A 69,004-nucleotide genomic window follows, 5' to 3' on the forward strand; every position below is an offset into this window, starting at 1 on the left:
TATGTCTGCCGCCTCACTTGTCAGTGACTCCAAAAAAACCTTAAATTCAAAAAAGACAACCTTCCTGAGTCGGGAAGATCCCCTGGAAAAGGAAATGGCAATCCACCCCAGTATTCTTGCGGGGGAGATCCCATGGACAGAGGAGCCTGGCAGGCTACAGTCCATGGGGTCGGAAGAGTCGGACACGACTTGCGACTAAAGCACCACCACCATCCCCCAAGACAAAAATGGTCAAGGCCGAAACAACAGCTCTGGGGGTATCCAGATAAAAGGCGGTCGGCAGCTTCCGGGCCCAGAGTCCCCGCCCTCCGCCCCAGGCCCAGCGGCCCGGCGGCCCGGCGGCCAACAACCCTCAGCCCCGCCCCCCGCCCCGGCCTCGCGCGTGCGCGCCGGCGGCCGCCGAGGCAGTGGGCGGGGCTGCCCGAGGCCCCGCCCCGCAGCGCGGTATATCTGCGGCGGGGCTGGCCCCTTTCGTTCACTTAGCCGGCTGCTCTGGGGCCAACAGGAGCTGATCGAGAGGCTGTCGTGCGGCAGGATGAGTGCAGACTCGGACCCGGTGGTCATCGTCTCGGCGGCGCGCACCATCATAGGTGAGTGGAAAGACGGACCCGGCGTGGGGTTTGAGCCGTGAGCTAGGCCTGGCCTGCTCGCGGGGCCCCCCCTTCCCCCGCCCCTCCAACCCACCCACCACAGGACCTCCGGGACACTCAGAACCCCGCGCCTCGCGCCTCCGCGGCCGGCCTGCCTTCCCCGCCCGTTCCTCGCTCGCTCTCATCTGAGAGTTCTGATTGGCGTCTTGGGTAGGGCCACCGCGCCTCCCCGCCCTCCTATTGGCTGGCGGTGAGAGACGCTTTGCCGCGAGCCCCCTGATTGGCCAGCCGCGGGAGACACCATCTCAGCCTTGTGGCTACAGGGGGCGGGGTTCCTGGGTGGTCTGAGCTGTGCGCGGAGGCGGGGGTGGACGCTGGGCGAGGGGGTCGCGTAGCTTAAAAGGAGGGTTAGAGACAATTGCCCGAATGTCCTTAGCGGTGTATAGATTTCAAAGGCACTGGGCACGCCGGAGTGGGTGCTCTCTTTTGTTAGGGAAGCTTTTGGCCTCGCCCATCAAGCTCGGATTTGGGGGAGTGAATGGATAGGTTTCCCGCGGGTCCGCAGTCTCCCCGCACACCCTGGGGACTGCCTGCCTGGAGTTGACTGCTGCGCGTCCCCCGCGCTCCTCTCTGTGCCCGTCGCGGGGCGTCTTTTGCAGAGGAAAAAGCACCGGTCCGCCGGCGCCCCCACCTCCCCGGGCTCCCTTTCCATCGACTTCGTCTTCCCTTCTGTTCTAGGCTCCTTCAATGGGGCCTTATCCACCGTTCCTGTCCATGACCTGGGCTCAACTGTCATCAGAGAGGTCCTGAAAAGGGCAGCTGTGTCTCCCGAAGAGGTCTCGGAGGTCATATTTGGACACGTTTTGGCAGCAGGTAACTCCACAGTGACCCCCAGCCTAGATTAGGGTTATTGGAAGCAATAATCTCTCCTTCCCCTGCTCCCCACTTCACACACACAAACATGTGTTCTTGCTTCCATGCATTCCCTCTATTAGAATATCTCCTGTCGCCCTCTGCCAGGCCCCATCAGTAGCTTCTCTCCAGCTTAACCCTGAGTGTCACGTTTCTTAATCGATCCTACATCTCCGTCCTCCGCTGCCTTTTCATTCTTTAGAAGCAGGACCAGCCTGAGGCATGTGAGAGGATGCTGGGCCTTCTGTATTTCCCTAAAGTTTCTCACATTCAATAAAAATGCATTGAGTTCTTCTGTGTCCCGTCTGTGCTAGGTGCCAGGACAGGGCTTCACTGACACAAGTCAGTCCTTGGCTTGCACCGGGCTCACTTCTGTGCTGGCATTGTCGGTGGCTCCCAGAGAAGGGCGCATCACCCCTGGAGGGGCTGCTGTAGATGAATCTCGGGAGTGTTCCAACTCACTTCTGATTCCCACTAGGTGTACAGGCCCACACTCACTGAAAATTCCGTTAGTTGTCCATAACTAGTTTCATGCTCATTTAGAAGCACAATAAATTCTAATTATTCCTAGTGATAATGGTGTCACGCTTACTTACTGCCAACTTTTGTCCTTACTGTATCTGAGACCCGACCCATTTTTCTGTGCATTTACTTTGCAGTTTTGTAGTTAGTTCCTCTTCCTAGTTCTCCTTTTTCAGTTTGTCCTTGTGGGCTTTCAGGTTGAAGCACATTACTTTTCTCCTGACTCTCCAAGGCTTTGAAGTGTTTGAGTCATACCCTCCGGTGTTAACTAATCTTTTGGAACACTCCCTCCTTTCTTCCCAGACCCAAGGCTCAGACTTGCTCCGTTGCCGTAGGGTCCTACACTCCGGGTTCCTGTTCCGCATCACTCTTCTCTTCTTGAGATGTTGAGTAACGAATATAGGATCACAGCCGTGAACCCACATCTGTCCTACTCTTTAAGCCCTGGTCCCCTCCATGATTGTGTTACTAAATTTACTGAGCAACTGATGCACCCCAGACATTTTTCTATCAGCTGATAAACAATGTTCATGTTAGATGGAAATCCTCAATTCTCATTGAGTTCACTTTCTGCTAAATGCAGACCATTAATTAATTCTGTTTGGCACTCATTTCTTAACTCTTAAGTCAGCAAGATCTCCTGGAGTAGGAAATAGCTAGCCATTCCAGTATTCTTGCCTGGAAAATCCCATGGACAGAGGAGCCTGGTGGGCTACAGTCCATGGGGTTGGAAAGAGTCAGACACCACTGAGCAACTGAGCATACAGGCACCTGAAGATGGGGATTATGAATAAATGCATACTTATTTATACATACTTATGTATGAATAAATACATACTTCCTTCCCTGAAGGAAGTGCCCACAATTGAATTATGGAAAAGTATTTGTCAGTTCCGATTTTGTACATGTCTTGTTATACAACCAGTTAATCATGGTGTGATCAGTACTAAGCAAGGAAAGAGGCGCGTCTTAGCAGAGGTTTCCTCTTTGAAGTAACCCTCTTAATCCTCCCGGGCTTCCCAGGAGGCTCGGTGGGTAAAGAATTCGCCTGCAATGCAGGAGACACAAGTTCAGTCCTTGGGTTGGGAAGATCCCCTGGAAGAGGGCATGGCAACCCACTACAGTATTCTTGCCTGGAGAATCCTATGGACAGAGGAGCCTGGTGGGCTACAGGCCATAGGCTTGGAAAGAGTTGGACACAACTGACGCGACTGAGCATGCATGCACGCTTATCCTCCCAGGTGTCTTAAGCCATGATCAAGAAAGCAAATAGCCCCAGTGAAAAACAGGAATAATGTCAAAGTTCTGCCCTGTTTTTTTTTCATGTGTGCTCATTCAAGTACACACTTGATCAGAAGACCAAGCAAAAGATCAAGAAGACAGTTCCTTCTTACAGTATTAATAACTTCTTTGTGGAGGAGAAAGCTTATATTCATGAAGTTTCTATGGAACAGCACAAGATGATATGTATTCAAGGGTCAGACTGGGACAGGTCCACACAATTCTCTGCCTCTCTCGGGAACTTGACTTGGCTGGGAAGTGGCCAGAGACCCAGTTGGTAGGCAGTCTCTTGAACTTTGCATGCACTTTCATCCCAACATGCTATCTTTCTCTTTGGCTGCTTAGAGGCCTCTGTGATCTTCTTGCAGGCTGTGGGCAGAACCCTGTTCGACAGGCCAGTGTCGGTGCAGGAATCCCCTACTCTGTTCCTGCGTGGAGCTGCCAAATGATCTGTGGGTCAGGCCTGAAAGCCGTGTGCCTCGCAGCCCAGTCGATAAGGATAGGAGACTCCAGCATTGTTGTTGCAGGAGGCATGGAAAATATGAGCAAGGTAAGGCCCCTGAAGAGATGGTGCTCCCTGATCGCTCACTGATGAACTCCTGTCCATTGCCGCAGCAGGGTCAACCGATCGTCTGAGAGCTGGAACCAAACAGGGAACAAGGAAAATTTGGATCGAACCTTGATCTCTGCCTGCATGTTAATTATTCACAGTGATTGGGAAATTCAAGTTGAAGAAAAAGCCGGTCAACCAGTGTAATGTCCTTAGTTTTACGTTTCTTCCTCATTGTAAGGAAAAGTCAAAAACCAGATGTTGCACTCACCTTCCTTCTCGGGACAAAGGGTATTCCTGGGGACCACAGCCTGTTGACCTTTTGTCGGTACACAGTCTGGAAGAGGGGACCCACTGAGCAGTGGCCATCTCCAGTGGGCTTGCCAGGTGGGATTGGCTTTGCCAAGTTCCATCCCTCCCACTGACCCAGTGGGAAAAAGAAAAAGGTGTATTCCCTGCTTCCTGCAGCAATTCAAGGTCTCCCCTGGGGAACCCCTGGGCAGAGGTCGATTCATCCCACCTTGCTCAGGCTTGAGAGGAGACAGGGTGAGAGTAGCAAACACAGAGTGGTTCCTGTGGGGCCATAGCAGCACCTGTGTAGTGCTTTATGGGGTGCTTTTACACATGCAGTCATAACAGCCCTTGGTTTTGGTTTTATTCCCGATTTACAGGTAGGGAAACCGAGGCCCAGAGCCAGGACTCGAAAGAGAGATCTTCAGACTCTTCAGTCTTTCCTTTCTAGCTGCTGTTGAGTGGGTAGGAGTTGAGAGGGAGCTTCCCTGATAGCTCAGTTGGCAAAGAATCCCCCTGCAGTGCAGGAGACCCCGGTTTGATTCCTGGGTTGGGAAGACTCCCTGGAGAAGGGATAGGCTACCCACTCCAGTATTCTGGCCTGGAGAATTCCATGGACTGTATAGTCCATGAGGTTGCAAAGAGTCGGAGACGACTGAGCGACTTTCACTTTCAAGAGGAAATCCCTTGAAATCCCCCCACTGCGAAATCTCTCCCCATCAGTGAATCAGGCAACCTGATTATTCTCACTCTAGGCATTGTACGTCCCATCAAAATAAGGAACACATTGTTAGCATCACTTAAGCCCATTGATCAGCTCTTTGTGTAACAGATTGCTGGTTGCTTTGGAAAGAATAAATGAACTTTTTAAAGAAATAGGACAAAATTCACAGGTTTGTTTGATGGAAAGCTGCAGATGCACAGGGAAGAGAGTTGCAGGTGGGTTTCCAAGGGCAGGTAGGGTGGAGTAGCCTATTAATTCCAGGGGTCTTCAGGCCCTGAGCCCTGGGTGACGAGGAAGATGGGCTGGAATGGAGGAGAAGGGTCACAAGGGGGACTCGGTGAAGACGGAGGAATCACTGGATGGTTTTGAGTGGGAGCCGAAGGAGAGGACTAGTTACAACCACACCTAATCCATCTGCATTTCTTGTTTCCAGGCTCCTCATTTGGTTCACTTGAGGACGGGAGTCAAGATTGGGGAGAAGCCACTGACTGACAGTATACTCTGTGACGGGCTCACTGACGCGTTCCACAACTACCACATGGGCATTACAGGTAAGGCGGGCATGGCTGAAAACAGACAGACTGTAAAAAGGGTAGAAAAGGTCTGTCACAATTGGTTTTGCAGGTGCTTTTCCTCTTTAAGGGTAGGAACCAAGTCCTCATCATTTTGTATCCGTGATGACGGGGATAGTTCCCATTTGATGAAGCCAAGTTGGGGAAATAGTCCCTCTCTCCTTGTGACTCCTTGATCATCAGGGAAGTTGGCGGTGGGAGGAACCTCAGAGTTTTCTGGGTCAATCTCTCATTTTATCATATGAAGAAACAGGGCTCACAAATAGTGGCTTTGTGGCAAAGGCAAGGTCAGAGATAAGCTAGTACCTTTGGTATCGAACTCTGTTCGTTACACTACACAGTCAGGTTTTCATCCACCCACAAGGCTTGCAATATTTCAACTGTCTTTTCATTATTGTATTCATTATGGTGATCTGAATAACCATTTGACCTAAAATAAGCCAAAACAATTTCGACAAAGCAGGAAACAGAGAACTTTGATCTTTGGTATTACCACTACAGCTTGCCCCAAGGCTCAGATAATGGTTACATCTTTAGAAATAAGGTATTTTTTAATTAAGGTATGTACATTGTTTTTTTTTTTAGATATAGTGCTATTTCACACTTAATACACTGCACGTATTTTACAGTGTAGAAATATGGTGGATATCACTTTAATCAAGTGAGCAAAGTTGATGCAACCTGAGAGAAACTCCAACATGTATCCTGATAAGATTCAATGAGAAATATCATCATCATCCCATAGCTTCCCACATTATATTCTAATGCGTTACAATATTCTAATGTTCTATTCCAACGTGTTATCTAATCTTGAGGAAACATCAGAAAAGTTAGGATTGGTGACATCTGACAAAAGAACTGGCCCCTACCCTTCAAAAATACCAAGGTTAAGAAACACGGAGATAGGCTAAGGATTAGTTGCAAATAAAAAGTGAAGAGACTGACAGTGAAATGCAGGGTGTGATCATGGGTTGGATGATACTGAACAAACACATTAGCTATAGAGGGCATCACTGGGACACCAGGTGAGCCTTGCCTGTAGACCGAGCCTGTAGATGACAGTATTTTTTCAGGGTTGCATTTCCTGATTTTGGCAGCTGTGGTTATGTAAGAAGCTGGCCTTTATTGCGGGGAAATATACACTGACATTAAAATTTAGAGATAAAGGGGCATGATATCTACAACTTTCCATCAAACAGTTCAGAAATCGAATGAGAAAGCAGATGGGGCCAAAAAATAGGAACAATTGGTGAAGCAGCGCAAAGGACATTTCTGAAAGGTATCTCATAGAAAGGAAAAGAGAAGGAAGGCAGCAAAGAAAGAAAACTTCTTAAGAATCCTTGCAACCTTTCCACCCCTGGTGGGAGGCAGGAGTGCCACAGAGGACGGTCTCAGCCCACCAGCGGGCCCGCCGGTGTTGGGCAATCAGGGCTTGAGCCACCACCAGAAGCCATCCTGAAAACGTTTGTTTTTTTTTCTTTCACAGCTGAAAATGTGGCCAAACAATGGCAAGTGAGCAGAGAAGATCAGGACAAGGTGGCAGTGCTGTCCCAAAACCGGACAGAGAACGCACAGAAGGCGGGCCACTTTGACAAAGAGATTGTGCCCGTGTTTGTGTCTTCTAAAAAAGGTGGGTGTGTCAGTCGTAAAGGTTTAAACATCAACAGGGCTGTTTGTAAGGCAATCATTACTAGTCTACGAGGAAATCATTGATAGTCAAAAGAATACCATACAGGAATGTTCGTGCATCGTTACCTTGGTTATGTCTCTCGGGATGCACAGAAAAGCTGTATCCAGGGTCGATCTGAACATGAGGTGGGGCGGAGGCACTCCTGGCCGGGGTCTCCCCGCGGCTGTGTAGGTACAGCATTTAATGAGACAGGCGTGCTGGCCCCCGATTGTTGGAAGGCGGCAGCCCACCTTTCTACCCCTACCGGTTCTTTCTTCAGAAGCGACTGTCCATTCATTTCTGTTGCTTCTGTGTGCGCTTCGTATTTCTTGAGGGTGTCATCTTTTGGGGTTCCTTAGCTCTTCTCCCGGAGAAGGCAATGGCAAGCCACTCCAGTACTCTTGCCTAGAAAATCCCATGGATGAAGGAGCCTGGTAGGCTGCAGTCTGTGGGGTTGCTAAGGGTCGGACACGACTGAGCGACTTCACTTTCACTTTTCACTTTCACACATTGGAGAAGGAAATGGCAACCCACTCCAGTGTTCTTGCCTGGAGAATCCCAGGGATGGGGGAGCCTGGTGGGCTTCCGTCTATGGGGTCACACAGAGTCGGACACAACTGAAGTGACTTAGCAGCAGCAGCAGCTCTTCTCCAACATGGACACAATGGTCAAGTTCTTTTACTGGCTGACATCAATTATGTCCAGCCTTTGTGAGAGATTGGCTTTGACGCCCTAGAGCCAGTCAGCTGTAACCAGCCAAGACCTCTACCCCAAACCTTAGCAACCTCTTCCAAGAACTCCCTGTGACTGCCTTCCTCAGAAAGGGCTGTATTGGTATGGAAAACACTGCTAATATAATATCTTAACATACAATAATTTTTATTACTGTGGACTTTTCTCCTATTAGAAGTATTTTATAATAAATTTTCCTTCCAAATGTGAATCTTTCTGTATCACGTTTGAGGAATCCATCGTTTCTAGTACACTGCCTGCCATCTCTGTACTAACCTTGGGGTCATTTATTTTCCTTTTTTTCAGGTCTTACTGAAGTTAAAACAGATGAGTTTCCTCGCCATGGGAGCAACATGGAGGCCGTGTCTAAGCTAAAGCCTTGCTTCCTTATGGATGGAACGGGAACCGTCACCCCAGCTAATGCTTCAGGTTAGATTATCTGAAGGGCGGTTTGGGGAATACCATCTTCTGCAAGGACTACCATGTACTCAGGTTATTCTTTTTTTCTTTTGTGGGTGGGGGTGGAGGGGCTGTGCCTGTGGCCTGTGGGATCTTAGTTCCCTAAGCAGGGATCAAACCCATGCCCCCTGCATTGGGAGCAGAGTCCTGACTACTGGACCACCAAGGAGGTTCCTATACAGGTTATTCTAAAACCTTGTTTCAGTTGCTTTAGGGAAAGATGTAATTTTGACCATTTGTTTCTTTGGACTCATATACCGAAAAATGGATTTGGCTTCCCTGCAGTATCCTAACAGAACATACAAGTGAAAAAAGTCAATTAGATTTTACCTACTACCTTTGTGCTTTTCCAAAGCCAGAAACTCTGATTACCTTCTGTGATGTCTGGGCTACTTTTTCCACTTCATTATCTCCTGTCCTCCACTGCTTTCATCTTCCTGTTTTTTCTCCCATGGAAATGTTCTGTAGTCGGTTATATCAGATTGGCAAACCTACTGTTTCTATTTACAGCTTAAAGCCTAACAGTAAATGACTTTGCCAAGATGTATTGTTTACTTATGTCTCCTGGTGTTAGAGAAAGTAGACACAGGTACGTAACAAGGACGGTTTCCGAAAGCAAGACTTTCCTGTTTTACAGGAATAAATGATGGAGCTGCAGCAGTGGTTCTTATGAAGAAGTCCGAAGCTGACAACCGTGGGCTCACACCCTTAGCACAGATAGTTTCCTGGGCACAAGCAGGTGTGGAGCCTTCCATTATGGGAATAGGACCAATTCCAGCAATAAAGCAAGCTGTGAGTTTCATTTTGAATGCTGGCACGTCCTTTGTCGCTAAAACCTCTTTGGGAGCACACCTGTAACTTGTATTTCTGCCTTCTTCAAACCTTTGCTCAGATCCTTCCCACTCCAAAATGCTGAGATAAGGCTTTTGTTTTCATCTTTATTCCTATCAGGTTTCATCTGCGTGTCTCTGAGCCTTCCCATTAGCCTTAAATGAGCTTATTCACCTAGTTTTTGCTGTTAACTACCAGAAAGAACAGCCAACATTTGAATCACATGCTCTATAACCTCATGTGGACGTAACAAGTGTAACTGGTTCAGATTAAGTGGGTGGTTTTTAAGATCCTTCAACGTCATACAGTATATATCCTGCTTTTACATCTACAACAAAGAATGGTTCTGAGTTCTTAAACCCCTGCTTTCCTTTTAACCTTTCCTTTAGGTTGCAAAAGCAGGGTGGTCACTGGAGGATGTTGATGTATTTGAAATCAATGAAGCCTTTGCAGCCCTCTCTGTTGCAATAGCTAAAGAACTTGGATTAAACCCAGAGAAGGTAAGCATAAGCAAGCAATCCTGAGAACTTGCCAGTGAATGTTCACAGTGCAAGAAGTTGCATGTGACTGTGCATGCATGCATGCCCAGTTCAGTTGCGTCCCACTCTCTGTGTCCAATTTTTTGTGACTCCATGGACCGTAGCCCGTCAGGCTCCTTTGTCCATGGGATTCTCCAGGCAAGAATACTGGAGTGGGTTGCCATGCCCTCCTCCAGGGGATCTTCCCCAGGTCTCTGGCATATACTGCAGTGCAGGTGGATTACCACTAGCACCACCTGGGAAGCCCGTTTTAAGGCTGTCAATACAAAAATACAGGCTTTGCCCCAAGTCTTGGCCATACAGTGGTGGACACTGGGTGGGTTCCTACTGGGACTCAGGGGAAGGGGACTCACTTTGTTTCGCTTCCTAAGGCAAAAAATTTGTCTGCATTAGTTCACTTCCCACAGAAAAGAGTGCATCTCTGTTGTGGGATCTTATGTCCCTGATCAGGGATTGAAACTAGCAACCCCCTGCAGTGGAAAGGGAGGAGTCTTAACCGCTGGATTGCCAAAGAATTCCCATATTTTAAACCTTTTAAGCTAAGGTAGTCAGAGAGGATGTTCAGTTCAGTCGCTCAGTCGTGTCCGACTCTTCGCGACCCCATGAATCACAGCACGCCAGGCCTCCCTGTCCATCACCAACTCCCGGAGTTCACTCAAACTCATGTCCATCGAGTCGGTGATGCCATCCAGCCATCTCATTCTCTGTCGTCCCCTTCTCCTCCCACCACCAATCTTTCCCAGCATCAGTCTTTTCCAGTGAGTCGACTCGTCGCATGAGGTGGCCAAAGTATTGCAGTTTCAGCTGTACAAATCACTTCCTAAGCAACTGAAGTAAAAATAGAATTTGAGAAAGTAGTTTACTGGTACATTAATGTACCACATAATGTACTCTATGTCCACAGAAAACTGTAAATGATACAAATCTTTCTGCCCCTCAGGTCAACACTGAAGGAGGAGCCATAGCCCTGGGCCATCCTCTGGGAGCATCTGGCTGTCGGATTCTCGTCACCCTGTTACACACACTGGAGCGCAAGCGTGGACATCGTGGTGTCGCTGCCCTATGCGTTGGGGGTGGGATGGGAATAGCCATGTGTGTTCAGAGAGGGTGAAACTGCTGCCCAACAGCTAATTAGGCGGAGTTTAACTAAACCACAACTGCATTTTAAACTAGTAATACTAAGTCATGTGAAACCAGAGGACCAAAGTGAGGGTGGAAACTATCTCCCACTTCACAAGGAACACAAGACTCGACAGCCTGTTGCACTTTAATATGTAATATTTGAGGTACAAGCAAGCTGCATCTAACAACATTGTTATAAATAAAGCTGATCAGTCATCAAGGGCTCCAGAGTGAACAGCATCTTCATAGCCTCCATGCTTATCATCTTTGCTTTCTGGGTGTAATTTAATAAGATCGTCAATTCGAAGAATGGTAATTGCCGCTTCAGTTGCAAATTTCAAGCTCTTAATTTTAACTACAGTTGGCTCAAACACCCCTGCTTGTTTGTTGTCACGGGGTTTACCATTGACCAAGTCAAGACCAATCCTGCAATTTAGGAAAAAAACAATTAAATGGCCTCTTTTGTAATTCACATCCATCCCATTCTACCCCTTTAAAAGCTGGCTTATTAATGCCAGCTATTCCATTAAAATGTTAACCTTGGGAAACCTGAGGGCAGATCCCTTTAAGTAACTAATTATGGATACACAAATTCAGCACTGAAAGAGGTGTAGAAAGCCTAGGTGGTAGTAAAATATTTCTAAATGCCACTTAGTATCTTGAAAGGAGGCTGCTTAAAAATAGGCATGGACCACCCAAAAGTAATTACCTCTCTCTGGGGAACCTTCCTGCTGTATGTAAATGACTCCCTAGAGAGAGGTGAGGAATCATTTGATAACTAAAACACACCGATGCTAGTAATCACTAGTCATCCCCTTAATGAGTATAAGAAGAAAAACCGAACTACCATATGATACACAAATAACAATGAGAACAGGAACATACGCTTACCATTTTAGATTTTTTCGTTCTGGGTTAACCTGAGCTTCATTATGAAAAGCTCTTAATTTTGCAACCAGATCTGTGGAGTCTTGGGCAGCATTAACTGCCAGAGTGTTAGGAATAACAAGAAGAGATCTTGCAAACTCCGCAATAGCAAGCTGTTCCCGGGAGCCCTAAGAAGAAAGACAATGAGGTGTCTTCACAAAAGAAAGAAAACCCACAGCAGCAGCTTATGAACCAGTACAGGCTTCAGGGTGTTCTCACCATGCTGGTTGCGTAGTTCTCAAGGTAAATGGAAAGGGCCGCCTCTACAGCACCCCCACCTGGGACCACAGACTTTGACTCCAAAACTCTCTTCACCACACAAAGGGCATCGTGTAAGGAGCGCTCCATCTCATCACACATGAAATCATTTGCCCCACGTAAGATGACCGACGCAGAGGTACGAGCCTTAGTGCTATTTAAAATAATAGCGAGTTATATCAATTCAACAGTGGTAAGTCCATGAAGAAATTAACTTATACTCACACAGGACATTTAGACAGGGAAGCAATGTCTAGACCATGCAGAAGAGATGAAATGGCAACTTCACCTCCATTTACAAGGGCCCAGTATTGTTTTATCCCATGCGTATAACTGCTCATATCACTGAAGGACTACAGCAGCAAATAAATGGGAAGGTGGTCTGTTTTTACTCAATAATAAAATCTGTACAGCCTTACAATTTAGAAAAGTAGCTCTTACTTTTTAATCAAGATCAGTTCATCATCACAAATTCTCTCCTGTACCACTTCTTCTGCTTGTCCCAACATTGAAGCTTCAAAAGTTTCTTCACCTTCCAAATTGGCCAGCGTTGACAGAATAGTTGCTATTAAAAGTAATTAGAAACATTTGTAAGCACTGCTCTCATGAATATTTTCAACCCTGCTTTAAACATTCAGAAACATGGAATTTACCATAGAAATAACACATAATCTCAAGTTTAAGGCTTACAGTTAGGCATTCAAGGAATGGTCCTATCCCAAGTAAACGATGTCACTTCAAGGTGAAGAACACTGAAGAACTTTCCCAGTTACGAATGCACAAAAAGATTTTACACATGTATTTGTACACAAAGCATTAAGGAAGTTTTCTGGATCTGCTTACTGTTAGCATCCAACTATAAAAGGAACATGACAGCTGGCAGGAGACATACCTCCGGAAGCTTTAGCAATGCGCTTAAGGTCCCTTTTTAAAACTCTTCGAACTGCCATAGCACCAGCCTCCACAAAATACTTTAGACACATGTCGTCAATTCCACCAGTGGTTAGGATAACATTGGCACCAGTTGCCAGGATCTTCTGGATTCGCTCCTTGGTGATGTCAGATTCTCTACAAAAATGCAGTACTTGAATAGTAACCCAAAGTTATCGTCTGTATTTTTACTATTACATATAGCTTGAACTTCCATTAAGTATTTTTCATAAAATAACCACAGATTAAATGATACTAATGAGTCTCTCCCTTCTATGAGCAGAACTTACATCAGTCCAATTTACAGAAAAATTCAAGGAATTAAAATACCAGTTAGGTCTCCCCACCCCAACTTTAGTTTCTAACCAAGAATGGTGCGCCTAAGAAAGGAAGCTGGACGGACCTGGTGGGGAGACAGACCGTCAAGTGAGCTTGAAGGCGAGTGTCACAGTGCAGTGCAGTGCGGACAAGCACACGAGAAGCTTGGGTCCAGGCTGGCAGGTGGGACAAGGAAAGCGTGAAGGCGTGGAGCTGAGAGGGGTCGAGCTGAGACTCCAGGTGTGCACAGAAGATGAGGAACTCTAGCAATGTCAGAGTCTGAATTGGTAAGTTTTTCTTTCTAATATTTTAAAGTGAGAGTAGTATTATCCATCTGTTCAAAGGATGTAAAAGAATGAAGACACTCTGAGGCAATAACTGGAGATGAGTCTATCTGATGTGAACAGATGGCCTTAACAGAGAAGGAAAAGCTTATGGCTTGAGTGACTGGGAGATTCAGCAATTGATTTCTGGAGGGAAATAAATACTAACAGGTTGGGGGCAAGATGAGAAAAAGAGTTCGGTTTTCAACAAGGTGAATCTGAAGCTCCCATGACATTCAGGTGAAGCTGCACGGGAATTACAACCTACAGGAAACACAAATCTGAAAAACAGTCAATAAATATTTACTTATTCAAATAACAGTAGATGAGATCAAAGAATCTGTTTTTTCTTTTGCCACACCGTGCAGCATGTGGACTTTTAGTTTACTGACCAGGGATCAAACCCGAGTCCCCTGTATTAGAGGTTTGGAGTCTTAATCACTGGACCACTAGGCAAGTCTCAAGATCAAAGAATGTTTATAAAGTGAAATGAGTTAAAGATGAACCTCACAATAAACCTCTCTACATACTAGACACATACTATATGTATGTCAAAGCCATGAAACTAAGTCATTCAGCCTCTACCTTCATAGAGCTTACACTTTAAGACGTAGTAATATACTTAGAAAATGCTGTAAGCCCCAGGAGGACAAACTGCAGTAACTCCAGGGACAGCATAATTCAGACTGAGGGGGAAAGAGAAGCACCTCTGAGAGTTACCAGCTGAGAAACAAGTGACAAAACTAGCCAGTCAAAACAAGCAGGCAGAGAATGTTCTGGGCAGAGGAAGGAACGTTCTACCCTTAGGGGCTGAAGCTCTTAGAGAAGGAACTTGGTGGCTTCTGGTTTCAGCTGTGCTAGACCACAGTGCAAAGAGCAGGTAAGCAACTGAACCCAGAGTGATGGGAAACTTCCAAAAGGCTCTGGCCTTGCAAGGGATGAGATCAACTTGGCTGCTGTGTGGAAAACAGCCTTGGAGGTGATGAGACTGGAACCAAAATGACCAGCTTGATTCCCCTGCAACAGCTTGGGTAAGAAAATGGAAACGAAAAGTGGGTGAGTTTGAGATTTAATTTATAGAGATCAAGCGGTCTTTGATAGGTTAGCAGAGAAAAGAAAAAAAAAGGAGTTAAGGATATTTCCTAGTCTTCCTCCTCAGTAGAGGGGTCCCTAACTAAAACAGCAAAGAGCAAATTTGGGGGTATCATCACAAGTTCAACTTCAGACATAATGACTTTGAGATGAATAAGAAGCATTCAATCAATTCAAGCTCCAAGAAACAGATTCCAAGTCTCTGGCACAGAGGATGCAGTGGCCCAGGCACAGGAGGACAGATGATGCAGAAGCAAAATGCTGCTCCATCCTCCATGTCTTTCAAAAAGTAGCCAAAGGCTTGATAAAGGTCAAGTGCAACTGGATGTGTGTAATGAGCTTCACAGCAGTGGTCACTAGTGACCTTAGCAAGTGGTTCTTCACTGGAAGAGCTGAAAAGGGCATAAAAAATAAAACACCGAAAGTTTTTGTGCCAATCACTCTTCTACCATCTGGCTATACAGAAATGAGGAAGGACAGGGAGTAAATGCAACAGGATGTGTACACAAGAGGCTTTTTATTATATTTAAGGATAAAAGAGTGACAAGTAAAGTGAACATGTTAGTTGCTCAGTCATGTCCGACTCTGTGCAACCAACCCCATGGACTATATGTAGCCCATCAGGCTCCTCTGTCCATGAGATTCTCCAGGCAAGAAAACTGGAGTGGGTAACCAATCCCTTCTCTATGGAATCTTCCCAATCCGGGTATTGAATCCAGGTCTCCTGAACCGCAGGCAGATTCAAGAGGCTTTTATAATATTTAAGGATAAGAGCTACAAGAGGAATCTAGAAAGGAATGAAGAGTAGAATCAGTACTTGCAGTTGAGCAAGAATAATCAATGAAGTAAGACTGTAAAAGCAGAAGGGAACAGGATCTCAAACACTTATTCTAAAGGGACTGGCCTTTGAAGGATAAAAGGACACCTTTGGTTATTAAAAGGAAAGAAAGAGCCCACGTGCAGATACCAGAGGAGAAACCATCACAACATTGGCGCATTGTAACAAAGACCCAGCACAGCAAAAAAGTAAAAGAGGTACACCTTCACAACTAGCTCTCTAGCATGTCACCCAGCAGTTAGGACCATATGCACTGCCTAGTACCTGACACAGTCAATACCATATGCTTGGTTCTTGCACTGTTTAAGGAAATGCATTCCTAGACATATCTCAAAGACCTAATTACTATACTCATAAAATCAAAATCTCACAAAATGTCAGTTTTCATGTATCACCCCAACCTCTCTTAAGACACTGTCACCACATTTTCTAATTTTCCTGGCAGTTCAGGTAACATAATTAGACTTTGGTTAAAAATGTTACTTTTTTAAGTCCTCTAAGAATGGTATGGCCCCAACCGAAGCAGAAGATATTAAGAAGAGGTGGCAGGAATACACAGAAGAACTGTACAAAAAAGATCTTCATAACCAAGATAATCACGATAACGTGATCACTGACCTAGAGCCAGACATCTTGGAATGTGAAGTCAAGTGGGCCTTAGAAAGCATTACTACGAACAAAGCTAGTGGAGGTGATGGAATTCCAGTTGAGCTATTTCAAATCTTGAAAGATGATGCTGTGAAAGTGCTGCACTCAATATGCCAGCAAATTTGGAAAACTCAGCAGTGGCCACAGGACTGGAAGAGGTCAGTCTTCATTCCAATCCCAAATAAAGGCAATGCCAAAGAATGCTCAAACTACCGCACAATTGCACTCATCTCACACGCTAGTAAAGTCATGCTCAAAATTCTCCAAGCCAGGCTTCAGCAATATATGAACTGTGAACTCCCAGATGTTCAAGCAGGTTTTTTAGAAAAGGCAGAGGCACCAGAGATCAAATTGCCAACATCCGCTGGATCATGGAGAAAGCAAGAGAGTTCCAGAAAAACATCTATTTCTGCTTCATTGACTATGCCAAAGCCTTTGACTCTGTGGATCACAATAAACTGTGGAAAATTCTGAAAGAGATGGGAATACCAGACCACCTGACCTGCCTCTTGAGAAACCTGTATGCAGGCCAGGAAGCAACAGTCAGAACTGTACATGGAATAACAGACTGGTTCCAAATAGGAAAAGGAGTATGTCAAGGCTGTATATTGTCACCCTGCTTATTTAACTTATATGCAGAGTACACCATGAGGAACGCTGGGCTGGAAGAAGCACAAGCTGGAATCAAGATTGCTGGGAGAAATATCAATAACCTCAGATATGCAGATGACATCACCCTTATGGCAGAAAGTGAAGAGGAACTCAAAAATCTCTTGATGAAAGTGAAAGAGGAGAGTGAAAAGGTTGGCTTGAAGCTCAACATTCAGAAAACAAAGATCATGGCATCTGGTCCCATCACTTCATGGGAAATAGATGGAAAAACAGTGGAAACAGTGTCTGACTTTATTTTTTTGGGCTCCAAAATCACTGCAGATGCTGATTGCAGCCAAGAAATTAAAAGACGCTTACTCCTTGGAAGGAAAGTTATGACCAACCTTGATAGTATATTAAAAAGCAGAGACATTACTTTGCCAACCAAGGTCCGTCTAGTCAAGGCTATGGTTTTTCCCATGGTCATGTATGGATGTGAGAGTTGGACTGTGAAGAAAGCTGATCACCAAAGAATAGATGCTTTTGAACTGTGGTGTTGGAGAAGACTCTTGGAGAGTCAGTCCCTTGGACTGCAAGGAGATCCAACCAGTCCATTCTAAAGGAGATCAATCCTGGGTGTTCATTGGAAGGACTGATGTTAAAGCTGAAACTGCAATACTTTGGCCACCTCATGGAACGAGTTGACTCACTGGAAAAGACTCTGATGCTGGGAAAGGTTGGGAGCGGGAGAAGGGGACAACCGAGAATGAGATGGCTGGATGGCATCACCGACTCTGTGGACATGAGTTTGAGTGAACTCAGGAGTTGGTGATGGACAGGGAGGCCTGGCGTGCTGTGATTCATGGGGTCGCGGAGAGTCGGACACAACTGAGCGACTGAACTGAACTGAAAACACAGTTAGAAAAAATATGTCCAGTTGCATCATCCATCATACCCTGCTACCCATTAGATTTTTTAGATTACTGTCACCTGTTCTAAAAAAGGGTAATTTACAAACACGCCTTTCCCAAGGTCTAAAATGAATCTCTTAAAGTACCTCTGTCTAATCTGGTCCAGTTTTTCGGGGTCTGTAATAACCACTTGTACACCAAGCTTCATTTTTGTTTTCTGCAGGCTGAAGTCAAGGCAAGCTATTTTTGCATTAACTATTCTCTTGGGCATACCTAAAATTGAACATAACATTAAGTATCTTTACAGTTAACAATGCTATATTTTATAAGACACACCTATCCTTAGAAAGAACTGCACAGAGATTTTAAATTGTCATATGTAAACACACAAATTTAGATTTTATTATTTTTAACATTATAAACTAACACTCATGGCATTAAACACATGTGCGTCTTAATCACATGCAATTACATTACAAACTGGCAACACGATGTACCATTTCCTTTATCTCTCGGCTTCACTAAAGAACAAAAGTGCACATGTTGGACAGTTCATCTGAAGATGGAGTAGATAATCCACAATAGCTAGCTTTATCCTTGAGCACTCTGGTTATATGACCAAGTGAAATCACAAACCTTACCCTGGGATCCCACCACACAGTTGAGAGCATAGCCGTTGATGAGCATACTCTCCATCTGACTTCTCCCATGGGCTTTCAGAACATTAATGGAGTTGACTGGATAGCGAGGCTGGCCTCTGATATCTGTGTATTTAATAGCAAGCACAGCATCTACCACCATGTTAGCGAAGAAATCACCATTTCTAAGCCAGCAGTTAAGGAAAACAGAAGACTTGGAATGGACAGTGGGTGCACATGGAAATCAAGGGTAATACAAAGGCACTTCCTTTTTAACAATCTCATCAAAGAAACAAGCATTATATATGCCACTGAAATGTTAGAAAACTGTTTATCACTATCTGCACACTACTCTCACAATACTTTGTATTACTCTTCCCTTTGAAAAAAGGAAAATAGGCAACTTCAATACAGCATCATCTGGCACAAAAACTAACACAGGGTCTTACTTTTAAAAAGTCTAAACTTTATTGGACCATCACAAGGATACATTCCAATGATTTTGGAAGACATCGATGTCTTAGCAGCATTAATCAGGCAATCCCTTCCGAGCTCATCAGTGTTAATAATCAGATTTTCACTGATGTAACGCACTGCTTCCCTGTGTGAAGTGTAGGGGAGAAAACAATTCACGACTCAGAATCTTGTTTCACCAGTGTGTCACAGTCTTTAGGGCATCAATGCTCTGTTCAGCCATTCCATATAGGAGGAGGACACGAGCAAGTCCTCCCTCTTCAGATCATGGCAGTTCTCATCTATCCCATAAGCATAGCCACTAAAATCTATCAGAAGATAATGTGGTAGTCAAATGGGAAAAAAGGGATACTGGCCCTAGTTCTACATATACACTATAACACAGCTTTATCAAAGTATAATCATCAACTGGAAAAGTTAAAGAACACAGGCTCTCAACTATTATATCAAACAACAAAATTTTTTCTGAATGTAACAATCTTACTTGCAAGCAAGTCGATAGCCACTAATTACTGATGTGGGATGAATTTTCTGTTTGACTAGTTCATCTGCATTTTTTAGAAGTTCTGCTGCAATAATAACCTGCAGAGAAAACATCCATTGCTCTCGTTAGCCTGACATTATGGGCAACACATGCGTACAAATACTAACACGCATCAGACAATAATAATCAAAATGATAGAAGCAATGAGATTAACTTCTTATTAGATATCAGAAAAAGATAACCCTACACAATATTTCATATGGAAATGGATAAAGCCAGATAGGAGTCAGCAAAGTGTTCTAGCTCTTAACTAGAATAAGCTAGTTCTGCAGTAGAACAATTGAGATAATACAGTCACTCCTTTTCAAGATGAAGTGCTCACCAAGCTTTCAACATAAGCTAAATGAAGAGCCTGACGATTCAATGATCTGTACTATCATTTATTTATTTTGGACACTCCACTCAACATCTGGGATCTTAGTTTTTGGACCAGAGATTGAACTCAGGCTCTCAGCAGTGAAAGCTTGGAGTCCTAACCACTAGACTACCAGTGAATGCCTGATCTGTACTATTTTAGATTGTTATTTAGAAAACCATCCTTTTACGGAGACCAAAAACTATGCTTTAGTCAAAAAGACTTGAAATTCTTGCCTGCATCTTTGGAGGAGGAAATTAATTATATTTAAAGCTTTGCTATCATGAACAAGTTACTTAGCAAAGATCATTCTTTCAGAAGAGGTGGATTCTCTTCTTCCATGGCTTAGAGATTAAACATTTCCCCAAAAACCACTGCTTTTTTTGAAGAGAGCAAATTATTATTTTTCCCCTCATCAAATAATAAGTGTTTCTACCCTATCAGCATGTTAGGTGATCTTTGAGGAGTTTATATCATGTTACTGATCATGTTTACCAACTCTCTCAAACTCCCGTTTGAACTCATGGGTTCACTTGTCAGCATTTAAAATATAGAAACATCTTGTTTTTTTTAAATATTTGGTAAGGTTTTAGGAATTTTTTCTGAGCCTCAGGTTGTGAAAGAAAAAGAAAACATTTTCTTTTTCCTTTAAATGACTTACTTATGGTTAGGGCTTCATTTTCTGAAACTTTGATTTTAGGGGAAAAAAAAAACACTAGTCCTCAGCTAGCAGTCTTTACCTACCACGGAGGTGGTCCCATCTCCCACTTCTTTGTCTTGCAGATCCGCTAGCTCACAGAGAACTTTGGCTGCAGGATGCTCTACTTCCAGTAGCTTCAGGATGGTTGCACCATCATTAGTAATGGTTACATCCTAAGAAATTTCCAGGGGACAAAAAAAAATGACACAATCATCCACAGAAACAGCCTATTCCCTAAATTAGCCCAACCCTGTTATGATACGTTCACCTTCTGTATACTTTCCAATACCAGCGCTCTGACAAACACAAATAATTTACAAAATGAGATATTTATGAACTTATTCTTTAAAGTAACGATAATTACATGTACTTACACCAATGTCATCCACCAACATTTTATCCAAGCCAACTGGACCAAGAGAACTTTTCACAATATTGGCAATTGAAGCTGCAGCCATGACTGTAGATACAAAAATTTTTTTTTGAAAACTCAAGGTCCCAAGAGACAATCATTTCAGTCTAAAAGATAAATGACAGCCTGTGAATTTTCAAGTTTATCTAATCTGTCCTAATTTGAAAATCAACCAAAAGTCTAATATAACAAGAGAAAGCACCCAGTAATACATTTTTAATTCAACTGCAGACAGACACCAACTGTTCATTTCACTGCTTTAAAGAAAAAATAATCACTTACTTGTCCTCACTGCAGATTCTCCTACTCCATACAAAACATAAAAAGATACCAACCTTTTTCAGATTGACAAGTTAAAAAGTTATTAAAAAAAAAAACCTAATTAGAATGTTCTGACATTCATGACATTTGCCCATGACAAAAATTAAGAATGTATCAAATAACGGTAAGACTGACTGATTTCAATTGGTAAGATTCACAGGATCTGTAACTTAAAGCGACTCAACAACAAATGCTTTAACAGGTTAAAGTTTACTAGATAAACTCATTTTAAGTACCGCTTATGTTAACATTCAACAAAAATCTCGCCTGCTAAACAGGTGGCCAGTGACAGGTGGTTAAGAACTAAATCTGGCCTGTAGGGACCTGGCATCTACTGCAGATGATAATCGCAGGATACAATGTGCAAATTTCACTCTTGATGAAATTGAAAGGAGGGAGTGAAAAATCTGGCTTAAAACTCAAACTTTATTCTTTGGGGCTCCCAGATCATTGCAGGTGGTGACTGCGGCCATGAAATTAAAAGACACTTGCTCCTTGGAAGAAAAGCTATGACCAACCTAGATAGCATCTTAACAAAGGTCTGTCTAGTCAAAGCTACGGTTTTTCCAGTAGTCACGTACAGATGTGAGAGTTGGACTATAAAGAAAGTGAGTGACCGAAGAATTGATGCTTTTGAACTGTGGTGCTGGAGAAGACTCTTGAGAGTCCCGTGGACTGCAAGGAGATCCAACCAGTCCACTCTAAAGGAGATCAGTCCTGAATATTCACTGGAAGAACTGATGCTGAAACTGAAGTTCCAATACTTGGGCCACCTGACGCGAAAAACTGACTCTAGAAAAGACCCTAATGCTGGGAAAGACTGAAGGCAGGAGAAGGGGACGATAGAGGATGAGATGGTTGTATGGCATCACCGAGTCGATGGACACGAGTGTGAGCAAGTCCGAGAGTTGGTGATGGGCAGGGAAGTCTGGCGTGCTGCAATCCATGTGGTCGCAAAGAGTTGGGCCACGACTGAGCGACTGAACTGAATGTGCAAGTCATCTGAATAGCGGTCTATGGTCACGCACTCATCAATAAAAATTAAAAAAAAAAGCAATTAAGAGATAGTTCTGTCTGGTTAACGGCCGTAAAACGAGGCCCAGAGACGCCTTTCAGGACTAGAACCGAAACAAAAGGGCGGGCGCAAGGGCCCCCGGCCGGCAGGCATTGGAAGTGCGGCACGTGCGGCGCGCGGAACTCGCTCTCCCAGCCCCCGGCGTCCGCAGCATCCGGCCAAACCGCGCTGCACCCTCGGCCGAGACCCGCCGCGGGACAGGGAGACCACCCGCCACTCCCAGGGGCCCTGTCTGGGGGAACAGAAGGGAAGCCGCGAGGACGGCAGTCAGGACCGCGGCGGGGGTGAGGGGACGCGCACCGCCGCGGGCCCGCCTTAGGCCTCGCTCAGGCCCTCACCGTTCTGGGAGCGGATCGCCTCCCCAGTGCTGCGGTCCCCGAACACGGACAAAGGACCCTCCATCCTGGCGGCGGGGCGCACGTCGAGTTTCCCTCACACCGCGGACAACCAGCGTCTCACGGTCCCCGGGCCGGGCGGTGACCACTGCAGCCGCGACGGCGTGGTAAGGACCTGAGCGATGTCGCTCGCGGGGGCTGCTGGGAACGCCGCTCCCAGCCTCTCCCCTCCCCAGCCACACACCTTCCGGGTCCGCGCCGCGGGGCAGGACGGGAAAGAAGGACGGGGAGGAGGGTGGAGAAGCGTGAGCGCGCCGGAAGTGAGCAGACGGAAGGCGGTCCCAGCACGTTCGCCCAATTAGAGAGCGAATGAGAAGGGCGCGAAGGTAAGAGAGCGGAAGTCAGTATGTCGGACCGCTAGAGGGAGGAGGTGCCCGACTGACGCTTTCTTCCCCCTAGGTACAGGTTGCGCGTGCGCTTCTGCACATTCTAGTACTTTCTAGGAAAGGTGGGTGGTAGGGCGGACCTTGGATTGTGACGAAAAGCGGGCGGGTGGTGTAAGGTGGTGTGTCTGAGGTAGGACCGAGGTTCTGTACGGTTCTTGGTGGTTTATAAATCGGCGTTCTTGTTTTCCTTAAGTGTATGAGCTCGAGCGGAGAGCGCGCAAAACAAGCGCTCTATTCCCGGCCTCAAGCGTTTAGGGTTGGGAGCCTGAGCCTGGGTGGGACCGCGCAAGGTTCTTTATGAGTCATTAGGAAAAACAACCGTAACACCTGAAGAGAAAACCGCCTCGCGCTGCCGTTTCCTCTCAGAGACCAACGTGTGTTGTGTGTGTGTGTGTGTGCCCGACAATCATCGGGCCCAAGTAAGGTACCAAAACGCCTTGCGGCCCAGCGACGCGAGATGTTGCTGACAAGCTGGACCGACTTAACGGACCGTGCCCAACCGCTCTCCTGGCTCGCTGCGAGGTGGTTGGCTGGCTCCGGCGTCTGCGTGCGCCACAGCGTATGCGCTGATTGGAGGAACGGAGATGACGGATTGCACTCTCCGCCACTCAGCTGCAGGGGGCTTGTTCGCGCGGCCATCTAGGCATCTGTGACCTTACGTCAGTCGAAGGCTTTTCCCTGGTTAATATGGCTGCGTCCGGCGGCTCTCTGGGACGCCGTTGAGGAGAGGAGGGCGAGGTCTGTCCGAGGCTTTGGCTGCGATTCTCCTCAGCGATGGCGCTTCGGTCGCGGCTCTGGGAGTTGTTGCCGGTTTGCCGAAACCCCGGTAATTAGTCTTACCGCTTCTCTCAGGTTACACCCCAGGGTCTGCACTGACAAGTGGTCCTTTTATATGCAGCATGCGTTATGCGTGCTCAGTCAACTCGGTCGACCCCATGGACTGTAGCCACCCAGGCTCCTCTATCCATGGAATTCTCCAGGCAAGAATACTGGAGTGGGTTGCCATTCCCTTCTCGAGGGGAATCTTCCCCACCCAGGGATCGAACCTGACTGGCGTATCCTGCCCGGGCAGGCGGATTTTTTAGGCACCTGGGAAGCCGTCATTTCCCACGGAAAAGTAAAGGAGCTAACGGTAGCATGATGACGACACTAATAGAAAATTAAGGGCAGGTTCTGTGGTGACGACACCCCGTTACCGAACATGTCTCTTGTACCTCTTCCAGGGCGCGAGGCCTGCGGGGGAGAAGATGGGCACAAGTTACATCACATTCCTGTTTTGTCCGTATTTGTCATTCTTTTAAGATCCCTGTGGCGATTTGTGTTCTTCAGGGTGTCGGGTGGCAGCGTTCTCGACCAGTGCTAAGCCAGCGGTGAAGCCTGAGGCGGACCCCGTGGGAAATGAAGCTGTTGCCCCTGAGTTCACCAACCGGAACCCCCGGAATCTGGAGCTCTTAGCTGTAGCCAGAAAAGAGCGGGGTTGGGGGACCGTGTGGCCCTCCCGTGAGTTCTGGCACAGGTAATTAACTTGCTCCGTGTTGACCACACGGCCCTGCACGGTGAACTTGTTTTCATCAGTTCGTTTAAGGAGTGTGCCAGGTAACTGCTGGCGATTCTCCTCTCAGAGTTGTGCTGGGTCTAGGAGGGGAAGAGGGAGGCAAACGGTAAATAAATAGGTGTAATGGAGAAAATGTAAAGGATAGGAGACTGGTTGCCTACCCAACCTTCCGAAAATAGAATAAAAGCCAAACTATCTGCCAAGAAGAGGGTCGCCAACAGAGGAAAACAGCTAGGGTGGGAATGAGCTTGGTGTATTTGAGGAACCGAAAGGCTTTTGTACCTAGAGCTCTGGGCCAAGAGGTGAATGGAGACGTAGGTAGGACACATATTATTAGCTTTGTATATCGAGGAAGCGCTTGAGGCTTTATTTTTATTGTAGTGGGAAACTGACGGGATTTAGTTTAGTTTACTGGAGAAGACTCTTGAGAGTCCCTTGGACTGCAAGGAGATCCAACCAGTCCATTCTAATGGAGATCAATCCTGGATGTTCATTGGAAGGACTGATGCTAAAGCTGAAACTCCAATATTTTGGCCACCTCATGCGATGAGTTGGCTCACTGGAAAAGACTGATGCTGGGAAGAATTGGGGGCGGGAGGAGAAGGGGACGACAGAGAATGAGATGGCTGGATGGCATCACCGACTCTGTGGACATGAGTGAACTCCGGGAGTTGGTGATGGACAGGGGGGCCTGGCGTGCTGTGATTCATGGGGTCGCGGAGAGTCGGACACGACTGAGCAACTGAACTGAACTGAACTGAAGCCTGAATGGAATATTATTCTTGTTCCTTTGAGGAGAACGGATTTTTAAGGGGGCAGTGGTAAAGGCAGGAGAGCAGTCAGGTGTTTATTCTTTGTTATAAAGATGGCTAATTATTGAATACTTTCTATTTGCCAGGAACCTGATGCTAGACATTTTATATGCATTTTATATGCATTTTCTCGTTTACTTCTTAAAAGTACTTTTTCAGGCAAGTGCAGTAAATTCCCCCATTTTATAGAGCAGAGGTTTAGGGAAGGAAACAGGAGGGTTCAAAGAAAGGGGACAGGGCAGTTCATATTGAAATAATCTGACTCTTAAGTCTAGAATTTTTTTGAAATAGCCAAACTATTATTTTCTATTAATATTAGGATATTTAAATAATTGGAGATCTACCTCCCCTTTTCCACCTATTTGTCCTATTCACAGTACTACCAGTATAAAGTTGGAAGTGACCCTGGACATAGTGAGTGCTACTCTTTTATTGCACAGATGGTTTAAGACAAGGATCAGCAGACATTTGCTCCTGGGCCAAAGCTCGCTTGGTAGCTAAATATTTTTACATTCGGAAAGGTTGAAGAAAAATGCAAAGAATATTTTGTGACTTGAAAACTGTGTAAAATTCAAATTTCTTTATCCACAAAGGAAGTTTCATTGGCACATAGCCACCACCCATTCTCACCTGGCTGTTCTGGTATTACTGTGGCTAAGTTGAGCAGTTGACCCATATAATTACCTGCAAACTAGGTTTGCCTCTTGGTGGGTGTCAGGCCAGAAGGCACAACGAAGATCAGGCGAGGGAGGGGTTTATTACTTGCAACAAGTAAAGAGAACACTGGGTATCTTCCTCAAAGCAGTGTCTCCCCAAACAGCATAACTGGGGAAGTTTTAAGCTGAGGTTACACACATGTTCATGAAGGGGCCTGAGCAGAGAAGCACTCAGTACAGAATCGGGGCCGAGGTCTACAGAGTTCTAGCTTTAGTTTGTTGAAGTCCCAAGGGGCAGCGTCGTCATTCCCATCCCCACCTGAGCGCAGAACTCAAAGGTGGTGTCAGAGCTCCATGTGTCCCTTGAGGGGGAATCGGGACTCTCTCTTACTATTACTTTTTTGTTTCTTGACTGCTTTTCCTTTGTTTCTTCATTCCCTTACTTCCCTTACGATCATTAATTACTGAGATCTGTTCAAGAGCACGTACAGTGGCCAATGTTAGATCGCAAAATGGCTTAGGTCAAAAATGGCTTCTCTTAGGTCAAGAAAGCCATGCCTGGTTCTCTTTCTCCAGGGACCAACTACCCTTTCTGCTTTCTATCTGATCCCTTATAGAAAATGTGTGTTGACCACTGGATTAAGAGTTTGTGATTTTTTTATTGGGACTGACAGCAAAACCCGGAGAAGGCAATGGCAAGCCACTCTAGTACTCTTGCCTAGAAAATCGCATGGACAGAGGAGCCTGGTAGGCTGCAGTCCATGGTGTCACTACTAGTCGGACACGACTGAGCGACTTCACTTTCACTTTTCACTTTCACACATTGGGGAAGGAAATGGCAACCCACTCCAGTGTTCTTGCCTGGAGAATCCCAGGGACGGCGGAGCCTGGTCGGCTGCCGTCTATGGAGTCGCACAGAGTTGGACACGACTGAAGCGACTTAGCAGCAGCAACAGCAAAACCAGGAGTAGAACCCAGATTTCTAAATCTAGTGGTTTTTATGCTGTTTCATACTAAGAACCTTAGTATAGTCTGAATTCAGTGTTTTTTTTTCCCCCCAGCATTTTCTGTATCATGAACTTAATTTCTAAATGTGTAATGTATGCAAATATTATAAAATCCAAAAAAGAATAGTTTCTCATGTACCCTTCTATAGCTAGTCTGTGCACATAAGTATAAACTTGGGGTTTTTTTTTTTTTTTAATATAAATCTTGCTGCTGCTGCTGCTAAGTCACTTCAGTAGTGTCCGACTCTTATGTGATCCCACAGACGGAAGCCCACCAAGCTCCCCCGTCCCTTGGATTCTCCAGGCAAGAACACTGGAGTGGGTTGCCATTTCCTTCCCCAGTGTGTGAAAATGAAAAGTGAAAGTGAAGTCTCTCAGTCGTGTCTGACACTTAGCGACCCCACGGACTGCAGCCTACCAGGCTCCTCCACCCATGGGATTTTCAAGGCAAGAGTACTGGAGTGGCTTGCCATTGCCTTCTCCGAATATAAATCTTACCTTACCATATATGTTGTTCTGCATTTCCCCACCCATTCCTTCACCACCACCCTCACCTCCACCACAGAATACGTCTTGGAAGTATTTTGTGTTGGTTGGGAACATTGGCTCTGGAGCCAGACCCTTGGTCTTAAATCCTGCCTATGACCATTTCTTACCATTAGTTGCAATATTGCTTAAGTTATTTAACCTTTCTGTGTCAGTTTCTGCAGCCCAAAAGGAAAGAAAGGATAATGGGATTAGTTTTGCGACATGAGCGACACCTGTAAACAATTAGGACTCCCTGGTACAGTCAGTGTTCAAGAAATGTTTGCAGCAGCAGTCGCAGCATAAAGTGCTACTTTGTTCTTAGCTGTGTGAAATAACTTTAAAGTTAATGTAAAATACCATTGCATGACTATTTTAATTCACTGATTCCAGATTGATGATTATCTTTTATGATTTCAACCAGTGCTGTAATTGTCTCATGCACGCAGTTTAGCACTGAGATTGGGCATATATTAGTGGGTTTTAAGAGTCATTAGTAGTTTCCTTCTCTCTGAACAATCTGTCCAAATCTTTGCCTAGTAAGTTACTAGTCATTTTCTTATTGATTATAGGAGGCTTTTTATATGTTATGGAAATTAGCCCTTTGAACAATATATGATTTTAAAATATTTTTTGTTTCTTTGCTTGCCTTTTGACTTCCTTTACTGTTTTTTTTTTCATTTTTCTTAGCATGCAGAAAACTTTGTCACTTTTTCTTTGTTATAAAAGCTGTATGATATAGTTTGTTAAGTAGCTTGATATAGTTAAATAGGCTTATCTTACTTTGAGATTGTTTAAAAATGTTGTCTTCTAGTACTCACGTGACTTCTGTTTTTATATTTAAATGTTGGATCCATCTTACATTTATTTTGGAGAATAAAGTATAGAGTAGTTCAGTTCAGTTCAGTCGCTCAGTCGTGTCCGACTCTCCGCGACCCCATGAATCACAGCACGCCAGGCCTCCCTGTCCATCACCAACTCCCGGAGTACACTCAAACTCATGTCCACAGAGTCGGTGATGCCATCCAGCCATCTCATTCTCCGTCGTCCCCTTCTCCTCCCGCCCCCAACCTTTCCCAGCATCAGAGTCTTTTCCAGTGAGTCAACTCATCGCATGAGGTGGCCAAAGTATTGCAGTTTCAGCTTTAGCATCAGTCCCTCCAATGAACATCCAGGATTGATCTCCTTTAGAATGGACTGGTTGGATCTCCTTGCAGTATTAAGGGACTCTCAAGAGTCTTCTCCAACACCACAGTTCAAAAGCATCGATTATTCGGCGATCAGCCTTCTTCACAGTCCAACTCTCACATCCATACATGACCACGGGAAAAACCATTGCCTTGACTAGACGGACCTTGGTTGGCAAAGTATAGAGTAAGTGTATCTTTATCCAGTGAAGAGTCAGCAAGTTAGCTCTGCCTCTTCAGTTCCTTTTTTGAAGTAGATACCGTGTGAAATCTCAGCTCTAAAGAAATCCCAACTTTGTTCTGGATATCTGGGGTTAAGTAGAAATGTTTGGGTTACTATTGAGGATATCCTCATACAGGCAGAGGAAAAATACCTCTCCCAAGTAAAAACCAGGTTGAGTATGCTGACGTAAATGAACCATACGTTGCATTCTTGAGAAATATTTTTGCAGTTATTCACCTGAAGTCATTTGGCTTTAGAATTCTTTTATGATTTTTGTTCTCCTGTCACCTTGTTTAGGTTGCGAGTTATAAGGAGTCAGCATCATATAGAAGCACTTGTTGAGCATCGCAACGGCCAGGTTGTGGTTTCCGCATCCACTCGTGAATGGGCCATTAAAAAGCACCTTTATAGCACCAAAAATGTGGTGGCTTGTGAGAGCGTAGGACGAGTGCTGGCACAGCGGTGCTTGGAAGCAGGAATCAACTTCATGGTCTACCAACCCACTCCTTGGGAGGCAGCGTCAGACTCGGTATTTTTGTTCTCACTACTTAGTTAAAAGGTGTCGTGTTAATTCTTGACGTTGGATACTTACATAATAGTAGTTCGTTTATAAAGTTCTTTCCAAGTGTCCAGCCCTGAGTTGAGTGTCCTGATGCACAGTACCTCACTTCAGCTTCACAGCAGCCTTAGCATCAGGACTCGTGGTCCCTCTTCTGTAAGTTAGCTGAGGTTGGCTGACTGGCTCAGTGTGGCACTGGGCAGGGTTCAAACCCACGCGACCAATTCTGTAGCCGTAATGTTGACTTCTCTGCTGTTCATATAGTATCATCTTGTCTACAGAATATTTTCAAATACTGCTAATCCTTAACATCTCTGCACCTTTTATCTGTGTCATTATTAAGATCACTTTCTGAAAAAACTAGTGTAGGCTGAGAAGTTCGCAAGGAGCAGATTGGTGGTTTATTTCTCTTCCTCTTGTGAAGTGAGCTATTTATGGTCAGCTTGTTGTTCGGTCGCTAAGTCAGCTTGTAGTGTTGACTTCATCTTTTCCTTCTTTCTTGATCTTCAAAACCAGATGAAACGACTACAGATTGCCATGATAGAGGGTGGTGTGGTGCTGCAGGAGCCTCGGAGAATCTATGGATGAAGCAGAAGCATTGTTTGGAGCTTGTAAATGAAAGCTGTCCGCTCTTCATTCATCAGAAGAGAGCCTCTGGAAGAACTGCCAGTTTGGACGTTTTATACAGAAATCTGACAGCAGAGTGTTTTAGTTGAGGTCGTCTTCTCTCCTTCGGTGTGTTTGTCTTAAATCCAGGGCTGAATTCTTCTTCTCTTGGACGTGAGAGAAATATCTGAGAAAAACTGTTGCCGATTGTAGTTAACTTCTGAAGGACAAATTAAATTGTTGTTTATAAGTTAAAGAATAAAGGTATATTATTAACTCTTATTATTTTCTAGTTATATGACATTTTCTCCAACTATGAACTCTCTGTGGCAGGGATACACATTAAAGGTTTGTGCACTTGTCACCGTGGCTAGGTCATAGCAAGTGGTCTCAGTAAATGAGAGCTGTTGCTGCTCAGGTTTGGAGGCTTTTTTAAAATAGGAGATGTCAGTATCAGTTTATTATCAATAGTAATGTGAAGATAAGGGCAAATCCTAACCCTACTTGGGCTCCTGGATCCTAACAGAACCAGATTTGAAGAAAGGACTGCAGTGAGAAAAGGAAGCAAGGTGAGTCCATACCATCTAAGGGAAAATTTGTTGGGAGATGGAAACCTGAGGTGCATTCGGGTTCATTTAAAGTTGAAGTAGGGTAGATGGGGATCATGGCAGGTCTCTTAAATGATTGATTAAATCAGACTAAGGTGTTCACTGATTTTGGCTATTTAAGAAACGTGGTGAGGAAGAGCCGGTAAGCAGAGTGGCTTCTAGTGTATTCCCCCCCCCCCATTTTAAATGTGTTCTCCAGTTGTGTATTTATATAGAAGTGAAATAATATTGCTCTCATGGATCTGAGTATTCAGGGTATTATTTTAAAAGGGAAAACGTATGCAATCAATATTTTTTAAAAGTTTGATTCATTCTAAGAGGCCTTCAGGATGCAGTGCTTTATCTGTAGATATTCTGGTAGAGACATTTATAGGTATATATTAATAGTTCTGGGCTTCCCTGGTAGTTCAGATGATAAAGAATCTGCTGGCAATGCAGGAGACCTGGGTTTGAACCCGGGGTTGGGAAGATCCCCTGGAGAAGGGAATGGCAACCCACTCCAGTATTCTTGCCTGGAGATTCCCATGGACAGAGGAGCCTGGCGGGGTCCATGGAGTCACAGAGAGTCAGGCACGACTGTGTCTAACACCACAACCATGATAGTTTTAATATTTTTTTTCCTCATCTTAAAGACCACAGTTCTAGAAGGCTGTCAAAGGAGTCTAGAGTTCAAGGGAGGACACAAGACCATGGACTGGGGTAGTGTGGCTTTGGAAATTGACAAAAATAGGGTTCACCTGTAAGTGGTAGTGGTTCAGTTGCTTAGTGAAGTCTGACATCGACTATAACTGGACAGGCTCCTCTTGTCTGTGGAATTTCCCAAGCAAGAATATTGGAATGGGTTGTGATTTCCTTCTCCAGGGGATCTTGGGCACCTAGAGATCAAACTCACCTTGCCCACACTGACAGGTGGATTCTTTACCACTGCACCACCTGGTGGGGATTTTTTTCTAGGAGGCACAGGATCTAGATCATCTCAGTAGCAAGAATTCCTTCACTTTGGGCAATTTTTGAGACTTGGTATAGCAAGTTGGATAAATGGTGTTACAAAGGCAACAGCAATGCCAAGTGGGGGAAAAGGGGGCAGGGAGGAGAGGAGAGTACGGAGCAGTTAACAGTTATGCAGTTAACAGTTAGCAGTTAACAGTGATGGCCAAGGTGGGAAGAAGTGCTGATTTAAAAACCAGAGGCAGAGCGGGACCCCTATACCCACACCATAGCTGCAGTACCTGCTCTATTGCAGTTCCTTCAGGTGCTGTTTACTGGTATGTTTTTACTCTTTCGGGCTCTACTTTGTCCCACCATGCCTCTTAATATTCCAGGTCTACGTAAATGACATTCTCTTGTAGGGATTGCAAAGGAACTGCTGCTGAGCTTAAACGACCTCTGATTGCTAGGGCGGGGTCCAAGCGATCCTTAAGCCTCAGTTCAGTTCAGTCGCTCAGTCGTGTCAAACTCTTTGCGACCCCGTGAATCACAGCACGCCAGGCCTCCCTGTCCATCACCAACTCCCGGAGTTCACTCAAACTCACGTCCTTAAGTGTGCTGCTGCTGCTGCGTCACTTCAGTCGTGTCCGACTCTGTGTGACCCCATAGACGGAAGCCCACCAGGCTCCCCCGTCCCTGGGATTCTCCAGCCTAGGGATCAAATACAAGATGAAATGCCTGTGGACAGAGGTGGCTGCAACACCCGCTGCGCTTCCGCGGCTGGTGGGCATGCGCGGGGGCTGTGCGTTTCCCTGCTCCCCCACCCGCTCTCACCCGCGAGCCTTTTAAGGCGCCGGCGCGGCGTTTGCGTGTAAGCGCGAGGCGACACGTCGCACTCGGCGCCCTCCGCGGAGCTGTTGCGTGGCCATGGACATAGGCGCCGATGAGTTTGAGCAGAGCCTCCCTCTGCTGCAGGAGCTCATCCTGGGCGCGGACTTCTTGGGTAAGGCCCCGGGATCCTAAGCTTTGGCGCTGGAGCTGGCTGGCTGGCGCGCCTGGGGAGGGTCTGGTTCTCAGGCGGGACCGGGCGGGAGAGGTGAGGCCCAGTGGGGTGGTCTCCAGGCCGCAGGAGACTCAAGCAGGGTCCCTCGGAAGGACAGAGGGACTCCTCAAGTTTGGGCAGTGGGATGTTGGTTAGCAGTTCCACTCGTAACCCCTGTGAGGTCCAGGTGGAATGGGGTGGTGTGGCATCCTCACTTTGGCTCCCTCTGTTTTCCTTTCTCGACCTCACCTGGCTTCTCGAGCACCAAGAAGGTAAGCCAGTACTTTTGCCACCTGCAGCGTTTATAGCGTGAAGAGCTTTGCGATGGTCTGTGCCTGGGGACTTGTCTTTTTTTGCTTCTCCTGCAGGTCTGGATATAGAGTTCACGGGCCTTCGTTCTAACCTGTCTGGGCCCCAGCAGATCAGGTAAAGCTAAAGCCTCCTTAGAGCTGGGCTGGAAAGCCTCTTCAGTGCCCTGGTTGGCCAATGTTACTTATTAGCAGACACCCTGTTGGCAGCGGGCGGACAGGACAGCTTTTTGTGGGGGTTTGGGGACCTGGCTGGCTTTCCACAAAAGGCAGGTTCCCTGGTTGTTGTAACAAGGAAAGCGCTGCCCTGGATGAGAGCTGCTAAGCCAGCGTGGAGGCTTCTGCCTTGATAGAATCTCCTTGCCTCTGGACTGAGACGTCTGTTTTTTCACAGTCTGTTTGACTTGCCATCAGAGTGGTATCTAAAGACCCGTCAGAGTGTTCAGCAGTTCACCATCTGTCAGATCGGTGAGTTTAATCTTCAGCTGTTTGTTTTGAGTTATTGAAAAAAAGTTTTTTATTGTCTCTGTGTTTCCTACTGGTAAAACTGCTTTGGCGCCGTTCTGAGACACTGGCTGTCATTTTCCATGCTCATTTGGTTTTTGGCCATGTTGTGCCTGTGAGACCTAACTCTTCAGAATAAGCAGAAACTTGATCTCCATGCTGGAATCAATATTAAGGCACTTGGACCATCTTCCAGGGTAAAGTATGTATGTTTTCTTTAAACAGAAATCGTACATAGCAAGATCATACTATAAATATGATGTTCTGCATCTTCTCCCCGCAAAGGGATTTAGAGCTCTTTCTATATCAGCTTGTACAGGTTTCGGTTCAGTTTTTAAAATTTTTTTTTAATTGGAGGAAATTACTTTAAATATTGCATTGGTTTCTGCCAGACATCAACATGAATCAGCCATAGGTATACGAATGTCCCCTCCACCTGAACCTCCCACCCCATCCCTCTCGGTTTTCACAGAGCACCTGATTTCACTCCCTGTATCATGCAGCAAATTTCCACTGGCTCTCTACTTTACATGTGGTAATTTGTTTCTTTAGCACTAACTCTGTGCATCCTTGGGCTCTATCTCCTAATGATGAATGTTTGGTTGCCATTCGTATGTGACGAAACAAGGTTCCTTTGACTGTGGTAACTCTTATATATTACTGTGCACTCCTAAGTGCATGTGTTTGGTGTACTTGTACAGGACCAAAGTAAATATTTTAGGTTTTGTGGGTCCTATGGTCTACATGTGAAGTTAACAACAGCTCAGTGCTGCCCTTGTTAATGAGGAATCAGCTGTAGTTAATACATAAATGAACGAGCATGGCTGTATTTCGGTAAAACTTTGTTTGAAAAGAAATAGGTCCTGAGATATTTTACTGATTGTTGCTTTTTCTGTGAATGAGTAACACCTGTGTGTGTTTGCTGCCTATCTGCTGTTTCCTTACTTATTTTTGGATGCACCGGATCTTCACTGTTGTGCGCGAGGGCTTTCTCTAGTTGCAGTGCCCTGGGGCTGCTCTTCGTGCATCCTTTGGAGCACAGGATGCTCTTGTTGCAGAGCACAGGCTTTTAGTTGCCCAAGGCATGTGGAATCTTCCTAGACTAGGGACCAAACCCATGTCCCCTGCATGGGCCTGCAGATTCTTATCCACTGTACCACGAGGGAAGTCCTGCTGTTTTTCTGTTGTGGTTGTTTTTCTTAATTATGAGACCTCTTTGAAAGTATGGGAAACAGCACTTGAATACATTCATATTGTTTTCCCCTTTCTTCAAAGTCTTTTACTTTGTGATCTTTTTAACAATACAAACATTTTAAAATTATTCAAATGTATAAACTTTCATAGATTTTAGTGTTTCTTCTTGTTTTGAAACTATAAGAGTGTCTTGTAAAGCAACTATACTGCAATAAAAATTAATAAAAAACTAAAAAATAATAAAACTGTGTCAATATGCTGTGTTTCAACAGCCATTCGCATTTATTTCAGGAATTTGTGTGAATTACAGTTTGATGGTGCTCATGTTTTGACTCTTTCCCTTCTTCCCTTCATTCCTTCCTTCCTTCCTTTGTTGCTTTTTTAGAAGTTATTCTAAAGCCTATATAGTAACTTTGGGTGTAAAGAACTGACTCTTAATTTGATACTCAGAGAGGCAAGAACCCCATTCCAGTGCTAGAGGGGATATGTTCAGAATGTTTGTTGAGTTAGCTTCCGGTAGCTTTTCTCTTGGTATTCATTCTGTCCACCGTCATTCTTCTAGGATTGTCTGTGTTCTCCAGTATTGAAGGCGAGTCGAACAAGTATGTATAAAGACCTTTGGCAAAACACATGGCTCTCGCTTCTCTTCTCCACCTGCTCCCCCTTCAAATTCTGCTTCAGGCTCCAAACCCCTGTGACCCTGGATGCTCCATAGTCTCTCCTGCTTCTGGGCCGTCCACCCCGCCTCCCATGCAGATGCTGGCTGGTCCTTCAAGTCTCTCAAAGCAGCACCATCCCTGGGGGCCTCTCCCAACACCCCCAGACCTTCAGTGCCCATTTCCACATGTCCTTCTCTCTGGATGTATCTTCAGGATTGCAGGCAGCAGAATTATATTGAGGGTGACGTAGCTTCTAGGCCCCAACGGTCAGAAAGGATGTGAGTGGCAGCCCCTCTCTCTCAGATGGGGCTGAGACTGTGTGCCTTTTTTCATTGGCCCCCAGCACCAGTCATAGTACTTGAAACACAGCTGGCATTCAAATATAGCGAGCCCTTGAATAACGCAGGGTTTGAACTGCCTGGGTCCTCTTATACTCGCTAAATACACACTGTGGTGCTGTATGAGCCACAGTGGAATCTGTGGGTGCAGATGGTCTGTGGCTAGACCCAGGACAGGCTCTAAATTATGCTCAGGTTTCTGACTGTAAGAACGGCAGGTTCCCCTAACCCCCGTGTTGTTCAGGGGTCAGCTGGACTTCTCAAGGGGAAGGAGGAGCCCACTCGGAAGCCCGCTCCGTGAGCCAGAATTTTAAAAGTGTTTTCTGTCTTTGCTCCTTCTGTTTGTTTTGTTTCTAGGTATGTAGCTCATTCATGTAACTTCTTCCTCTTCCCTACGACATTTGGGGTTTTGGACTCAGAATTCTCTTTCCAGGCTTCCAGTGTTCAGTTTTTGAACCAGTATGGCTTCGACTATAACAAGGTATGGCCTCGGAGGAGGGGGCCCGGAGGGTTGAGGGGCTGGGTGTCCGCCTGGTCTGAGTCTGTTTCCTGTCGCCCTTCTGAATTGTCCACATACAAGCTGCGACAAAAGGTTTCTTTCTCTGCTGTCGCACAGAAGATGCCACTGACTTGTTTCCTGGTCTCTCCCTGTCTTTAGTTTCTCAAAAATGGAATCCCCTATATGAACGAAGAACAGGAGAAGAAAATTAAGCACAACATCCTGACTGGGAACTGGAAAGTTCGCAGGTAAAGCCCGCTTCTCCGGGTGCTCTGTGGGTTTCTTTGTTGCTGGTGTGTTTCTGACTTTGCTGGACGTGGTGACTTCACACCGTCCCCTTAAGCTGGGCTCAGCCACACGTGACAGCCCGAAGTGCTGGTATGCTGTTCCTATGCCTGAGATCAGAAACCTCTCACTGCATAGGGATTTTAGGGTTTAAGATGAAGGGGCAAAAGAACTGACTCTTAACTTGGTCCTCAAAGAGGCAGGAACTCCATTCCAGTGCTCGAGGGGGAAAATGGCTCTGTGCGACTTCCTGTGAGAGCCTTAGGGAGTTTTCAAGGCAAGTCACAGGTAACCTTGACTGTGTGGCTGTGTGGCTCTGCTTGGGCACGCTTCCCCATGAATTTGATCCTGCTGTGTTCCCCGAGGGCAGGGTCTCTGCTTTTTCTCTTTGGCCTCCAGTGCCTCTTGTGTGTGAACTCGGTTGTGCTGTGGAGCTTGGGCCAGACCTGCTCAGTGGCCTTGTGTGCTGGAAGGAGCCGGCTACCAGGGCCCAGGCCTGCTGAGCGTTGTGTGCTTTTGAACCAGTCCTTTAAGCTCCCTGGACTTTCGATTCTTTGCCTTTATCAGTGATAGGGTTAAATTAGACAGCTTTTAATTCTGGAATGTTATGATTGTCTGGTCCAAATCATTATGTAACGTTGGAATTTTATCCTTGTTCTTGGTTTTATATAAAAATACCTCTTTGGAAGGGAAAAGCAACTTGAATTTTTAATCTTCTGTTTTGTTCAAATGTTGGAGAAAAGGCTTTCCTTTTCTCCACATGACACAGTGTTCTTATATTTCTAACGCAGGAGAAGATGTTCTTACCAAAGTTCCTTTCTTTTCCGTTCTTCATCAGATGGTGCTTTTCCACCTCTGAGAGGGGTACTGAGGAGACAGACCCGATAGGGTCCCTTAGTGTTGGCTGTCTCCCAGCCCCTTCCCCCCACCAGCCGGTCAGCAGGAGGGGGACGTGCCCCTGTGGACGGACCCGGGGTGGAGGCCAGGTGTTTGGTTTTCCTCTTGCAACACAAGCCTCGGAAAAGAAATGGTCTTTCTGGGGTCCGTTTTCTTGCCAGGATCACAGGGTGAAAATGAGCACCTTCAGAATCCCCTCCCACATGAGCGTTGTCTCACGTGCCCATTTTCAGCTCTCTGGACAAAGACCAGATCAAGGTGGTGATTGACGAGGTGACACGCTGGCTGGACCTGGCGGAGGAAGGGGACTGGATGACCCTCCCTGGTATCGCTGGTAGGCAGGGGGCGGCCCCCCGACCTAGGAGCTGGGAGACGGCACTGTCACCTGTGGGGAGCATCCCTTCTCCTCCGGTGGACCCTGGGTGTCGGCTCAGCAGACTCGTGGTCCCTGGGATTAGATGGAGCTCTGACCCCGCATGGGAGGTTGGAGGGCTGTCCACCTGTTCTGAATTTTAAGGTTGAGGAAATCAGGTTCCACTCAGCACCATCCTTTTCATCCCAATCCTTAATGCCCCTTGGACTCTTCCCTTATTTACTTTCGTTAATCTCTGAATGTTTCCCCCACAGTACAGTGTGGGATCGCTGCCCTACATTAGCAGTTCTCAGCCTTGGTCATTGGACCCAAGGGTCTCTGAGACCCTTTCCACGGGGTTCGTGAGGTCAGAACGGTTATCAAAACATCGCTTGGCTGCCGCTTGCTGCTGTCCTTGTGCCATCTGCACTAGTGGTCCCACAGCCCCTGTTAGTGATGCCCCTGGCGCCTCCGCACAGGTGGGCATGGGAGCATCTGACCACACAGCACTCATGTTCTTTGTTACCACTTCCGGTTTAAAAAAAATTCTGACTTAAGAACCTTGTGAGTGAAATAACAATTCTTAGTTTTATTAAATTTCAACGTTTTGTTGCTCATCTTTTACAATGTTCAACTGCAAGGAGGTCCAACCAGTCCATTCTAAAGGAGATCAGTTCTGGGTATTCATTGGAAGGACTGATGCTAAAGCTGAAACTCCAGTACTTTGGCCACCTCATGTGAAGAGTTGACTCATTGGAAAAGACCCTGATGCTGGGAGGGATTGGGGGCAGGAGGAGAAGGGGATGACAGAAGATGAGATGGCTGGACGGCATCACCAACTCGATGGACATGAGTTTGAGTGAACTCCGGAAGTTGGTGATGGACAGGTCTGGTATGCTACGATTCATGGGGTCGCAAAGAGTCGGACACGACTGAGCGACTGAACTGAACTGATGCATCAGTAAAAATAAGGAAGAAATAAATGTGCATGAAACATGGCTGCTGCTTCCTGAAGTACAGTGGTTGGGGCGAGGAAAAGCACTTGGGCAAGATTTTGTGTTGAAAGCTGAGTTAGCTGCCTTTTATTTTTTTAATTTTTTTTTTAAAGAATGTAATTTTTTTTTTCTTGGACATGCTGTGAGGCTTGTGGGATCTTAGTTACCTGAGCAGGAATTGAACCTGGGCCCTTGGCAGTGAAAGCAAAGAGCCCTAATCATTGGACTGCCAGGGAATTCCCCAAAGGAATATAATTTTTACTTGAAGGAACTGACTGGTTATTTCAATGTGGGTATTTTCAGTCATCTTCTCAAGTGAAAAAAAATAAGCCTTGCCTTCAGGGAGACTAACCCCCAGTGTTTGGTAGAGATGAAATTTGAGCTTTCAGTCAGAAACTGAAATTTTAGAAGACTTCATCTCTCACGATTAACTCGAAAGCTTTGTGAGACCTTTCTGATGAGATCAGTATCCACACGTACAAGTGTCTCTTGATGGCATCGTATGATATGTGAGAATTTGGAAGGTGGTGTGTATAACTCAGGAAACCAGTGTTCTCCAAATAACCAGTGCGTGGTGTCACACAATCATAGGCAAAAGTGTAATGGGTTTATTGTTTTTCAAACCTTACCCCTTTTAGTTTAATGTGTGTAGTTTTAATTTCTGACATGGTGGGCATCAAGGCCCACATGCACACAAAGCCTCTTTGGGGTTCTCCATTTGAGAGTGGCCCTGAGATCAGAAACTCAGAGAAAGCTGCCCTGGTTCATGCCGGGTCGCCCCTGTCACTCGGCCTGGGGACAGTGAAGAGCTGTCTTCTCACGTGCTCCCTCCATCTCTCTGCTGCTGCTGCCTGCGAGGCTTCTCCTGAGGGGAGGGTGGGCTGCCCTGCCAGGGTCTCTGGTGGTTCCGTGCAAGCCTTGTTTCCTTGCTGTAGGCTTCCAGGCCTTCGAGGTCCAGCTCGTACTGAGGAAGGCCCTCCCTGACATCTGGACGGTGCTGAGAGACCAAGGGGTGAGTTCCCACCTGGAGGGGCCAGCCCCCATCATTTCTGTCTCATTTGGCCAAATCTGGCCTCTGTGAAAGGATTCTTCCCCCCACGCCTTCCCTTTTGACACGAGGGACCACTTCTTTGGCTCCATTCCCGGGATGCTCCATGCTGAGTCCCTTCAGTCGTGTCTGACCCTTTGCGATCGCATGGGCTGTAGTCCGCCAGGCTCCTCTGTCCATGGAATACTCCAAGCAAGATACTGGAGTGGGTTGCCATTTCCTCCTCCAGGGGATTTTCCCGACCCAGGGATGGAACCTGTGTCTCCTACGTCTCCTGCATTGGCAGGCGGGTTCTTTACCACTAGCGCCACCTTGGAACCCCAAAGAGGCCTCGGGCCTTCTGCCTGGTGGCTCAGTGGTAGAGTCCACCTGCTGTTGCAGGAGACATGGGTTTGATTCCCGGTCCGCAGTAGGGCCTAAGCCCGTGCACCGCAGCAGTGGTGCCTGGGAGCATTCCCAGGATACGGGAGCTTGTCGCCTCCTCTTGCTCGCAGGTGATTGTGAAGAAGGTGAGTACACAGCACCGCTGGTATCTTGAGAACGCCTCCTGTGATCGAGAGAGCTGCTGGAAGGAGAAGGTCCTTCTCTCTGCGAGGGGCTTCTCTGTGTTTTTTCAGATGCTGGTGAAAGCCCGGAAGGTAGGGAGAGAATTCTCTTTCCTTGGTCTTTCTCAGTGTTTTGTATCTGACTGTAGAGACTAATGAGTCTTTCAACAGTAAACTCAGATTCCTTAAAATGAGTGGTTTCTTTTTGTTAATTAGCTTTGTGGATCTAACCTTGCTTTTACAAAGTCATGATAGACTCATTTGGGGAAAGACTGTCCCTCTGAAATATTACCATTCCCTTGCTCCTTTTGGGCACACAGGCATTTCAATACAAATTGACCTAAAACTGCTTGGGGACCGTGTGTGTCTGCTTCACACAGATCCCAGTGTGGCTGGGGCCTCGAGTCCCTCTGACCCTCTGGTTTGCCTTTCTAGCATTTAAGCAGTCAGGCTGCCTTTCATGGGAGTGGATAGCACGTGGGGATGGAATTACCGTGTTGTCAGAATGCAGTGGATTCTAAAGCTACACCCTTTGCCAGAGATAGCAGTTAGTCTACGGCGTTTGTTTTATTTTTAAAATTTAATTTCTCTCACCTGTTTATTTTCTCCAAGTAGCCCTTAGTGGGACATAACATGATGATGGATCTGCTGCATCTCCACGAGAAGTTCTTCAGACCTCTCCCAGGTAGGGCCGACTCATCCTTCTCCTTCCTCTGACCTCAGCTTGCCATCGGGCAGGGGGGTCGGCCTGGCTTTGTGCTCCTGAGGCAGCCCCTACAGGCATTGGATTTCCAGAGAGGTCGGGCACATCTGTGCCTGTTACTGTTTTCTTGGAACTAGGTGACTTTCTCAGGGAGAAAAACTTATATTTGATTGATACTCCTCCACGCATTACAGAAGTTGTTCAGTCTCATTGTAAAACTTAGTGAAATCAGAGATGTGCAGGAGAGACACGCTGCCTTTAATCACAGCTGTAATCCTAACACTTTCTGCTTTTTCTTATTGCGGCTTTTCCATGGGCTTCCCAGGTTTCGCATTGATAAAGAGCCTGCCTGCCAGTGCAGGAGATGTAAGAAACCTGGGTTTCATCCCTCAGTTGGGAAGATCCCCTGGAGGAGGAAATGACAACCCACTCCAGTATTCTTGCCTGGAGAATCCCATGGACAGAGGACCCTGGCGGGCTACAGTCCATAGGGCCGCAAAGAGTCGGACATGACTGAGTGTGTACACACACACACAATCTTAACACTTTTTGCTTTTTCCTTTGTTTTGGCTTTTACATATTTAACCACACGATGTATTTTATTGTTTGGCTTTTTTTCCACTTACCCAAAGCATTTATTTATGTCCTTAACCTGAAATCATTTCAGTGGTCATACGGTACTGTCTAATGGTTGTCCTGGTCTTTTCCATGACTGATGCTGTTGGACACACTGCAGTGTGATGGAGTGTTAATAGCATGTATTCAAGAGTCACACTCGAATCCTCATTCCATCCCTTGTGCGTGATCTTGAGCAGGTTACTTTAATGTAGCTATTCTGTTTCCTTGTCTGTAAAATGGGGGTGATAATAGTATTAGTATCAGAATTGGGGATTAAATGAACCAACAATGCACAGAGAACACTGCTGTTATATTGTTCAGTCGCTCAGTCATATCCCACTCTTTGCAACTCCATGGGCTGTGGCACACCAGGCTCCCCTGTCCTCCACTATCTCCCAGAGTTTGCTCAAGCCCATGTCCTTTGAGTTGGTGATGCCATCCAACCATCTCATCCTCTGTCACCCCTTTCTCCTCCTGCCCTCAATCTTTCCCAGCATCAAGGTCTTTTCCAGTGAATCGGCTTTTCGCATCAGGTGGCCAAGGTATTAGAAAACACTAGCATAGTTTGAAAGGGGTGAACAGTTTCCCTGAGATTTTTCTAGGAAATGAATTAATAAAACACCTCAGTCTGAGCATCTTGAGAGATTTGGGGAGGAATTAAGGGTCAAATAATCACTCCCCCATAACTAAGCGGACAGACAAAGAAATTGCTGAAACAAAAGCTATGGCAGAAAGGTCCCTGGAGGCGACCACCTGACCCCTTGCTGGAGGTGATGAGTGGTCAAGGTGGGGCAGGTGACCCTCTTACCTTGTGGGAGTTGAGAGTTAATGTCCCAAACTGGGAAATCCCTGAGCAGCATAAGGTTTGCTTAGAAATGGTGGGAATACACACCAAAAGAAAAAATTGAAGATCATTGCCTTCAGGGAATAGGAAATGGGAAGTTAGTGAGGAGAGGGTGCGCAGAGAGATTTCAGTTTGTTGGTTTTGCAGTGAGCCTCTTTCAAAGGTATGCGGTATAATTTTGACAAATATGCAAATTAATAGGTGATCTTTATCAAGGCACTTACAGTTTTTAACTTACTGGATTTTTCTCTGAACCGTTATTTACAGATTTCACATTTGCCTTTTCAGTAATATCTCTTTCTCCCTCTACAGCTCTACAAACTGCATTAACTAAGGTTGGTCATAGACAATAGTCTGAATTTAATGGAAAACTGTTCGACTTCTGCTGGGTGATGTTGGGTTGGTTTAAGATTCAGAAGTCCTTAATGATGAGGAGCAAGGATGTTTTCAATTCCTGTTTTGTTTTATTTGCTTTATTAACCAGTGTTGGTGACAAGCTAGATTGGAGAATTCCTTCCCATTTTTAGCAGTGAACTCACTTCTGACTACCTGGGTCTCTCCCTTCAGAAAGCTACAATGAATTTAAGCTGAATATCCACAACCTATTTCCTGTTCTCATCGACACCAAGAATGTGACAAAGGATGTCTGGAAGGTAATTAAACTCCTTTGGGAAAGGAGCGCTTCATTAGTCCCAGGAACATTTAGCTTTCTCACTCTTCAGAAATTGTTCCGTGAACCCTCTTCTCATATTCTATAGCCAGTATTGGTTTTTTATTTGACTGCCTGTGAGTCATATTGGCTTCTGTGTGATCTTTTTTTCTTTCCCTCATTCAAGTTCTCATGCTTTGACTTACTGCTGTCTAGTTCATGGGCTTATTTAGATGGGTCAACAGAACAACTTATTCTAGAGCTTGGTAGATACCTCGTGCATGTTTTTGATGTGCTTAAAAGTTGTCAGGGTTGGGGAGTAGGGACCCCGCTTGAAAAATTTTACAGAGCATTCGGGTTGTGACATTTCAACCCAGATAACAAAATCACTTGAGAAGGTGAAAACTGATACCTGGGCTGTACCTTTAGCTCCTCTGGTGTGGAGGGGCTGGGAGTGGCATTTCTCCAGCTGCCCGGTGACTTCTCTTGTGCAGCTGGATGGTGCACTGCCCATGGAGAAGAGAAGCACCCAGCTAGTTAAGATCCTGCTTAAAAGGTAAACTGAGGAACCGATCAGTGTTTTAAATAAAGCCTTAAGCTGACGCCACAGAACTGGGACTGGGTTACTTGGTACGTCTTTGCCCAGGGACACACATGTTGCTCGTACCTATGTTTGCAGCTCTGACGGTGTGCTGGGACGCTGCCCGTCTCCATGTAACTGAGTCATAGGGCAGAGTGGGGAGGACGTGGGGGCTGAGGTGAACTCTAGGACTTGGTGACCTGGCAGGTCCTTAGACTGCCCAGTGACCATATGAGTCCTTGCCCACAGTTTGATGCCTTGGAGTCCTCAAACACTTGTCTTTGAAGGAAGATGGTATGAGTTGTGTTTGTGGCAGTTTTTTTTTTTTTTTAATTTTTTACTGGAGGATAATTGTTTTACAATATTGTGTTGGTATCCGCCATACATCAACATAAATCAGCCACAGGTATACATATGTCCCCTCCTCTTGAGTCTCCTTCCCACCTCTTACCCCGTCTCACCCCTCTAGGTTGTCCGAGAGCACTGGGTTGGGCTCCCTGGATACACAGCAAATTCCCACTGGCTCTCTGTTTTACATACGCTAATATAAGTGTTTCCACGCTGCTCTCTCGATTTGTCTTACCCTTTCCTTCCCACACTGTGTCCACAAGCTGTTTTCTCAGTCTGCATCTCCTTTGCTGCCCTGCACATAGGTTCATCAGCACCGTCCTTCTAGACCCCACGTGTACGTGCTAATATGCAGTGTTTGTCTTTCTCTTGCTGACCTACTGCACTCTGTGCAGTGGGCTCTGGTTCATCCACCTCATTAGGGCTGACTCATGCGTTTCTCTTTTATATAGCTGAGTAGTGTTCCATTGTATATATGTCTGTGGCAGTTTTTCTCTAGGCTGGGTTATTGGGTCCCAACCAAGTACACGTGGTACTGTCATCAGAATTAAGGAATAAGGACCAGGTGTCTGTGAAGAGAGGCGCTACAGGAGGACCTAGAGATTTCCGGGGCTTTGTAACGGCCATTTGGTAATACTGAGGTGCTTGCATGCGCAGTCACGTTCGACTCCTTGTGACCCTGTGGACTGTAGCCCACCAGGCTCCTCTGTCCATGGGATTCTCCAGGCAAGAATACTGGAGTGTGGGCAGCCATTTCCTTCTTCAGGGGATCTTCCCAAACCAGGGACTGAAGCCTCGTTTCCCACACTGTACGGGACTCTGCCAGTGAGCCACCTGGGAAGTCCATTAAGCAGAGAGGAAACATAGCCTCAAGTGTCTTCCTCTCCCTCATTTGTTTTCCATAATTACAGGAACTCAATTTCCCAAGGGTTTCAAATCTCTCAGAAGTTTATGAAGTCCTGAACAGGTAAGGAGGCTGTTTTTGGGGGGTGCTTAGAGAGCAGGGGTTCCCGGCTGGGCCAGTTTGGTTCTCCAAGGGCACCTGTGGCAGCACCGGGACATTTTGGTTGGAGCTCAGGGCGCTCCTGGCACCCCACGAGCAGAGGCCAGGATGCGCAGGAGAGCCTTCAACACAAAGAATTCTCCAGTCCCAGATGTCACTGGTGCCGAGCTGAGGAACCCTGTTCTAGAGGGGAGGGGGCCTGGGGACTTAGAGCTATTTGATTTCAGTTCAGTTGCTCAGTCGTGTCTGACTCTTTGCGACCCCATGAACAGTTGTGTTTTCTGTTGGCCAGGGTTTTATTTCTCCTGTGGTCTGTTTGATTGTTGGAGTGAAAAGCTCCATGGGAACAGGTTTTATTCTTCCTTTGCACTCTTGCTCTTGGGCCTAAGCAGTGCGAGGCCCAGAAGGCGCACGTTAAACTCCTGAGCGACTGAGTGAACCTGGTACCTGGTCAAGTTCCTGACCTTCCCATAGGAATCGCAGTCCAGTTTTCCCTCACGCCTGGCCACACTGCGGACGTGTGCCTGGGAACGTGTTGGGGTCCTTTAATGGACAGGAACCTGGTGGTCCGGATTCGACAATAAAAAAGTGAAAGAGAGAGCCGGAGGGAGGGAGAGAGAAAGAAAGAAAGACACAGGGACCCAAGCTCTGATGGAGCAAGGGTGCTTTAATGGTCTTTCTGTGAGTACATGTAGGCTGTTGTACAAGAAATTTCTTTTGACAGTGATAAAGATCAGAAAACCAAACGTACAACAACCGTTACCAAGGAAACAAGGGATTGATAATGGTCACGAGGTCAGGAGACAATCCATAACTCAAGAAAGAGGATCGAGACTAAGCAGTTTTGTTGTAAAGAGAATGTTTACTGAAGGAGATTCAAGCCTGTCTCATATCATGATCTCAGTCCTGGGAGTGGCTTGCCGCTCCACTGGTTTCTGACAACAGAAACTAACAAGGAACAGAGGATTTATGAGAAACAGCACGTAGGAACCTTCCTGTTAAACATCCCCTGACAGGAACATGTCTGCAAGGAGCAGGAGTGGCTGGGGGCTGCACTGCCGGCTCCTCCCTCCCCAGCTGGTGTGTCTCCCCCTCCTTCACCAGCTCCCGGAGCTTGCTCAGCCCAAGTCAATTGAGTCAGTGATGCCATCCAACCATCTCATCCTCTGGCGTCCCCTTCTCCTCCTGCCCTCAATCTTTCCCAGCATCAGGGTCTTTTCCAGTGAGTCAGTTCTTCGCATCAGGTGGCCAAAGGATTGGAGCTTCAGTTTCAGCATCAGTCGTTCCAATGAATATTCAGGACTGATTTCCTTTAGGATGGACTGGTTGGATCTCCTTGCAATCTCTCAAGGGACTCTCAGGAGTCTTCTCCAACACCACACCTCAAAAGCATTAATTCTTCAGCGCCCAGCTTTCTTTATGGGCCAACTCTCACATCCATACATGACCACTGGAAAAGCCATAGTTGACTAGACGGACCTTTGTCGGCCAAGTAATGTCTCTGCTTTTTAATACGCTGCCTAGGTTTGGGGCGCGGAGGGTGGCTGGGGCAGTTGACGGTGGGGCCTCTTAGGGAAGAAGCTGCCTCTGTTGGTCGCCGTGGTCCAGCCATGCCCATGAACACCTGGCCTGGCCAGTGGGCCCCCACTGGCGTCCTGCGAGTTTCTAGGAGGCGCTCTTCCCTCTACTCACAGCATCACTCACTTCCGACCTGACAGTCTCCTCTCGCCTCTTACGCTTCATCTTTTTTTCCTTTCTCACACGGACCTCCTGGTCCTCGTGAAGCCAGAGGCGGGAATCTTTCAACGTCCCCTCCTCCCTCGCAGACGTGTCTGCGGTGTTGTCACCTTCAGCACCATCTCTCCCATCACATCGGATCCCCTGCCGTGTCCTGCAAGGCAGGAAGGGCTGACCTCCCACGCCCTGCCCGCCCTCCTGGCCCCACCCCTTCCCTCCTCGCCCTGCCCCCTGCGATGTCCCAGCCCCTCCCTCTGTCCGTCCCTCGGCTTCCGCATCCCCTCTTCTAGTTGGGAAAGCATGACTCTCTCCTTGGTCCCCGCTCCTCCACCGCGGTCCTTGTCCTTCTCTTTACAGCAAGTCTCTTCAGAGGCTCCGCCTCCACCCCGGCCCTCTGAGGCCAGTTGTCTTCTCTCTAGGCACTCTTGTTTCCCCATCCGGTGGGACGATGCACAGAGGCATTTGGACCAGGGCGTAGGGGGGTGGGGGTGGGCGTGCTCAGTGTTGACCCCTCGTTGGCGTCTGACACAGCGGGCACCCCTCCCCCTTCCCTTCCGTCAAGGCCTCTCCTGGATCTCTCTCATTTTCTGGTGGGGGTTTTCCTCTCTTCTCTGCGTGCTCCCCTGTTGTCCCTTCATCTCTCACGGGCCCCTCTGCAGCTCTCTTCTCCCTCCTGTGCCCCTGGGTGACCGAGTCCACGCCGTCAGCCTCAGCGACCGCTTCTGTCCCACCGGGGCTCCAGACTCCTGCTTGCGGTCTTTGGTTGTTCCTGCCCCAGGAGGCCTGCAGGCACCTTCTACTCGGTCCCCCCTGTCCCCCTGTCTGTCCGTCAAGCCTGCTGCTGTGTCTGCAGCAACTTCTGCCATGTCCTGACGGCTCCCAGGGGTGGGCTGACGGCATCTGCGCAGGCGCTGAATCGAGACCTCCTGGGCTGAAACCCCAGCTTTGCAGCTCACTGGCTTTGTGCCTGACCTTGAGGGAACGGCTTCACCTCTGTGTGCCTCAGTGTTACCACCTGAAGGAGGAAGTCATTGCACGGAACGCCCATGCTGGCCCTGAGGGTTACACGAGCTCGCATGTGGGAGGGGAGCTGGGGCTTTGCCCCGCGTGTCATCCACATTTAATGGGACGTCCACTGCCGGGGCAGATCCACAACCGCCGTGCGGCCCAGGTACATGCCGCTTGACAGATGAGGAACCTGGGCTTCACAGCTGGTAAGAGAATAGAGAGGCGCCAGTAGATTTTGTTGGGAATCGAATGAGGGAAGATTTCCCTGTTGAGTGCTGACGTCGTTCATCCACGTGCCAGAACCGAGCCCTGGAAAGCGTTCTGGAGCCGGACTTCCTGTATCTTCTAGTCTAGTCCTGTCAGTTTCACTCCCCGAATGTCCTTGAACTCTGTTCCTTTTTCGGCATCCTCAAGAGTCATTGCCTTCACTAAGGCCTTTACCTTTTATTCCCGTGGTGTCGCTGGGTGGCCTGACCTACTTTATCTCCTGTGCTGAGTGATCACCACTGGAGTGATCTGCTGCACCGTGAATTCAACTGGACCGTGTTTCTGGTCTGTCTTCTGTGGTTCCTGACACCCCCACGCATCACCCGAGCTCTTTCCTGACCCTCTGCTTTCACCGCGGGCTGCGGCCACACTCACGTCTTGGCCTTACAGGTCGGGGTCGCCCTTTCTGTTGTGTCTCTGCCTGCTCTTCTCTCAGCTAAAACACCTGGTGCCACCCGCTTTCCACTCAGCCCCACCGAGTTCCTGGGGTTCAAGGCTCTCCTGTAAGACCAACACCTTGGGTATTGCATTCCTAGGATGTGCTGGACAGTAAGCCCCCAAGGGCAGAGCCAGCCTGGAGTTGGTCCTGGTGCTTTGGCTGGGGTCACACATCTGGCAGATGCTCAGAATGATGCAAGTGGAGCTTCTCGCGTCACGGTTCTTTCATCTGTCCTGTAGCCTAGTTACCGAGACCCATCTGCCCATGCCTAGATCCCTGGTTTTTGTCTGCTTAAATTTTACTTTCTATTAGAACCACAGTTTGTTGCGATTTAAAAGGAGTCCCAGTACTCACTGTGTGTGTGTGTGTGTGTGTGTACACGTGTGTGCAGAGTCATGTCTGACTTATTATGACCCCATGGACTGTAGCCCACCAGGCTCCTCCATCAATGGGATTCTCCAGGCAAGAATACTGGAGAGGGTTGCCATTTCTTTCTCCAGGGGATCTTCCCGACCCAGGGATTGAACCCACGTGTCTTGTGTCTCCTGCACTAGCAGGCAGGTTCTTTCCCAACTTGACCCCTAGTCCCACTACGGAGGGCACTTTTGGTTAACTCAAGAGGGTGAGGGGAGCACACAGAGGGACTGTTTTCAGTGAACGATCTTTACCTTTCTTCTCTCCTAGTGACTTGAACCCCACCAAGAGCTCCGGGCCAGTGATCATTCATGCCAGCAGGTGTGAGAAGTACGGTAGGTCCTCTGGGCCGGGCTCCCACGTGGTCAGCGCGGCTGAGGTGCTGGCACTCAGGCCGGCCCCCACATGGAGGTGTGGGGGTTCCAGGTGGGGCTTCTCCAGCGCCCTGTCCACGTTGTAACCCCTCCCTTGAAAGGAGCAGTCCCGGGGTCCGTGGGTCTGTCGGAAGCCCCTGCTTCCGTGGGTGCTCTTGCCACCGTGTGTGTGGGGGTGTCTAGGTCAAGGTGGCATGAGGCTGGGCCAGGGGTCGTGGTCTCTGGAGGAACAGCCGTGGGTGGGTTGTGTGTGTGCAGCCGGCATGGGTGTGGGCCTGGGGGTGCGCCCTCTCCCAGGCTGCGTTCTAACCGCTGTCCCTCGTGCTTCTGGGCAAACCCTGTAGTGGAGACTAAGTACCCCCACGAAGCAGCGTACGACGCCTTCCTGTGCGGATCAGGTGAGCTCTGCCGCCCCTTTCCAATGTGGGGGGCTCACATCTTCTTTGCGATAATCCCCCACCATCCCTGGGCTGCCCAGTTTACTTTCAGGTGGGCGGCCCCTTGGAAATAAAGCCTGAGTTTGTGTATCAGGATAAGGTGGGCGGGTGCGCCTCGGTGTCTGTCACACTGCCGGCTTCTTCTCTTTCAGTTCTGTTGAAAGTGGCGCACCTGCTCCTGTGGAAGGTACACAGGTGAGTGTTGCTCTCATCCTGTGACCAGCCCGTGGTCAGGGGTAAGCCGGGGCCGCAGGGCGCCCACGCTCTCCCAGAGGAGGGCACACGTGTTGTGTAAACGACACGTTCATGGGTGGCGGGCAGCTCGCCTCCATGGGCGGCCTTCTCCCCGACCCCTGGGCTGGTCCCTGCCCTCCTGCCTCTTGTCCCGGCCTTGGGAAAAGCCCCTGTCAGGCCAGGCCATGGGCGAGGCTCGGGTTCCAGCCCCCGCCCCAGCGCTCCCAGCTCTGTGCGCCCACTCCATCTCTTACCTTCCTGTTTCCTCATACCATGTGAATCACGGTGAGCTGAGAAGACAGAGCCATTCCGGGGACAGATAATCCGCGCCCGGGTTCATGGTCAGGCTGGGGGAGAGAGCAGGGACTTGGAATAAGGCACCTGCAGGGGAGGTTCTTAAAACTCCAAACGGGAATCGGAGCTGCGCTTTGTCAGGGCCTCAGCCTCCCGGATGCCTGCAGGGCTTGGCTCATGGGCACCAGCCGCACACGTGTGCTCGGTAGGATAGAGCACGCCCGGGGCAGGAGCCGAACAAAGTTGTGTTCTCTGGGGCTGACCTAAACGTTTTCAGACTGTACCCTGTTCGTCTGGGCCTACACTTGTCCATTTTGGCAGAGGGTACTACACTGGCAACCCACTCCTGTATTCTCGCCTGGAGGATCCCATGGGCAGAGGAGCCTGGCGCGCCATGGTCCATAAGGCCACAGAAAGCTGGACATGACTGGAGCAACTAAGCACGCATGCACTGTACATAGAAATAGCCTATGACACGCCGCTGTGCAGCTTATAGCTTAAGTGAGACATTGGTAGTTTAAGAAATCCACCCCCTCCCTGCCCCCATCCCTGTCTTCCCTGCGCCCTGACAGCAAGAAGCAGTGGAGCCTTTTGGTGCCCTGGTCCCTGGGCCTGGCCTCCTTCATTTTTCTTTTACTCCTCACCACCTAACCACCCTCCTTGGTGTAGAGGGGTTCCGTGGCAGCCTAGGCCCGCCTGACCCCACGGCCTGTGCTTTCTCGGGTGTGTGGCGGGGGCTGGTGACAGAACCAGGCCATGGGGGGAGGGACGGCCCTTTGGACAAAGTGGGGGGTGATGTCCTCTCGAGGGGCGACAGAGGGGACCTGCCTCTTATTCTCTGACCTGTAGCTGGTGTTCGTCAGCCCAGAGGTGTTCACCGAAGTGTCACCAGCAGATGGTGACCCCTGGATGCTCCCCCTGGGCTGGGGCTATGCTGAGAGCTCATTGGTCGTGGGGGGACACCCAGCAACAGAAGCCCTAGAGCTTGCAAAGAGGGGTAGGAGGGTGTTGTCAGGCAGCGCCATCGTGCTGTCCCCAGGCCCCTAGCCATGGCCGAGGACTGGGCATGGCACCTGTAGGCTGAGCACCGCAGGGTTTTCCGCCCTCGCAGCGCTGTTCCCATCCCCGAGCCCAGCTTCCCGCTATATCTGGACGTGCTGGCACCCTACGTGAACCAGGTGAATCTTATCCGAGCCGGGGTCCCCAAAATCGTAAGTAGACTTCACTCTGCTCTTTGTAGGGGAGGGGGACGGGCTCGTGCTAGGGCATAGCATGCTCCTCTGGGCTCCCTTTAGGGCTTCCGACAGGAGCCGGACTCAGAGTCGAGAAGGGTGCTCACACTGAGCCTGTTATTTTTTTTCTTGTGTTTCCCTGCCAGAAGCAAGGTGACCTCGCCTGTTCCTTCTTTCTCCCCCTCCACCACCACCCCTGGCAGACAGGGCCTTTCCTAGTTTCTCTTTCAGGATGTTCAAGCTGGGTGGGTGGTCAGTCCGTAGGAGCTATGGGAAATCTCTTCTGCTCGCTGTCTTCTAGAACAAGGTGGGTGGGTGATCCGTCTGCAGGAGCTGTGGGAAATCTCTTCTGCTTCCCCTCTGTCTTCTAGAACTTTGCAGGCCCAGACTCCCCTAGCATCCGCCCCCCCATCCTCATGCTCACCGTCAGGAGGTGGCCAGGGGTCAACGAGCAGCAGATCTACCGCGAGTTTCAGAACCTCTGCAAGTTCGACGTCAGGAGGCTCACACGGAGCCAGTTCTTGCTCATGACCAATAAGTTCAAGGAGTAGGTGCCTGGGCTCTCAGCCCGCCCTGGCCCCCGGGGAGCAGGCCCGGCCCCCGCATCCCTGACCGCGCCCTTCCCTTGGCAGCACGCGGAGCATCCTGAAGGAGTACAAGTGCCACCCGACGCTGCAGATCTCCCTCTACCGCTACTGGAGACACTCGCCGAACATCAGCTGCCTGCTACAGTAAGTAGCCAGCATGGAGCCTGCCTCGCGGGGCTGATGGTCCCCGAGCAGCGAGAGTCGACACGGCTTGCTGGCTGGAGTGTGTCGTGAAGGGGTTGTAGACGAGCATGGTGGACCTCTTTGTGACCCCCATGGACTGTAGCCCACCAGGCTCCTCCATCCATGGGATTTTCCAGGCAAGGGTACTGGAGTGGGTTGCCATTTCCTTCTCCAGGGGATCTTGCTGACCCAGGGATCGAACCCAGGTCTCCCGCATTGCAGGCAGATGCTTTACTGTCTGAGCCACTAGGGAAGCCCCTCCTGTAGGGAATAGCAGATTATTGCTCGAGCATCTGCAATGCAGTGGCAACCCACTCCAGTATTCTTGCCTAGAGAATCCTGTGGGCAGAGAAGCCTGATGGACTGCTGTCCATGGGGTCACACAGAGTTGGACACGACTGAAGCGACTTAGCATGCATGCGTGCATTGGAGAAGGAAGTGTCAACCCACTCCAGTATTCCTGCCTGGAGAATCCAGGGACAGAGGAGCCTGGTGGGCTGCTGTCTGTGGGGTTGCACAGAGTTGGACACGACTGCAGCGACTTAGCAGCAGCAGCAGACAACGAACAAGTGAATTGTCTGGTCTGGTAGGTGATGAGAGAGAAATGAGCAGGGTCAGGAGGCAGGAGGGGTGGCCTGGGGGGAGGGTGCTCTTTGAGGGGGAAGATGGGGGCCCTCATAGAAGACTGGCGGGGAGGGGAAGGGAGTGAGCCAAGCACACGGACAGTGGAGGGACCGGCGTCCGTCCAGGCAGAGGGGATGATGGGGAGAGGGGCCCTTGAGTGGGGCCTCTTAGTGTTGTCGAGGGGCAGCCAGAAGCCACGGAGACAGGACGGAAGGAGCAGGAGGCGAGGCCGCAGAGGCTGCCAGGTCCTGATGGAGCAGAGGGCGCTGGGTGAGGACTGGGGGAAGCTGGGTTTCCATTGACAGTCCTGGCAGAGCAGTGGTGCATCGTTCCTCACTAAGACACTCAGGGACACAGGGCAGGAGTCGTCAGGAAGCCAGGCCATCTGGACACACAGTTCCGTTGTGGCTTGGGCCCCTCGGTGACAGAGGGGTGATGGGGGTGGTGGAGGTGGGAGCCGACAGACAGGAACAAGGTCAAGTTTAAATCCAGGGTTCGGCACCTGAGCAACTGGGAAGATGGGACTGCTCATAACTGAGCTTCAGAGGTTTCAGATTCCTGTTAGGGGCCAGATCCACTGAAAACCACGTCGTTGTCATCCAGTTGGCATAAAAACCACTTCTGTGCCAACCGCATGGTGGTGGCGCTTTAGTCGCTCAGTCGTGTCCGACTCTTGCAACCCCATAGACTATAGCCTTCTAGGCTCTTCTGCCCATGGGCTCTTCCAGGCAAGAATACTGCAGTGGGTTGCCGTTTCCTTCTCCATGCACGCCACACAGTTGGTATATGAGTAGTTCTTTATGTTATAATCCCAAGAAACTGCTACGGCTTGTGTATGCATTAATACTACTTGTTGTGAGTTTATAAATTAAACCTTTCTTTTGAAATAAGATGTCTTTTTTTGTAGATGTCACAAATGTCATATGATTAAGATATCATGTTTGTAGATGTTCCTTTTGAGCATCTACATATCTGAAATTAGAGAAACGTTAAATAATATAACCATGGGGAAATAATATAATCTGCAGAGATGGAAGCCTGGGCAAATGTTTCGATAATAGGCAATGAAACTAGCAAAACAGGCAAGATATTTTGGTGACAACTAAATTTAAATGAAATCTTCATACAAAGTCCCATTAAAATAAATGCTGAAAATTCTGGAGAGAGAAAAAACGCTTGGTTGCTCAGCAGTCCATTTGCCTCTCCTCCTCCAACGTAAACCACCAGGGAAGATGACCTCTGCGTCCTAGGGCCATTCCAGCCTCGAGAGTACATGGCATCCAGGCGAGCAGAAATGGGACGGGAAGGGGCGACGCCCGCGCCAGCCTCACCCGCGCTGGGCCCGGCTGGAGCCTCCGCGCGGGCCTGGCCACTGACCCAGGTCCTTGTCTTTCAGAGTCTGCAGCGTCATTTCCACCTGGGCCTTCATCGCGTTTCTCCTGGGAGGAGCTGGCCCCTGAGGGCAGCGAGGCCGCCTGCAGCTCTGCCCGTCTCCACACAACCCCCGCAGGGCAGTTTGTTTACCTCACAGCCTCCGTGCAGATGGACCGGTACTGCCCTCACAGGGAATTGTGTTCTGTTTTCAACCTGAAAAAGTCTGTAAATATTATCACCGATAAGTCCTTTGTTTGTGGCCCAAACGTTTCTTTCTATAAATGACTGAGGAGAAGTCACGTCTCCTGGGCGTTTAAGCTCACGTTCCAGAGTGTCTTCTGAACGAACAGCTAGGCATCCAGCGGAGCTGGCCACTGAACGAGCCAAAGGCTCTGTTATTTCTGGGAGAGAAATCATTAGCCAGTCAGTTGACAGGGATTTAGGCCTAAGAAAAGGCCTAAGTTTTAGTAAAGGAGAGAAGGAAAGCCAGGTGTCCGCATGCACAGGTGCTGATCTGTGTTTATTTTGGGGTTTTGCTTTGGGTTTTTTTGTTTGTTTGTTTTTCTGGGTCAAAAATAGTTTTTACTGAGGAGAAAAGACTCCCGCCTACAAATGTGCTACTCGTAGTTACAGTTTTACATGTTTAAGTTGCAGAATATAGTATTTCATAGGTTAGAAAAGAGAACAGTTAATATCAGAACCATGGAAAATACTGTGGAAAACAAGTAAATAGGACATTAGGTTTGTGTAGTTCAACTCCAGTGAGTGTGAAGACAGGTTGATTTTCCTTCTCATTCATTTGGTCACTGATTCAGCAAACATTATTGAACTTCTGTGATGCCTAAGATGTTAGAACGTGTCTTTTGGATGTTTATGGTAATAGTCATTTAGTTTTTGTTTAACTGGGTTGCCATTTATAATATTACACATGGCCCCTGATGTTTTGCTGAGACGTTTCCCCTCAGATAAATAGGGGTAGAGCAGACTAAGGTTTTATGGTCCATGTTTGAGATAAACATTATGAACCCTAAAGCATTAATATTCACTTTGGAAACAAAGTGACCTCTAGCATAGGTGTGTGCCCCGAGACAGGTAGGATCAGATTCTTTTCCTTCCTCAGCAGTGCCGTGCACTTCACTTGGCTTTATCGAGAGCTGTTCTCTGTTGGCGGTTGAACTTGGCTGGGCTGTGTGCTTAGCCTTGAACTTGACTTCATTATTCAGCAAAGCCCTGAGCTCTGTGCAAAAGAGGTTTTTTCCTCTGTGAAAGCAGAAGTGTTAGAGATGGCAGTCACCCAGAAGAAGAGTTTGGAAGCTGCCATTCCAGAAGTCCCTTGTCCTGGGGTGTGAGTGACACGCTGACCAATGGGCTGCTGTCCGTACAGCCTTACAGGCAGCTCTTGTGTTCAGACCAGTGAAACGCTCCCCTTGGTCGGGGGATGGGGGCTTTGTCCATCTGTCCACACAGCGTCCTAGGGGGATTTTCTTCTTTTTTAAATTTATTTGGCTGCACCAGGTCTTAGCTGTGGCATGCAGGGAGTCTTAGTTGGCAGCATGTGGGATCTAGTTACCTGACCAGGGATTGAACCAGAGCCCCCTGCATTGGTAGCACTGAGTCTTAGCCACTGGACCACCACGGAAGTCCCAGGGGATTTTTGTTTTGTTTTTGTCTTCCTGTTGGATATTCCTTTGTGTATGCTACGGGAAATTCCCACTGTTTATGGGCTTTTGAGACCCCATCTCATGGATGTGAGCCCTGCAGTAAGTAAGCAAGCCTGAGAAGTGAAAACAGATTTTTCAGCTGAGCCTGTGCAGTGACCGTGTTGGCCTCCTGGCGTCAGGGCACTGAGCTGCCTTAGTTCTGGAGCAAGAGGCCCTGCAGTGGTTTTATCAGATGTTACTCGTTTGCTAACTCTTGGTCTCTTCGTAAGTTGTTGCAGAGTCCCCGCTATGGGCGCCCTCAACAGGGCCAGTGCTGCGGTCAGCGTCCTGCCGTCCGTCCGTCCATGGGGACCCCAGCTGGCCGCATGGTCTGCTGTCCCTCCTGGAGGAGGCTTTGGTGGTGGGATCTGAGCTACTCAACCCTTGACCTCGATCGCGTCAGTTTACTAACTTCCCTGAGGCCTCTCCACAGGCGCCACACGGGAAGTACCGAGTCCACGAAGCGCCCTGCTTGTGCCACCTCCCGCCCTGTGTCCCCGGGCAGGGCCTTGCGGGGCTGGGGGCAGCTCTGGGGCTCCTGCCCCCACTCTCTGCTCAGCTCAGAGAGTCCTTCACGTTGGCACCGCTTGGGCCGCGCCTTCCCCACCATCGGAGGAGAGAGCCAGAGCGAGAAACAGGCCAGGCTCTCCCGTCCGGTCTGTGGGCGCATGCGCGTGCGTCTCACGTCTTCCCCGCCCACTCGTCTGCGGGCGGACTCTTCCATCGTTTCCACGTCTTGGCTGTGGCGAGGAACTCTGCGGGAAGCGGTGGGTGTGCATCTCTCTCTTTGATAGTTTGTTTCCATTTCCTTTGGATATATACCCAGAAGTGGGAGTGCTGGATCATACGGTAGTTTCCTTTTTAATTTTTGAGAAGCCGCCACGTCGTTCTCCATAGTGCCTGAGCCAGCCTACAGTCGCACGGCTTCCCCTTTCTCCACACCCTTGCCAGCACTCACCACCTGTTGTCTTCTTGATAATAGCCATTCTTACAGATGTGAGTTTATCTCATTGTCTCATTGTGGCTTTGTTTGTTTGATTTTTTTTGGCTGTGCCACTGGCTTGTAGCATCTTAGTTCACTGATCAGTGATTGAACCCAGGCCCTGGCAGTGAAAGCGCCAAGTCCTGAAGGGGATTCTCTCATTGTGGGTGGTTTTGATTTGCATTTCTCTCAATGGTAAAGAACCCACCTGCCATGCAGAAGGTGTGGGTTCAATCCCTAGGTCAGAAAAATCCTCTGGAGAAGGAAATAGCAACCCAGTTCCAGTATTCTTGCCTAGGAAATCCCGGGGACAGAGGACAGAGGTGGGCTACAGTCCACAGGGTCGCAAAGGAGTCTGCCACAACTTGGCGACTAAACAACAAGAAACAATGATGGTTAGTGAGGCTGAGCACTGCTCAGGCACCTGTTGGTCATTTGAAAGTCTTCGTTGGAAAAATGTCTATTTGGTTTCTCTGCCTGTTTTAAAATTGGACTGTTTTTTTTTCTTCATTGAATTATGTCAGTTCTTTATATATTTTTGGGTGTTAACCCCTTATCTGATACAGATTTCCCCCACTTTCTGAAAGCAGAGCTTTCCTATGAAACCTTCTGAAAGCCCCAGTGGAGCAAAGTGAAGAAGCAGTTACCTGAGGACAGATGTTGCTCATAAAATGTCCGGATAGATGGGGATAAAGCACAGATGCTCAGAGACAGTGCGACCCATGGAGTGGGGTGCCGAGGTGCTAGAGTGTAGCTCTGGCAGGAGGAGCCTGGTGATGCCAGTCTTGCTCCTGAGGTGACGCTGCCCCTAGGACGTCTCGATGCAAAACAAATCCTGAATGCTGTCTCTGCTTTTCATCTTTTTCCATAAAAATGGAAAGCTTGATTCCTTTCAGCTAGGAAAATCATGCACTAATGGAGGCCTTTTGTAAAAGCAGAGTGGCTTAAAACCAGAAGTGGGGGAGAGCTGTCCATGGTTGTACAGATATTTCTCCCATTCTGTAGGTTGCCTTTTTGTTTCGTTGATTGTCTGTTTTGCAGCGCAGAAATGTTTAACTGATGGAGCTCCACGTGTTGATTTTTTTTTTCTTCTTTATTGTGTTTTTGGTGTCATATCCTAAAATCATTGCCAAGAGCAATGTTGAGAGGCTTCCTCCTTATATTTTTCTCCTAGGAATTTGATGGCTTCGGGTCTTAGGTTTAAGTCTGACCCCCTTCGAGTTGCTTTTCATGTGTGGTGTAGATAAGGGGCTCATTTCATTCTTCTGCTGTATTCAGTTTTCCTAACACCTTTTGTTGAGACAACCCTTTCCCCATTATATGTTCTTGGCTCCCTTAACAAATATTAGTTGACCATATTATAAGATCTTAATTTTATCTTTATCATTCATTATAAGAATTCATGCAAGTCCTCTAGAATGTTTTATGTAATTAAGAAGGGTAAGGAACTTTCCTGGCGGTACAGTGGTTGAAACTCTGTGCTTCCACTGCAGGGGGCCTAGGTTCGATCCCTGATCAGAGCATAAGATCCCGCATGGCACAGCCCCAAAAAAGAGGAAAAGAAACAAAGTAGTGAATATTTATGGATGGACATTTCTTACAACTTTGCGTCTATGGGACTTTACTGGGTACCCTCCCTCCTGCTCACAGCAATATAACTGCTGTGGAAACAGGACTAATACTCTTACGGGTCTGAGCAGACAGGGATCCCCATGAAAGCTGGGGACGAGAAGATAGGGGACTAATGTACAAACAGAACCTTGCGCTTATTTGGCCATGTAGAGTCTTATTTACCTGAAGGCCTGAAAACTCCACTTTCCACTCCTGGAAGAAATGAGCTAGTCTTACCTTTAAGATTGCCACGTGCTAGTTTTGATCCAGATACTCTGCTTTTGTGTCTTCTGATAAATACAATGTGTGAAATTTCTCATCTGTTTTGTCCAGTACTTTGTTTAAGTCCTCTGGCATCCACATTTGCCTTGAAGATCATTCTGAACTTTTTGGTTATTGCCGGTATCAGCACTCCAATCTCTACTTGACCTTTGGAACAAGTTCAAGGGCAAAGATCAACAAGGCTGTAGGAGCAGCGGTGTGGGTGATGGCTAAATATTGTGATGTTATCTTGGGCAGAAAACAAAGCAACTTCATTAAAATCCCTTTGCTGCCTCGTAGAAATTCAGAATGTTTGTCATGACTTTTAAAAACAGCCTGTTTAATCTGGGGTGATGGCTCAGCGGGTAAAGAACCTGCTTGCAATGCAGGAGACATAGGAGACATGCTGGGTTCGATCCCTGGGTCGGGAAGATCCCCTGGAGAAGGAAATGTCAACCCACTCTAGTATTCTTACCTGGGAAATCACATTGACAGAGGAGCCTGGTGGGCCACAGTCCATGGGGCTGCAGAGTTGGACACAACTGAGCAGTTAACACACACATACAAGGTAAAGGAATCTTCCCTTGTCTTTTGGGGAAAATTCCCCTAAGATAACTGTTGAAGAGATAAAAATCCAACATCCTGTAGATACAGGGAAACGGAAGAATAAAAATGTTCATTAGAATGATCTCCATTTTGTAATAACTCGAATCACCACTTGATGGCACCAAAAAGTAAGAAATCCAGAAGGGCTTCCCACTGCTGACCAGAGGCGTTTAAACGTCATTTTTCCCAGTGGGAGGGAGGGACGCTATTGTTTGAAATAATGTTTGGATGTATTTTGTTCTCAGAAGAGGTTGTTACCTGTGACTCCCTCTTCCCTTCCCTAGGACAGGCACCGTTGTCCAGGCTGGAGTTGAAATCAGCTTAGAAAGGGATGGCTCAGACAGTGATGGGGAGGTTTCTGGGGAACTTGAAGGCAGGCCTTGAACACCCGCAGGTCTGGTCTGGAGGACCATAGGCTAGAGGGTCGGTTTTAAGACGGGCTGCAGACACTCGGGGGCTGGTGCTGGCCAGGAAGTCCTGGCAGAGCTGGCACAGGGCCTGGGAAGGTGCGTAGCAGATTGGGGGACACTTGACCCGGACCCCAAGGGAAGGGTCCCCCAGAGAGTGCAGGACCTGCAGGGGAGGTGGCCCCACGCTGCTTCCTCCCTGGCTGGGGGGGCGTTCTGCACGTCTGCGGGGTTGGGTGTCAGGTGGCCTGGGAATGACCTCGTGCTTCACCGTGCAGGCCGAGCACCAGCGCTGGGGGTGGAGGCAGGGTGCGGCAGGGAGACGTCCCAGAGCCAGGCCAGGAAGGGGCCCTGCCGGGCCAGCGCTCGGGACGGCCGTGGGGAGGGCACTGTCCGGGGTGGGGCATCCATGTCCGTGTGGGCTGCTTCCAGCTAAAGATGAGCGCCTCCCAGTCGGGGGCTCCCCTGGCCGCCAGCTGGGGTGGCAGGATGCCCGGTCCGCCCTGCCCGGCCCTCTGCAGGTGGATCAGACGCATCCACCAGCCGTCCTCCCGCCCCTTCGCTCAGGGTAAGACTCTCCCGGGGTCTGGTGTTGCCCAGCAGCCGCTCCCGTCCCGTCCCATCTCACGCAGACATCTCCCCTCACACCGTCCCCGTATGCGAATCCTACCTCGTTTGCCTCTCAGAGGCCAGCGAGGCAGGGCTCACACCCGCTCCTGACACCCTGAGGTCCCAGAGCCGCCCTTACATGCAGCGCTGTATCCACTCTGCAGAGCGGGAGGGAGGGAAGGACTGGGTGGGCATTGAAATGGCTGAGCTGAGCATCATAACTGCCTCCGTACCTGAAAGAAGCTATTTAAACCAGAAGATGAGTATCGTTGAGGCGCCAAAATTAAGGATGTTTCCAGAACAAAGCGGTTCTGGGAGTTCATGCTCGGCTCTGGAAAATTCAAAAGGGACGTTCTTCTCCATATCTGAGTCAGAGGGAATCAAGCTCCACCGGTTCTTTGCTCACCGGGCCCTGTTGGGCTGCTCTGGACTTGCGAATCCCGGCCACCCCAGTGACCGCTCACCTCAGCGGCTCCTTTGTGAAGGGCTGACTCTGTGTTGCTAATGAGATGGAGCTTTGGGAGGGGAACTCCCTCTTAGAGTGTGTTGACCAGTGTCCCTCCCAAAGTCACATCCACACAGAGCCTCGGGATATGAACTTATTTGGAAATAAGGTCTTTGCAGATGTAACTGAGGGTCAGGCTGGGGTTACCGTGGATTAAAGTACAACCCTAAATCCCTGAGGGTCTCCTTCTAAGAGAGACACAGGGGAGGAGGCCACGAAGACAGGGTCAGGGAGCAGAGGGTGCTGGGAGCGCAGAAGCTGGAGGAGTCGAGGAGGCCACTTCTCTTAGAGACTCTGTGGGCCGCAGGCCCTGTGTCTTGATCTCAAGCTTCTGGCCTCCAGGACTGTGTTGTTCTGTCGCTCAGTCCTGTCCGACTCTCTGCGACCCCATGGCTTGCAGCACGCCAGACTTCCCTGTTCTTTGCTGTTTCCTGGAGCTTGCTCAAACTCATCCACCTGGGAACAACTGCCAAATGGTCAAACACCATGAGGGCTATCCATAGAATATGATTCAGCCTCGAAAAGGACCTTCTAGGGGGCAAAAGAAAAAGAAAAGGACATTCTAACACATGGTACCCTGGTGGCTCAGAGGTTAAAGCGTCTGCCTCCAATGCGGGAGACCCGGGTCGGGAAGATCCCTTGGAGAAGGAAATGGTAACCCACTCCAGTATTCTTGCCTGGAGAATCCCATGGACGGAGAAGCCTAATAGGCTACAGTCCATGGGGTCGCAAAGAGTCGGACACGACTGAGCAACGGAACGGAACACATGGTACAACCTGGATGGACCTGGAGAACATCAAGCTGGGACTTCCGTCGTGGTGGAGTGGTTAAGGATCTGTGCCGCCACTGCAAGGGGAGCGGGTTCCACTCGCCACCCAGAGTGGAAAAGCAAACAAGAACCATGACAGCATGCTAAGTGAAATAAGCCAGCTCCAGACCAGCATCGTGTGACTCACTTACGTGAGGTGTACCTCACATTTGAAACTCAGCAGAGTAGAGGGTACAGGGCCTGGAGGGGGGTGCGGTGGGGACTTAGTGTTCAGTGGGTACAGAGCATCAGTTTGGGAAGATGAAAAAGCACTGGAAATAGTGGTGAAGTTTGCACAGTATTGTTGATTGCTGTTAGTGCTGCTGAACTGTATGCTTCAATTCAAGTGTACATTTTCTGTCACACATATTTAATCACACACACCAAAAAACATAAGGTACCACACTGTTCAGTATAATGTGTTCCATTGTTCAACCTTGACAAATATAGTTCAGTAACAACTGGAAGGCCGGCGAGTTCAAGTTGAGACTTCGTGGACTCCTTGGAGTTCTGGGCTGGAACACAACCACACTGGGGAGCTGGGCCCTGACCTGTGGTCAGCCTTCTTCTTTCTCCCTGCATTGGGCCCCATCCCTGACCCTAAGGGGCCTCAGGCACGGCCGTGTAGATGCCCTTTGCCACACATGAGGGCCCCTGGCAGCACGGTTGACCCTCATGGAGGTGGGGCCAGGCCCTCGAGGCAGGCTCAGTGCTGTTTGGCCTGGAGCACCAGGGTCCTGGGCACTCCGAGCATGGCCTATGGCTTCAGGCCGGCCCAGGGCCTGCAGCCATGGACTTTGGTGGGTGGGACTTGATAGGGACGGGTCACTGGGGCCTTTAAAGTGTGGGGCTTGGGATAGGGGCCCCGCTTGTCAGGCCTAGGGGATTATAGGACATTTGGGGACCGCTGTTATCTATGTTGAGATGGGGCGAAGGCTAGAGAAGCCATCAGCCTGACCTGGATCCCTGTTTCTCTTTTTGGCCCTGCAGAATCCGGATCCCTGCCCCCCAACCCCAGGAGGGTTCCCTGCCTCATGAGGCTGCCCTTTCCCAGCCTCCCTTGCGGTGGGCTGAGGCATTTGACCTTGGAGAGCAGTCAGCCAGATTCAGCCTGCCTGGGCTTTGCCTCAGCTGCTGGTGACAAGAAGGAGGTGGAACACTGAGAGTCCCCCCTGGTGGGGACAGGTGCCGAGGGGGGTACCCAGAGCCCAGGGCAGCAGGGTCAGGGCTGTGAGGGCAAGGGAAGAATGGAATCGCCAGGGCTTGGTGGAGGCAGCGGCGCATCTTGATGGAGCTAATTCTGCCGCACGATTTTAGCATCACGCAGTTGTTTTTGGCATCCTTAACTTAGCCTGGCTTTTTCTGTCCTCCTGGAGATTCTGTGAGCTGGTGAATGTGCTTTTAATAAATTGCCTTTCTACTCAAGTTAGTCGGAGTCTATTTCTGTTGTTTGCCAGTTAAGAACCCAGACTGATAACAAGTCCCTAGGCACACGTGGAGTTTAGGATCTAGAAGTACCTGCAAAGTACCTTCTGTGGGCTTTCTGTGGTTGTGGCGAGCAGGGGCTACTCTCCAGTTGTGGCCCACGGGCTCCCCTTCGTGGTGGCTTCTGTGGAGCATGGGCCCCAGGGTGCACGGGCTCAGGGCTGCAGTTCCCGGGCTCTGGAGGGCTGGCTCCGTAGTTATGGCACATGGGCTTAGTTGTTCCACGCCGTGCGGCGTTTTCCCACACCAGGGATTGAACCAGTGTCTCTTGGATTGCAAGGCGGATTCTCAACCAGTAGAGCACCAGGGAAGGCCCCTTTCTCTGTAATTTTAAGTGAAGCCTACTAGATTATTAAAAAGCAGAGACGTTACTTTGCCAACCAAGGTCCGTCTAGTCAAGGCTATGGTTTTTCCTGTGGTCATGTATGGATGTGAGAGTTGGACTGTGAAGAAAGCTGATCGCCGAAGAATTGATGCTTTTGAACTGTGGTGCTGGAGAAGACTCTTGAGGGTCCCTTGTACTGCAAGGAGATCCAACCAGTCCATTCTAGAGGAGATCAATCCTGGGTGTTCATTGGAAGGACTGATGCTAAAGCTGAAACTCCAATACTTTGGTCACCTCATGCGACAAGTTGACTCACTGGAAAAGACTCTGATGCTGGGAAGGATTGGGGGTGGGAGGAGAAGGGGACGACCGAGAATGAGATGGCTGGATGGCATCACCGACTCTGTGGACATGAGTTTGAGTGAACTCCGGGAGTTGGTGATGGACAGGGAGGCCTGGCGTGCTGTGATTCATGGGGTCGCAAAGAGTCGGACACGACTGAGCGACTGAAATGAACTGAACTGAACTGGGTTATAGATTGCAGGAATGTGCCTGAGGACTGGGTGGGAAGAAGGGTATTTGGGGTTTGATTTATAATGCAGCATTCTTAAAAAGGACATCCTGCAAAAACCCAAGTGTCCATCATTGGACAGACGGAGAAATCAAACTTGCTGCACACACCTTCCCCTCCACACACAGAACAGTATACAGCCTTTAAAAGGAGTGGAGTTCCAACACACGTGACAACATGGATGCCCTTTGAAGACCTCATGCCAGGATGGACATCGTGCAGACTCAGGAGGACACGTATTGTATGATTCCACGTGTGTGAGGTCGCTAGAGTAGTCAAATCCATAGAGACAGAAAGTAGAAGGATGGTAGCCAGGGCTTGGGGAAAAGGGCTAATGAGGAACCTTTGTGTAAGGGGCAGGGTTTCAGCTTGGGAAGATGAAGAACATTCTGGAGATGGATGGTGGCACTGGTTGCACAACAAGGTGAATGTACTTAACGCCAATGACCTGTACGCTTAAACATGGTTAAAATGGTACATTTCGTGTTATGTATATTTTAACATAAAAGTTACCAGAAAAAGAGGTCCTCCAGAGAGAAGGTTTTGTGTGTCAGAGTCTGTCTGATCGTGAGACTTGAACCCACATTAGATTTCCTATGTCTTTAACTGGGCCCCTAGAAACTGCTTGCAAGAGGCTGTGGATAAGGCTGTCTTTGTGGTAAGGACTGCTCATTGAAACCAAAGCAGCTGCTGACGGTCTGAGGTGGGGGCTGTCTTTGTATTTGTGTGTGTGCTCAGTCGTGTCCGACCCTGTGGCCCCATGGACTGTAGCCCGCCAGCCTCTTCTGTCCATGGGATCTTCCAGGGAAGAATACTGCAGTAGGTTGCTATTTCCTTTTCCGGGGGATCTTTCTGTCCCAGGGAGTTTGAACCCGCATCTCCTGCATTGGCAGGCAGATTCTTTATCACTGAGCCATTGGGGAAGCCCCTTGCAAGAAAATATGCAAAACAGGTATTTCAGGATTGAGTGTGGATGGAGCTGTAGCCCTGAAGCTATGGATGCCCATTGCTGCAGATCCCTGAATGTCCCCTTCAGGAAAGGCTTGAGAAAATTTGGGCCTCAAAGGGGTCAGCGGACATCCTTGCAGGAAGTCTGGTAAAGATTCCTGACTGAGAGTGTGTGAGGGTGAAAGTCATTTGGTCACGTCCGACTCTGTGACCCCATGGACTGTAGCCCCCACCCAGGCTCCTCTGTCCATGGAGTTCTCCAGGCAAGAACACTGGAGTGGGTTGCCATTTCCTTCTCCAGGGGGTCTTACCAACCCAGGGATTGATCCCAGGTCTGCTCTGTTGCCCTGGAGAAGTGAAAGGCAACCAGTCTAACATTCTTGCCTGGAGAATCCCACGAACAGGGGAGCCTGGGGGACTACAGTCCATGGGGTCGCAAAGAGTCGAACATGACCGAGCAACTAGCACTGACGCTTCTGCATTGCAAGAAGCTTCTTAACTGTCTGAGCCTCCAGGGAGAGAGCCCCGCTACAAAACTGAGCCTCCTCGGCACCAGGCAGCGCTGGCCTGCGCCAGCCAGGGCAGGAGACAGAGGAGGATGTAGATGGGACGGCCCAGAGCTGAGGGCCTCAACATTTCGCTGCAAACTCCAGTAGAATAGAAGGCGGTGTTGACCTAAGTGCTGCACGGCCCTTTTCAAGGGTGGTTTTTCCTCTTGATAAATGTTCATTGTTCCAGAGGCATCAGTGATGATTGCAGACTTCTGAAAAGGCACATTCTTGGTCCAAGAAGGCAGGATGTGGTCACTCTGAATGCCTCTTTGAGACTGCTGTATCCAGAGGGCAATATTGACTGTAGGGACCCTTAGGTGTAGACTCTTCAAGACAGCACGTCACAGGTATTCGTGTGTCTAAACTGCTTGTTGGAGGGACTTGGGAGCGTGAGCCTGGGCATGTGCTGATGTATCTGCCCAGGTCACCTGTCTTACATGGGTTGGGCTCCCCCTGGGCCAGAATTCTAACATTTCAGGGTATGGGCCTCCTACTAGAAGAATCCTCTCACACAGGGGTGATGCACGCAGCATGGTCCTCAGCCAGGGAAGAGTGGAGATCTAGAACCATGCACCAACTGCTCCCAAGGCGGGCTTGACTGGGGAGATCTAATGAAACTTCCCAAAGATGCTGGACAGTTGCGTATCCTTAATGCCCCCGGGAGACGTCTCACTGGGGGGAACCTAGGTTGTCCATCTCCATCTGGAAGGAGTCGAGATGCAGAATCCTAACCCAGCGGCAGCTACTTTCAGGGATAAAGACAAGAACTGTGTGAGGAGCTGCTGCTGCGTCCTGGGGCTGCTCAGATGTGAACAGGCGAAGGCTGGGGGGCCAGAGGGAGGGCTTGGGGTCTGCTGGGACACAGGGTGTTGCTGGGGAACCAGGGCCTGCTGGACAGGAACAAGGTAGTCAGCTGCTGAAGCCCCCCCCACAGGCCTCTCCTGCCACAGTTTAGGGCCTTACCTAACTGGTCACGGTTGCAAGCCGAGTTGTGTCCCCCAGATTCATGTGTCGAAGCCCTAAGCCCCAGCACCCCAGGATGTGGCTGTATGTGAAGACAAGGCCTTTAAAGAGGCGATTAAGTTACAGTGAGGTCCTCAGGGTGGGCCCTGATCCAGGTGACTGGGAAGAGCTTAGGACACATTCACACAGAGTGACGTGAGCAGGCAGATAAGATGTCCATCTGCATGCCAAGGAGAGAGGTCTCAGGAGGAACCGACCCTGCCGGCACCATGACCTCAGACCTCCAGTGTAGGTTAGGCAAAATAAATAAAATCAGCCTTAATTTGTCCCAACCTTAAGCTGGACACTTGTGTTTTTGTCTAATACAATTTTTATAACCAAGCACAGGGCAGCTGATTAGGTCTAACGTAGCCGTGGTCGCAGGCGACATTTAACTATTGTTTTCTTCTGGATGCAGACACCACAGTGTCCTACTTGGGGGCAACATACACATATTGACTTACCAATAATGAACTTGTCGTATGGGTTGCTTTCAAACAGCTGGAGCAAGGCTACTTGGATCTATTTTCACTTTTGTGACCTGCCACCTAGATTGCTTGGCAATTACACAGTAGGCCATGATAAGGCACTCTGGTTTTGCAAAAGAGAGTCACAAGCCCTTACCCTCTAAAATACCTCAGGCGTCATGCCCAAGGTCCCCCTCAAAACCCTAAACAAACAGAAGTCAGCAGCATGACATCATGTTATATTCAGAAGCGTTTGCTAGGCGCTAATTGTAATCAATGGAGACAGATTAGTTCAGCAAACTATTACCCAAAGTCTTCGGAGTTTCCCTCAGTGACCTGAAGCCAGGTATTTGTCAAACCACCTGTCCATGCTCAGCCCTGGCGTTCTCAGGGAATGTAGATGCGGTTCCTTGTCCAAGTGGTGTACAGGCCAGCTGGGCAAATTAGACTAATGTTCAACAAAGAACTAGAAAGCAAGCAGTATTTAAAACTGTGGCACCAGGCTTCCCTGGTGGCTCAGTGGTAAATAACCTGCCTGCAATGCAGGAGACTTGGGTTCCATCCCTGGGTCAGGAAGATCCCCTGGAGAAGGAAATGGCAACCCACTCCAGTATTCCCGCCTGGAGAATCCCCATGGACAGAGGAGCCTGGTGGGCTACAGTCCATGGGGCCTCAAAGAGTCAGACACAGCTGAGGGACTTCACTATGAACTACCTGGATAACAATGAGTCTACTTAATGTCTGATCATGATTCATGATCCTTTAAGAGACAGTGAAGAATGGCTGCCAAGACGACTGGTGTATTTGAGGAATAGATATTTAAAGCTTCCTGATACTTAATAGGAAAGCTTATAAACATTTTATTTACAGCAAAAAAAAAAAAAAAGTCTGCCTGCCAATGCAGGACACACAGGTTCGATCCCTGGTCTGGGGAGATCTCCCATGCCTGGGAACAGCAAAGCCCACAACCATTGAACCTGTGCTGTAGAGCCTGAGAGCTGCAACTACTGAGCCCATGTGTCCTAGAGCCCATGCTTCCCAGCGAGAGAAGCCCCCGTGATGACAAGCCCACACACAGCAACTAGAGAGTAGTCTCCAAGACTCGATAAAAGCCCAAGCAGCAATGAAGGCCCAGCACAACCCCAAACAAGGAAATAAATACAATCATTGCAAGTTAAATAAAAATGAAATCGTGGTACTAACTTTATACATAGTTGATTTATTTAACTTACCCTTTCACTCAGCCTATGCCAGATGAGTAAGACTTTATCTCTGCCTCCAGGGGCTAAGTGGAGGTAAACAGACACATAAACAAGTAACTCTAATAAAAAAATTTAATAGGTGCTATCACTGAGCACCAAAGAATTGATGCTTTTGAACTGTGGTGTTGGAGAAGACGCTTGAGAGGGGATCCAACCAGTCCATCCTAAAGGAGATCAACCCTGAATATTCATTGGAAGGAGTGATGCTGAAGCTGAAACTCCAGTATTTTAGCCACCTGATGTGAAGGGCAGGTCAGGTGGTCTGGTATTCCCATCTCTTTCAGAATGCTCCACAGTTTATTGTGATCCACACAGTCAAAGGCTTTGGCATAGTCAATGAAGCAGAAATAGATGTTTTTCTGGAACTCTCTTGCTTTCTCCATGATCCAGCGGATGTTGGCAATTTGATCTCTGGTGCCTCTGCCTTTTCTAAAACCTGCTTGAACATCTGGGAGTTCACGGTTCACATATTGCTGAAGCCTGGCTTGGAGAATTTTGAGCATGATTTTACTAGCGTGTGAGATGAGTGCAATTGTGCGGTAGTTTGAGCATTCTTTGGCATTGCCTTTCTTTGGGATTGGAATGAAGACTGACCTTTTCCAGTCCTGTGGCCTCTGCTGAGTTTTCCAAATTTGCTGGCATATTGAGTGCAGCACTTTCACAGCATCATCTCTCAAGACTTGAAATAGCTCA

General features: G+C 48.3%; 4 protein-coding genes and 2 non-coding genes across 6 annotated transcripts; 3 read left to right on the top strand and 3 right to left on the bottom strand.

The window, feature by feature from the left end:
- Positions 1 to 433: 433 nt before the first annotated feature.
- Positions 434 to 11,029, top strand: ACAT2 (acetyl-CoA acetyltransferase 2). Its single transcript, XM_055433673.2, has 9 exons — positions 434 to 590; positions 1,329 to 1,463; positions 3,674 to 3,855; positions 5,304 to 5,421; positions 6,929 to 7,072; positions 8,150 to 8,272; positions 8,940 to 9,094; positions 9,523 to 9,633; positions 10,613 to 11,029. Exons 1-9 carry the CDS (start codon positions 536 to 538, stop codon positions 10,781 to 10,783), a joined length of 1,194 nt encoding a protein of 397 aa, XP_055289648.1. The 5' UTR covers positions 434 to 535; the 3' UTR covers positions 10,784 to 11,029.
- Positions 10,922 to 22,722, bottom strand: TCP1 (t-complex 1). The gene is made up of 12 exons (XM_055433671.2): positions 22,488 to 22,722; positions 20,716 to 20,801; positions 20,386 to 20,514; positions 19,227 to 19,324; positions 18,759 to 18,869; positions 18,272 to 18,453; positions 17,777 to 17,903; positions 12,872 to 13,047; positions 12,421 to 12,544; positions 11,941 to 12,133; positions 11,686 to 11,849; positions 10,922 to 11,220 (listed from the first exon to the last, which is right to left on the bottom strand). Exons 1-12 carry the CDS (start codon positions 22,549 to 22,551, stop codon positions 11,004 to 11,006), a joined length of 1,671 nt encoding a protein of 556 aa, XP_055289646.1. The 5' UTR covers positions 22,552 to 22,722; the 3' UTR covers positions 10,922 to 11,003.
- On the bottom strand, positions 12,227 to 12,356 carry LOC129561344 (small nucleolar RNA SNORA20). The gene has a single exon (XR_008686969.1). It is a non-coding gene; the product is annotated as a small nucleolar RNA SNORA20 (small nucleolar RNA).
- LOC129561346 (small nucleolar RNA SNORA29) lies at positions 18,948 to 19,084 on the bottom strand. The gene has a single exon (XR_008686971.1). It is a non-coding gene; the product is annotated as a small nucleolar RNA SNORA29 (small nucleolar RNA).
- An 858-nt stretch (positions 22,723 to 23,580) lies between the features above and the next one.
- MRPL18 (mitochondrial ribosomal protein L18) lies at positions 23,581 to 30,342 on the top strand. The gene is made up of 4 exons (XM_055433679.2): positions 23,581 to 23,756; positions 24,260 to 24,446; positions 29,193 to 29,424; positions 29,971 to 30,342. The coding sequence occupies exons 1-4, from the start codon at positions 23,705 to 23,707 to the stop codon at positions 30,040 to 30,042; spliced, it is 543 nt and encodes a 180-aa protein (XP_055289654.1). The 5' UTR covers positions 23,581 to 23,704; the 3' UTR covers positions 30,043 to 30,342.
- Positions 30,343 to 30,479: 137 nt separating this feature from the next.
- On the top strand, positions 30,480 to 60,193 carry PNLDC1 (PARN like ribonuclease domain containing exonuclease 1). The gene is made up of 19 exons (XM_088840885.1): positions 30,480 to 32,598; positions 33,006 to 33,063; positions 33,340 to 33,413; positions 35,206 to 35,245; positions 35,998 to 36,121; positions 36,299 to 36,387; positions 37,555 to 37,655; positions 39,604 to 39,680; positions 40,211 to 40,354; positions 40,877 to 40,946; positions 42,994 to 43,079; positions 44,915 to 44,970; positions 49,142 to 49,206; positions 49,590 to 49,643; positions 49,835 to 49,877; positions 51,322 to 51,421; positions 51,814 to 51,989; positions 52,075 to 52,173; positions 54,233 to 60,193. Exons 1-19 carry the CDS (start codon positions 32,523 to 32,525, stop codon positions 54,294 to 54,296), a joined length of 1,596 nt encoding a protein of 531 aa, XP_088697011.1. The 5' UTR covers positions 30,480 to 32,522; the 3' UTR covers positions 54,297 to 60,193.
- The last annotated feature ends 8,811 nt before the right edge of the window (positions 60,194 to 69,004 follow it).

The sequence above is a fragment of the Moschus berezovskii genome, chromosome 10 (assembly GCF_049115385.1).
Source record: "Moschus berezovskii isolate FMDL1 chromosome 10, NW_MosBer_1.0, whole genome shotgun sequence".
Lineage (NCBI taxonomy): Eukaryota > Metazoa > Chordata > Mammalia > Artiodactyla > Moschidae > Moschus > Moschus berezovskii.

Coding starts and splice junctions, on each gene's coding strand:
- ACAT2 (XM_055433673.2), top strand. CDS start 536: ATGAGTGCAGACTCGGACCCGGTGGTCATCGTCTCGGCGGCGCGCACC. Junction 7,073..8,149: donor GTTTGTGTCTTCTAAAAAAG/GTGGGTGTGTCA, acceptor CCTTTTTTTCAG/GTCTTACTGAAGTTAAAACA. Junction 9,095..9,522: donor TTCCAGCAATAAAGCAAGCT/GTGAGTTTCATT, acceptor CCTTTCCTTTAG/GTTGCAAAAGCAGGGTGGTC.
- TCP1 (XM_055433671.2), bottom strand. CDS start 22,551: ATGGAGGGTCCTTTGTCCGTGTTCGGGGACCGCAGCACTGGGGAGGCG. Junction 18,870..19,226: donor GGCTATCGACTTGCTTGCAA/GTAAGATTGTTA, acceptor CACTTCACACAG/GGAAGCAGTGCGTTACATCA. Junction 12,545..12,871: donor CATTGCTAAAGCTTCCGGAG/GTATGTCTCCTG, acceptor TACTTTTAATAG/CAACTATTCTGTCAACGCTG.
- MRPL18 (XM_055433679.2), top strand. CDS start 23,705: ATGGCGCTTCGGTCGCGGCTCTGGGAGTTGTTGCCGGTTTGCCGAAAC. Junction 23,757..24,259: donor GCCGGTTTGCCGAAACCCCG/GTAATTAGTCTT, acceptor TGTGTTCTTCAG/GGTGTCGGGTGGCAGCGTTC. Junction 29,425..29,970: donor GGGAGGCAGCGTCAGACTCG/GTATTTTTGTTC, acceptor CTTCAAAACCAG/ATGAAACGACTACAGATTGC.
- PNLDC1 (XM_088840885.1), top strand. CDS start 32,523: ATGGACATAGGCGCCGATGAGTTTGAGCAGAGCCTCCCTCTGCTGCAG. Junction 49,644..49,834: donor CGCCTTCCTGTGCGGATCAG/GTGAGCTCTGCC, acceptor CTTCTCTTTCAG/TTCTGTTGAAAGTGGCGCAC. Junction 51,990..52,074: donor ATGACCAATAAGTTCAAGGA/GTAGGTGCCTGG, acceptor TTCCCTTGGCAG/CACGCGGAGCATCCTGAAGG.